Genomic DNA, 72,089 nt, shown 5'->3' on the forward strand with positions numbered 1-72,089 from the left:
ACTGAGAACACCGTCACCGATGTGAGGTGTGCATTCCTAATTGTACCATGACATTTATATGCATTGAGAAAGTGAATTTTAGCAGTCATGCATCTTCTAAGATCTTTTGTCGTCTCATCCGTGGTTCTTTCTATGCCATCTGTCCCAATGCAATTCTAATGGAATTATTATGTCATTTGGAAATAGGTTTCTCCATGTTCTTTTGTATACAGCTGAAAGAGCATGGAGCCACGCCATGGAGAAAAGACAGCTACCAGACGGTCCAAATAGGCGTCAGCGTATCTACCTTATCGGCAGGTTAAGGAAGGCTGTTAAATGGGCCAGTCTTTTCGCACAGCTTTGTGCAATCAAGGGTGATTCACGAACTTCTTTGGAAGCTGAGGTTTGATACCTCCTAACCAGCTTTTGTCCGCATTTGATTTTTCTATTTTATTTGGAAGAAATGCCCCGAAATATATTCCAAATTCACAGTGTTTTGGGTTTAGTGCAACTTAAATTTTTGTACACTTACTTAAGTTACTAGTTATGAGAGAGGTTCATGGGCCACTAAAAGGAGACTTTTGCTTTACATTTTTGCTAATAATGACAAGGGGAAAGCAAAGGCGTGGGAGAAATCAATGTAGGGTAGGGTGATTGACTGGGCAAGTGAATTAGAGACGCTCTTTGTCTTGAAGAATTTGTTATATAACAGCTTTGAAGTTTCTATCATTTTCCAAATGGCACTGTATAACTCATATCTAACACTGGACAGGCCTATGCATCATATATGAAAGGGAACCTGTTGTTCGAGCAAGATCAGAATTGGGACACCGCTCTTAGGAACTTTAAGAGTGCCAGGTTTGTCTGAGTTTAGCCGATATGTAAAGTTTGTTTTCAGTGTTCGTTGTATCCTATGTGATGCTGAGATATTCTTTGAGTACGATGGCTGTATACCATTGGAAGGTCCTTTGATTGATGACTATGATAAATGATCTCGATTTGATCATTTATAAAAGGACTTTTACAATAGGAGCATCTCTTGTTTTTACAGGGCTGTCTATGAGGAACTCGGAAAGTATGGAGACCTTGAGTTTCAGCTTCTATGCCGTGAACGTGTGGAGGAGTTAGAACCAAGCATTAGGTACTGCTTACACAAAATTGGCCAGTCTAATTTGCAGGCTTCTGAACTTCTGCAGATTGGTGAAATGGAAGGTCCAGCTCTCGATCTTTTTAAAGCTAAATTGGAGGTATGTTCACTTTTCATATACATTGAATAGTTAGTTCATTTTATGGCAGAGCTGTGACAATGCTTCTTTTTACTTGCAAGCTTCGGACCATCTTAAAGTAATTGCAATAGCATGTGTTGCCATGTTCAGCTGGGCTCAAACTTGTCATCTCGTTTCTTATTCTCATTATCTATAACAATGTTTAATGCAGGCTGTCATGGCGGAGGCAAGAACTCAGCAGGCTGCGTCCATGACAGAGTTCAATTGGCTTGGCCACAGATTTCCTATTTCCAACCCTAAGACGAGAGTTTCCATCCTCAAAGGTAATACTATTTCCAGATTTGGTATTATAGGTAGCTTAAAGTCGACTCACTTATGATGTCCTTGCACAGAATGAGCTTCAGTATTCTGCCATTTTCATGGCCTTTGATTTGCAAAATCTGTTATCTAGAATATGTCTGCTTGATTTTGTGGGAGCAATATTAACAAATTCGGGGTATCAGACCTGTAAGGTTTTAGGACTAATTAGTAATATGCAGGAATTTGAGATAAAGTCGGATATTATGGTTAAAGCCTCTCTCATCATCTTAAAGTTCTCAGCCTAATTATTGTGTACCCATATAAATCTGGAAAGTTTATGTTGTGCTAAATAGTTACTGCTCATTACTAATTGACAAAGTCCATGTCCTGAGAGAGGACGACTGTAGCCAAATAGAGGATGCAAAATATATCTATTTAAGGGAATTATTTTTTGGAGAAAGTGTCTGAGTACTATAAATAATCATTTTAGATACTGTGCTAACGTTGCTTTCTGCAATAAGCCTCCTTAAATTAGATATCAACATATATGGCCTGTAGTGAGGAAGGGCTTAGGGGAGAATCTGAGTTCTCTCTTATTTCCTGTCTGAGATTTCATAAGTGAGTTGACTTAAATCAATGTTCCCAAGAGTGGTCTCACTAGGTTACCAGATTCACACCATCCTCAGCATTTTGCGAATCGTTTTGAGAACATTCTATTGTGCCATTACTGCCATATACTTAGACAGTTAGATTCCATATAAAAAACATTCTATAAGAGCATACCATGGGTGTAGTCTGTTCATAACGAGCTAGACAACCTCAGACTTTCACTATCGTTGCCATTTCTTGAGATTTTTTTTAAATATTCATGGGGTGAAAGTTAGTTGACAAACTAAATCAAAGACCCAAAGTCGTGATGCCGAAAGACAACCATTTTGTAAAGGTTTTGAAGGTCACCGTGACTGCATTTTACTGCATTTAGCGGGATCAGGCCAGCACTGCCATCTGCCGATACCTTAACCATGACCTAACTGAGATTTGATTCAATAGTCTACTGACCATGGTTACCGAATTCGCTATGAATACGTCCTTACCAATTCGCGATTCGTAGGGCACCGAGCGAATTCGGTAACCATGGTCTATAGTTAGACTTGAATGTTGAAAATAAGGGGCAAGTTTTACTACTTTAAAAGCCTACAAGATGTTAGCTTACTACTTGCTGGTGAGGACATGAAGTCATCAAGGGGCGGTACTCATGAACTTGGCATGAAACTCCTCAACATAATATTGAGCGGCGACTCCCGTGAAACAAGAACAGTTTAATTTGCTATTAATTCCGAGTAATGGTCACCACATTCAGAACTAATCATTTGTGATTAAGTATCATGATAGCCTAATAGGAAGAATGTCTTTTTGTTGACATGTGATCAGCTCAGGAATTGGAGAAGGATCTCCAAGGTCCAACTGCAGACACACTTCATGGCGAAAAGAAACTCTCTGTGTATGACAAAATTTTTACAGCCTATCACGATGCGAGGAGTTCTATACGCAACGATTTGGTATGCATTGTTTTTGTTATGATTCATTAGTAATAAAATTATATTAAAAGCTGGTTAAGTATTCTATTTGGATTGCTGATTTTTTTATTTTATTTAAATATAGGTCACTGCAGGCAGTGCTGAAAATGTGAAGGACGATCTGAACGGGCTTGACAAAGCTGTAAGTGCTGTCCTTGGACAGCGTACCATTGAGCGGAACCAACTTTTAGTTAAAATTGCAAAGAGCAAGCTTACTAGAAGCCGTGATGACAAAAATGAAAAAGTCACCAAACCGGAGGAACTTGTTCGCTTGTATGATTTACTCCTGCAAGTAAGCATGCTTCAGTTTGTTTAAGGTTAAGCGTATTGACTACACAGATCATGTTATGCAAGCGCTGTTTCCATTTGCAGAATGTAGCTGATCTTTCTGATTTAGTCACTTCTGGGAGGGATAGGAGGCCTGAAGAGATTGTATTTGCTGATGAATGTACACTCAAAAGCTCAGTTTTCCGGGCAGAGAGGTGGTCCTCCAATACTTTTTCATATTTGTGCTGTAAATATTTATTCCTTAGTCTCTGTGCACTTAGTATTCATATTCTGAACTGTTTGACCAAAGATGCTTTCAACAGAGTGGAACAATTCGTGGAAGTTTGAAAATGTTTTTCTTTTTGTAAGCTCACTTAGGTGAATGAATGCCTTTATTTTAGATCGCAAAAATGAATAGTGTTTAGAATGAGCTAATGGTGCATCACGTTGGAGTTTGTGGAGTTTAGAAGCCACACTCTATTGTTGAATCATAGATAGTTGATCATCAAGGTATGCTAATGAATTTATAGTGTATTGGACAACGTAGAAGGACATGTATCAGACATGCACATGGGTACTGGCGCAAGGCAAGATGTCTAGTAAAGTTGGAGTGAGAGACCAGTGTCATGTTTCCTTCTAGTTTTTCATAGGTCTTCCTTTCGTATAAAGAATGTCCCGAAATTATTTAAAAGAAATTCTCTGTAGTTTGTTCTTCGGGAGTATAGAGTAGAAATTGGTCTAATAAAATATGATAAGTAAATAAAGACCAACAGATGCATTCAATAACGATACTTTCCGTTTTTTATTCTCACGGTACATTACGACAAACACCAGGAGTTTCAGTTTTCTTTTGTAACAAAGCCGTAATCCATATTTGAGTTCAGATTCCTGTTTTTATTTTTTTATTCAATTCCACTATCTGCCTGCTTTGCATACCCAGCTATATGTTTGGAAATTTTCAGAGATATACTTCGATTTTTATTTTATTTTATTTCTGATCATCTCAGAACTCTTTATAATTGTTCTGCTACTGTTTTGCAGATGCTTTTACTTGGCAAAATCCTACAGCTTAGCAGGGAAGAGAGCTGAAGCTTATGCATTGTATTCTCGTGCTCTTTCTCTAGCAGAGGATGTTTTGCAAAAATTGCAGGCCATGGTGAATGTTGAACCGGTTAGTATAAAGATGATTGGTTTTCCATTCTCTTGTGTAGTTGTGTCCATTGTTTATCATTTTTTCTTTTTCATATTCATGCATTGGCAACACCTGTTAAATGGCATATTGCTTGAATAGCTTATAGCGTAACTAGTAATCTCTTTAGAAGCCTAGAGCACCCTAGAAGAGTAAAAAAAGGAAAAAGGAATAGAATGAGGGCTTCTGTTCTCCTATTTTCTATGTCCAATTCTTGTTTCTTGTCCTATGATAATACTATGCTCAGATGGCGAGGTATTGTGTGTTGTGGATGCAATCGGTAAGCCCAAAATGATGTGCTCTGGATTAGTATGTACAGCAGTATAAATGTGAGGGTCGTATTGCCCTGTAAGTTTGAATTTGCGTAATTTTCCTTTGATTGGACAGGTGATGATGGAGGAGTTGAGGACATTTCATCGTGAATGCAGATCAAACATCTGTATAGAACATGCTACAGGAATCATTGAAGAGCAGAAGGTCCCAGAAAATCTTTCGAAAAAGATGTCAAATATGACTCTGACTGGGGCTGATAAAAAGGTTTGCTGCTCTGCTTAATATATGTTGCGGAGTATTTTTAAGAGAATACAGTAGTATAAGTTTTCAAATTGTTGCATTTCCCTGAATGGCGTGCTCTTATGGAAGAGGGTTGAGCCACTCAGGGCTGGGTTAGATAATCAAAACTTAACTTAGTCAACCTACTGTTCCTTTCTGCGTCAAAAATTAATTTGATCGCAAACTATTTTCCATCCTTAAACTGGTCAAGTTTGCAATTTTGGATCACAAATTCTCCCTTATGACGGAGGGTATCCGTCACAAACTTGTGACGGGTACCATATTGTCTCACAAAAAACCCATAAGGGTGAGAGAAGGAGCACATGGGGTGGGTGCCCACCTTGTCCCCTCTACCCATCTCCACTCACAAAATACCCGTCGCAAGATCCGACCCGTCACAAGGGAGACCTACTGTGGATCACAAATTCTCCCTTATGACGGAGGGTATCCGTCACAAACTTGTGACGGGTACCATATTGTCTCACAAAAAACCAATTTACTGAAATGGAAGGCTTTACCAGTTTAATCAACAAATTTACAGTCACACAAAACAATGTTTGATGTGATGACATTTTTTTGATGACATTGTTTAGGGATAAAGTTTTTTTTTTTTTTTTTTTTTATCAGCAAAGTTCACTTGTATATGTCAAGCATGACAATATTTTGGATATGGAGGCTTTACACAAATTTCAATAGGGTTATGTTGGCCGGTTATGTTAGACGTCCTAAATGGCCTTTGCTTGGTATTTTGTATGGTGGTTGGACTTTTTTATTTCCCTTTGATTTATGTTCAATTATTAGTCTGTTGTCTATAGGCCTTTTTATATTCACATTTAGCCATTTAAAATACTATTTATCCAAAAAACATAATTTCAGACGTACTAACCTCCTTTCAAGAAATCAAGAAAAATTTAGGGTAGTAGTTAATTTTATTAGCATGTTATTCTGTATGGCGTCATATCATACATTGTTTTTGTGTAAGCTCTACTAACTTGACTGCATTCAAAACAGGATAAATTCCTTGCTGAGAAGCTTGATGTATACGAGGCAGTAATTAGTGAACCCAACACAAAAGCACCACCACGCATCGATGCTTTTCCTCCGGCTTTCCAGACAATTCCAAGGAACCCTATCGTTCTGGATCTTGCTTATAATATGATCGAGTTCCCCTCACTAGAGAATAGAGTGAAGAAGGCGCGAAGTCTGATTAGTCGATTTTTTGGGTAACTACTCTACCCGGGAGTTGTTATAGTCCCCTTCAATGCCCTTTCCATTTCATGGTCATCTATACTTGCAATCAATCCCTTAATGCACAGTAAAATTTCTTATATTTTTCGTTCTTTTTTCCCCTTTTACTCAGTTTTGTACTTTTAAAGTTTTATTTATAGTTGTAGGAAGGCGGTGGTTTAAGGCTTTAAGCTTACAAACTTGTACCGAAAATACAGCGAGTTATAGCTGAGAAAATTGCATGTTTGTCGGAACAAAATTTTTAACAATTTTTTTTGGCTATCCAAAACTTAACAATCACACACCTTTAGACACCACCATTCACATATATTTTTATTCCAAAATTCTCTCTAAATATTAGTAGTTTAGTTTAGTTTAGCTTAGCTTGTATTAGTTTGTTACAGCATTTCTATTATCAAGTTCAAGATTTATTTTGCAATTGTTCTTCTATTTTCATTCAAGGTAATTTTATCTTTATTTTAGTTATGTTATTTATCATTTCATTTAGCATTAGTTTAGTTTATATTTTCACAATGTTAGAATAATTTACCTTTGTCTAGGGAATAAAGGAAGCCATGCATGATTAACTAATTTGTAAATGTCAAAATGAGGTTAAGCTAAATTGATAAATTGTTTCTATCACATGTTTGCACCTTAATGTTTAATCTATGTTTAAAGGCCTTATTCATTGATTAAGTTTGTTTATTCGTTCTAAAAGTCGAGAGGCACGGAATTGAATTAGACTAAACATGTGTAGTAGGACGACCTAGTCATGGAAAAGAGTTTCTCTAGGACCCGGTCTATGGTTGACACTAATATCGTAAGGTGGGTGTCTTTAAGCCTAAACATTTATCGTGAAATCAACTTCCTAACTTGACATAAACATTTACGTAATTAGCATGTGTGACCCGACCTCCCTAGACAATTTCTTTTTATTGTTGTTTTCATTTTATTTGCATAATCAACCAATCAATCAATCAACCGCATCGACTCAAGATAAACTTCGCTCCATAACAACTAATTAAAAACTCCCGTCTCTCTGTGGTTCGACCCCTACGTACTACATTCATTTGTTTTGCTATGGTATAAATATTATTTTTGCATAGGTGTGCGATAGCCTATCAAATTTTGGCGCCGTTGCCGGGGAGACGGTTTTGTTTGCTAATTAATTGTTGAATTTTATCTTATTTTATTTTGTCTCGAGGAACACTTGTTCCTTGGGATCATCTCACGGTTTTCTTGTAGTTTTAGTGCATATTTTTGTAGGTGATAAAGCTATTGGCCATTCATAATGAATTACGAATTCGTCCCACAACTCCAAGATGAGCCTTTTCATGACTATCTTGCCCGATTCTGCCATTTTTGCGATAGTCTCCTCTCTTTTGGACATGTCCTTGATGGGGATTACATGGTTCAATTCGCGCTTAATGACATGAATTTTGAGACCCGGAAAATAGCTCTAAACTTGAGTAATGGGAGTGTCTACTACATGATGGGTCTAGAACTTTGAGATTTCTTTGATTTCATGGCTAGCCAAAGTCAATTGCGGGAGGTAGCTCGCCAAGAAGAATTGAGGCGTGAAATGCTTTTTCAAGATTATTTGGAGCAACAAGCGTCCGAGGCTCGTATCATAAAAATTCTCGAAGACATGCTCACAGAAATGCGAGAAAGAAATGAGCGATTTATCAAAGCTTCTACTCTTCCACCTTCCCAATGTGAATCTTTTGTAACTAATAATTTAGAACTATTGGAAGATGATGATGATGGTCCTAATTTTTCCCGCCTGTCACGCGGGTGACCCGGGTTCGATCTCCGGCAACGGCGCCAAAATTTGATAGGCTATCGCACACCTATGCAAAGATAATATTTATACCCTAGGCAACAAATTAATGTAGTACTTAGGGGTCAAACCCAAAGGAGACGGAAGTTATTAATTAATTGTTATGGATTAAATTTTACCTTGGTCGATTACGTTTGAATTGGTTTGGGTTGAAGTGATAAAACAATAATAGATGAAATGTCTAGGGAGGTCGGGTCACACATGCTAATTATGTAAATGCTCATGTCAAGTTAGGAAGTTGATTTTACGATAAATGTTTAGGCTTAAAGACACCCACCTTACGATATTAGTGTCAACCATAGATCGGGTCCTAGAGAAACTCTCGTCCATGACTAGGTCGTCATACTACACATGCTTTGTCTAATTCAATTCCGTGCCTCTCGACTTTTAGAATGAATGAACATACTTAATCAATGAATAAGGCCTTTAAACATAGATTAAACGTGACGATGCAAACATGTGATAAAAACAATTTATCAATTTAACTTAGCCTCATTTTAACATTTACAATTTACTTAGTCATGCATGGTTTCCCTTACTCCTTAGACAAATGCAACTACTCTAACATGGTGGAAATATAAATTAAACTAATGATAAATAAAATGGAAAACATAATGAAAATATGAATAAGAAATTACCTTATTGGAAATGGAAATGAAAATAAAGAACAATACTTGTAATATAAATAACTTATAAATGTAAATTTTTTTTTTTTTTTTTTTTTTTTTTTTTTTTGACAGCCGTAAAGAAAGGTTTACACAGTGCTTAGCCGACTCTCCGAGTCAGACTTTATTAATACATTATTGGCAAAGGAAATTAAACTAAGAGTGGGGTTATCGAAAAGAAAAAGTTTCTTGAAGGGGCGATCTGAGTCTGCCAAATGAGTGAGAGTTTCTTTTCTCTTCTTCATCAATTGGGCTTCGGAGGAGTACCTGCAACAAGACACACTTACGCCCCTAGGACGTAGAGATTTACGGGAGAAAGACCTACTTGTAGAACAAGTAGATACATTGTGTCTCGGAGATTCATCCTCTTGGCTTTGATTCTTCTTGGAGTTATTAATTCTCTTTGTCTCACTCACTTGTCGATTAGAAGGATATCTGCAAAATCTACGTGAGGGGTACCTGCAAAGCCTACGTGTAGGCGAGGCACGTGACATTTTACCAAAAGAAGGACTCTTGCACTTCTTAGGACCAGCTGAAAAAAGGAACGGCTGATGACGATCAGTTGAATCATTATGGGCTTGGAAGCAAACAGAAGTATTGGTCGTGTCATTCGCCAAAGAGACAGGTAAGCAGAAATTAGGGGCGACAACCATACGGTCTCCTTGGAGAATTTGAGTACCAGAAAGAGATAAGTTGTCACAAAGAGAGAAAGACCTCGAGCTAACGCCACCAATTGAGGACTCCCTCGAAATAATACCATGAACCCCGCCGATAGCACCCGAACAGGAAACCGTGTCATCATTTACCATCACCGTCTTCATTTTTTGCTTTTTAGACCGTCTTCTTCTCTTCTTTCTCTTATAATGATCTCTTGTAATTCCTCCCTCCTTGGTGACCTTGTTGTTAAGGATCCGAATTGTCATAGAAGACAAGTCTCTTTTATTATAAAAGCTCACCTTACTACCTTGGAGCATTTTTTGATAAGCTTGTCCGGAGATCTTTAGGCTTGAATTTCCTCCACCTTTTCTTGAGAACTCGAGAATCGAGTTTTTAGGGATATGCTCATTATCACCCATTTGAGAGTCTTTTTGATTGTGTGCCAAATCAAAATTAGGAGAAGAAATTTCTTCGAGATTTATAGGAATGCCATCAACCGAAATGCATGTATCCATGACAGTGGAGTCAGAAAGTGGAGTCACGCAAGAGCCACAAGAAGATCCCCCGTTATCGTTTACCGAGATGTCCCCGGTATTATCATCATGGATAGGTCTTTTACTCTCCCTAGTCACCTCACATAACAACTGGTCATCAATACTTCTTTTACCGTTATGATTAATAGCCCGTAGACTCTTAACAACATTCAGTTCTCTAAGGATATCTTTATTCTTAGGTTCAATCATTGACGCAGTTTCAAGATCAGTTTGCGCCTCCATGAGCATATTAGTCTTCATACAAGCTACAGCTCTACGAAATAAAGCCTTAGCATTTTTAGGGTAGGACGACAAGACCAAAGAGGAGAAGTTTATGGCCGCCTCATACTCATGGAGCTTATTAGCGCAAGCCGCTAAATTCAAGTTTAAAGAAATTGCTAATTGCAAGATAGATTCAACGTCGTAGCCCTCCATGGATTCCAAAACTAAACATAAGAGCCGACATGCCATATCATAGCAGCCGCCAGCCGAGTCAAACAGATTTTGCTTAAAGAAGTCATTACCCCTCTCCTTAAGGAATTTAACCTTATTCAAATGGGTTTCATCCATTGGTAAGAAAGAACTAAACAGTGACCAATCATCATCCTTAAGCTCACCATTTCCATGTGCAATAACAAAGTGTTTTAGAAAAATTTTATCAATAGAAATGGTAGTCATAACGTTTCACAAAACAACCCCAACTCGAAAAAACTAAGAGCACAGAATTGATTACTAATCTAAATACTCTTCTAAGAGTATAATATTATGAGAAAAAACGAGAAGCAAAGAAAAGCTTATAAATTAAGAGTACCGGACAAAAGTTATCGGAAAAACCACTGCACCTGACCCGACCATCACCACCGTATAAACCCATCCCGAGTCCACCTAAAACCCACTCTTCTAGAAAAACCGATTATCAACACCCAAAAACCAGCAGCAACACCCTGAAACCTCAACACCAACCTCAGACAAGAACATCATCCAAAAAAACAGACAAAATCACCATCAAAACAAGACAGCCACAACTGATGACCAAAGATCACTCGGACATACACATAAAAACAAGACAAAATGGAGAAGAAACATGAGTCCCAATCAAACCCTCCAAAGATGGTGAAAACAAGAAGTTGTATTTATAAAACAAAGTTCTTGTGCTGCTGCAACCATACTTATACTGAGTAAATAACATTGTTGTTGCCAGCAATGAAAAGTTTGGTGTGGAGTTGAAGATTGGTTTGAAAACAAAGACAAACCAAACGCTAAAAACAATACTCAAGATGCATCCTCTACCTGTAGATGTAACGAGATAAATCAAAGGCAGAATCATTAATTCATCACCCGTCTCAAAGCAAGCCTTGAGAGACACTTGCGAACCTATTTCACCTATAAAACGCCTTAAAAGTTTGAAGCTATAAGAGACACTTGGGAACCTCTTTGACCTGCTGCAAAACAACATTCAGAGAAACTTATAACTTATTCCAGCCAAAATAAAAGGGTGAACCGTACCAGCTAACGATCACAGACAGGCGTAGACCGATAATACCACGAATGGAACAATGGAATGCGGACAAAATAAATGGGTGTATGACAAATCGGTTTATCTAGTTAAATTAGAGGTGAGTGAACGATCGCCGGAGATAGAGCTTTGAAGACGGCCCCATCTCCGGCGATATGGTGAGACTCGAGAGGGACGGTGGGCGGACGGGCGATGCAGCAGTTTCAATAGCGGGTTTTTAGGGTTGTTGATTTGGGGGTTTTTTCTCTTTCTCTCTCTTCAGCGGGGTCCCCTTATAAATGTAAATTGTTTTATAACTTGTAATGTAAATAGGAAATGTAAATAACATAAATTAAATCTAAACTAAGAGCTAACCTAAACTAACTACTAAAATTTAGAGAGAATTTAGATGGAAAAATATGTGTGGAAAGATGGTGTGTAGTGTTGAAGTCTACACCCTTTATATAGGAAATAAAGGGTGAACTTTGTAGAGCAAATACAAGGGGTCAACCCCAAATATTCTCTCTTAATTACTACTCCCTCTATTTTTCTATATATGACTTTCTCACATTTCGAGACACACACTTCTCTCTTCAATATCTCTCAAATTATATGATTAAATATAGTGATATGTATACTCATATGAAAGAATTTTTCATAAGGAATTTAATGGTATAATTTTTATAATTTTTTACCAAATATATTTTTGTAAATATTAAAGTCAAAGACTCACCTCGAAAAAGCAAAACGTCATATATTAAAAAGTGGAGGGAGTAGAGTAATTTCCTAGAAAATCCCATGTTGGCCATCAACACCTTCTTAATTGCACAATTAGCATCCAAAGAGCATCTTAAGATATGAGCATCCAAGACATTCTCCCATCTTCTTCTACTTGGGTTTTAACACTTGATTTTATACTTGGGCTCATTTCTTGACTTGTGTTGTGCATTTCTCAAATTAATCCACCACATTTGCTCATGCAAGTCCACACACTTCCAACACTTAGTCCAATCTTGCTCCTTTGTTAGTCAAGCTTCTAGTTTACTTGCAAATGTGTAGGATTAAGCTCCTAAAAGCTCTTATACCTACAAAACATGACAAAACATACAAATAGAACTAGAAAGCAAATATTAGCTCAATATCACTAAGATTAGTGCATAATGACATGTAAATTAAAGCTAAAATATGGGGATAGAATATATATAAATTGGACTTATCACCCATCATTTCTGATGATGACACATAAACACTTTGTTATTTATTATTGCCATTTTTATCGTTTGAAGTGTGATGTGTCAAGATCTTAACGTAATGGGACACAAGATGGGACATAAAAATGGGACAAGTGATCTTAACTCGCTATCAAATGCTAATCATTTATTAATTCAAACAACATTTCACTATTGATTCTAGACCTGGCAAACAGATCGGGTCGTGTCGGGTTCGTGTTCGTGTCACATGTAAACGGGTCACAAACCTTCCAACCCAAACCCGACCCAATTAAATCTCGTGTCGTGTTCGTGTCGACCCATTTACATAAATGGGTCATCAAGCCTCAACCCTAACCCGTTAATTTCGTGTCGGGTTCGTGTCGTGTTTTCGTGTCATGCCCATATTTGGAAAGTTTAAGTATATTTATGTGATGGAGAATCAAGAAAAATTAGGAATAATTTAGTAAACAGATCATTCGTGTCGGGTTCGTGTTTAAATAGCTCAACCCAAACCCAACCCAATTAATTATCGTGTCGTGTTCGTGTCGACCCACTTACATAAATGGGTCATTAAGCTTCAACCCAAACCCGTTAATTTCGTGTCGGGTTCGTGTCGTGTTTTCGTGTCGTGTTATTATTTGCCAGCTCTAATTGATTCACTAGAATAAAGCCGACGGTTTTTGATAATGAGGGAAAAATATTGTGGAAAAAAAATATGATTTAGGTAATTTCGGAAAAAAATGAAGATTGTTATTGATTTAAGATAAAAACTAAAAAGCTATGGAACTAGTTAGTTTCGGGGCTTTGCCCCTCATTCACACCAAAAAAATTGTCGGAACTATAGTTCCCCTTTTATTATAATATACTCCTCACATATATTAGAGAAAGGGGAACTATAAGTCTATAAGCCGAATAGGATTGAGTAGCAATGCAATTGAACAAACGACTCCTAAATTTAAACCGAAATACGATTTATAAATCTAACATTTAATATTCTTATTCATTTTTTTCCGAAATGAAAGAAAATTTAACTTTTACATATCCCATATTTGACTTTAATAATCCCTTTTAATAGTAAACCATTTTTCTCATTTAAATTAGATTAGTGTTTTTTCTTTCTCTCTCGTTTTAGTTTACCAATGGAAATCCCTGTTTCCTCTGATCATTTATGCCTTCTTTTATACAACTCTCTAATTTTGATCATTTAATTACACTATTATCAAAATCAAAACTATGTTTTTTTAAAATAAGGCAAATGGATTAAGAAAAAAGAGGAATTGAATTGCATTATTGTCTCACAAATTTCATTATCAGGTATTGATTTTTGTTTTTTCATACTTTTTCCTTTCGATTGAATTACATACGTTTCGATAACTAATTGTTGAATAAATAATGATGATTGGGTCTGTTATTTGCAGAAACAGATAATTGATTGTTGAAAGATGAGCTTCATAAAGCTTGATGATACTCCTATGTTCAGGACTCAGGTTCTTATTTTGTTTTTAATTGTTTTAATTGTAGGAGAATATTGTATTCACCCGTCTCGATCATTTGTTTACCTTTTATATTAACCAGAGGGGTGGGAAGTGGGAACTGTGTATTCCGATTGCTTTAGGATGACTAGAGAACCAGTGGCGGACCTAGAAATAAAATTTTGGGGTAGCGAATTTTCCTCATGTTGTTTTCTAAGGTCTCGTATTTAAGAATTTTTGGGCAGCAAAAATCAATAATCTTAACCTGTTTCTAATGGAAGTGGATTCAATTTACACACAAAAAATATTTTGGATATTGGAGTGTAGATACATGATGGTTTTCTTTTGCATGTTGCCCTCCAATTTTTTCAAATTCTACGTGGTACCCTTGTTTGTTTTTTGTGTGTAATCTTGGGAGGATATTGCATATTCTCTACCATGCCTCTACAAGATGGACGTTCTAGAGGTAAGGCCAATCTTGGAGACGAGAGAAGTGAAATGGTGGGTGGTTTTTTAAGGAGGTTCCGGGAGTTGGTTTTGGCACATCATCGAGGTGTGGGAGTGGTAGTGGGAGGTGAGAGGTGGGTTTTGTGATGGGTTGTTGCTCGGTGATGCTTTTGTCATGGCTGGGATGAGATTATGGTGTGTATATCAGTATATGGATTTAAGGTAGAAGATGTCCTACATAATGATTAAAACAATGGTGAGTTGGAATTAATCAATAAAAGCCAAGGATTTTTGTTTTAGAAAGGTTAAATTTGGCAGGTTTGACAATTTGAAGATTAAGAATTTGGTAAGTTCATAGCATGGCCCCGGTTTGTGACAGTTAGATCAAAGATGCCCATGATAAAAGGATGAGAGAGTGAAGTTTTGAGCCCAATTGGTGGTGGCCAAATCCCCAAAAAGATAGTCGCCTAGTGGTTGACTCCCCTGAGGGAGATGACCAATTCAAGAGGCTGGTGGTCTAGAAGGACAGGAGGAGAAATTGATCGTTGGATCGTTTGAGTGGGTATCAATAGTGGCTGAGAGGGTTGTAGCGAAGTCTTAGTGGTGGTCCGGAGAGTTGTGAAAAATTATTTCATTCATAAGTGTCTTCTTGAGTGCTTATCACAGGAGTATTTTCTCTGTCACAGGGCTCCGTAGGGGTAGGGGAGTGTGGAATAACTGATGTCTAAACTCTCCTCTGCAAATAAAATTTTGGATGACCAAACCCGTTAATAGTCTTCTTTAGTTATTCCCATGGCAGATCTTTTGTAAAGTCGACATACGATAATTTGTAATTTGTTAGATTATTGTGCTTTATCTTGTTGCTAAACAAGCTACTGAATTGTAATGTTCGGTGCAATAGCTTCAATGCTTGGAAGAAAGTGCTGACTTGCTGAAAGATAGAAGCTTAAAGTTCTACAAGGGATGTCATAAGTACACGTAAGTCAATTTGCCCAAACTTATCTTCCATCACCCAATTTATTAATGTCGTGTTGTCGAGAAGCTGTTTTAATGACAAGTACTTAAGATATGAACTTGCTTGTGTTGTACAAGTCTTGTTCCTACTACATAGAGCTAGTTGGTTTCCATCCCCTTTGTTTGATTAGAAAACTTGGTGTTCTTTATAACTCGAGTATTCTCCGTTGTCTAGAGTACTTAGTGTAGTGAACACTTGGTTTAGTAACAAGTGACAACAATAGGCTGTGAAAAATAATATACCCGAAGGTTATATACTTGCATAGTTGCATGGTATTAAATCTTGATTTGAGACATGATTCCAGGCCTGATATCAGCCGTTGCACTATAATTGCGGCCTCTACATTCTCATGATGCGGTCATGGTATTCTTGTAGAACTTTGATAACTAGGTCGTTATGCGACATCATGATTGATTTTTTAAAGCCATGCTTACGTGGGCAAGTTTTTGCTGAAGTGTTGGTGATACCGAGGTTGAAGGTGCTCAACATTTGCAAGCATTTTTCTACGATATAGAAGCCCTTGAAGTATTGAATGAATGCTATCATCTGCAACATTTTATTGATTTCTGCCTAGTATAATCATGAAGATTAACCGGTAGTTTCGGAATATTTGACTCATAACTTTAGTTATTTGAACATTAGTGTCTAAGAACATCCTTTGTTGCATTGGTACTTTATTTGGAAAAGAACTACTCCCTTTTCTTTAATAAACTCTTCACTTTTTTATTGCTTTTTGAGGAGTATTTTAATCACAACGTAAACAACCTATTGAATGGGAAGAGCTACTTGGTTGTACACTTGTACTCTGTCAAATTCTAGTATTTTTAGGGCTCGCTTGGAATGTGAGTAATTATTAAGGGAGTAATAAAGCTAAAATGAACTAAAACATGGAGGGAAGGGATGGGGGTTGGAGATAGAAATGGGGAAATATAATGTAACAATCACTCCGTTAAGGGAGTAATTGTTCCCTACCTCTCCCCCCAAGTAATGCATTACCTCCAACAACAACAACAACAACATCAGAGCCTTAATCCCAAAATGAAGTAATGCATTACCTCCATATGGAGGTAATTATTCCTCCCTCACCTCCTCTTTCCACCCTCCACAACCACCACTAAGCACCAATCTCCTCCTATTTCTTCTTATTTTAGCTCCCATTACTCCCTTAATAATTACTCTCATTCCAAGCAAGCCCTTAGTTATAAATTAAATATCTCATCAACTCAACCCTTCTCAAATGATACTATGAGAAGCACCTTTTGATCTATTTATCCCTTTTTATGCTGTTGAAGTCATCTAACAATTCAATGTAGTAACTACACTAACTAGTAAGGTTACATTTTCTACTTTTCATTTAAACTTCTGCTATCCTTGTAACTCAGGGAAGGGCTTGGAGAGGGTTATGATGGAGACATTGCTTTTACAAGTGCTCTTGAAGCATTTGCAGGACAGAATAATGATCCTTTAGGTGTTTCTTTTGGAGGTACGCCATCTCAGATTCTCCTCCATTTCTAATCGGAAATATAAATGCGTCCTTATTCTATGTTTGACAGTGTCATTTTCTTTGCTGTGGAACTAAAGACGTTACACTTAATACATATTATTGCTTATTTAAACTGTTCCAGGCCCTGTTATGACAAAGTTTACTATTGCTTTAAGAGAGATGAGTACATATAAGGAAGTTCTTCGATCTCAGGTTCTGCTACTGCTTTTTTGTTTTTTTCTTTGATGAGTACGAGATAGTTTCTTTTATCTCAGGTGTTGCTACTGCTTACTAAACTGGTGGTGCTTCTTTTATTGTGAAGTACGAGTAGCATTTATCATCTAATGCAGTTCTCAACACAATTTTCATTTTGAGTCATTCGGAAACAGACTCTGTGTTGCACAGGGGTAAGGTTAGGTACATCCAAAACCAACCCCAACTCCTCCACCCCCCTTTTCCCAACACACGCACCTACCCTGCAATTTGCGGCAGCTTTTGAGGTAACGTGGGTAATGTTGTTGAGGTTACCCCATGACCTATGTTACTCCGACTCTTCTAATTTCCTCGCGTACCTGTGTCCGACACTCGACACTCGGACTTGGGTATGACACTTGGACACCTCATTTAGACCAAAACATGCATATTTTTCAAAAAGATAGCCGAGCCCGACACTTGGACACGCACTCGTGTCGGATACTTCTAAACGAGTCTGAGTAAAATAGCCCATGACAGGGAGAACCTTCCTGTCAATACGGATTCCATATCCAAAATGCTCGGAAGGAAGTTTCGATATCCAATCACATGTGGAACCTGGCCTAGGAGCGATTTCAAGACAAACTGGCCATTTTACGGATTGTTGATGATATCTTATAGGAAAACAAGTGGATGGGGCCATAAAAATAAAATAAAATAGAGAACGCCATGATGTCTATATACGAAAGGGTAGCAAAGTTATTATGCTCTCAAGCTTTCATGAGTAATCTTTATCTATTAAATGAACATAAGTCAATCTTTGATCAACTGCTACTTCTGTTGCTACTGTTTGTCCTAAAATAATAAAAAAATAAAAAATAAAAAAAGTCAATGCAAGTCAGAAAGGATGTTTTGTTTTACTTGCTATCCTACTCATGCTGTAGATAAACTATTTTTGTACAGACGTTGCTCTAATGCTCTAGTACTATGACATTTTGATGATTGCTGTTTCCTCTAATGCTGATGTTGTTTTGCTTATTGGCTACATTAGGTGGAAAATTTATTAAACGTTAAGTTGCTGCAGTTTGTCAACGTCGACCTACATGATGTCAAGGTACTTAATGGTATTTGTCATATCTTCCTTCTAAGCTATCTCCTTGTCTTAACAATTACAACCCCTACCTCTTCTTTCAACTGTTCACTATTGAGTACAAAATAGTTGCTCACACAAGGGTAAGGTTGTGTACATCGGACCAGGGTAAGGTTGTGTAATCCCGCAATTTTCGGGGGCTATTGAGGCATTGGGGTAATGTTGTTGTAGTAAACTTTTTTTCTGACATGGACTTAGGGCGCCCTTGACTCGGCATTTTGAGACGGCGAAACTGATACTGTACTTAGTTATGCGCTTGTATCCAGTATCTGTTCCCAAGTTTGAATATCTTAGATTCTCTCGTCTTCTCGTGCATTTATTGATTGTACAGATTTCAATTTGAGAGGAATAGGTTTATAACTATACCACACATCTACTTAGAATTGTTTAAATGTCTTCAATGAAGGAATCAGACAATCACCTATCCAGGCTATTCTTCAAGAGGCTTACATCCTACTGATACAAGACATTTTTTTTTTGTTTATCTGTGGTCTGGCAGGATTACAACCTTCCAGTAATTTTTGTGTATCACCCCTAAAACATTCTTCAGAACTTACTCTTGAGCTAACAATATTCGTGCAAAAAAGTTCAATGCACATGAAGAGGACTAGACCTGGCAAACAGGTCATTCGGTTCGGTTTCGGATTAGGTTAAATTGGATTGGTTTTATTCGAGTTGACTTTAGTTTCATTTCAGTTCGATTTCAGTCAGGTTCAGTTCGGTTAGCCACCTTAAGAGTAGGGGCCATAATTTTCTTGAGCTGATTTTTAATAACTTGGCTTAACATTCTCTATATTTTTCAATTTGAATTTAGTAATTGAAAGTATCATTACTATCAATGAAAAACTCAGTAAAGTGGGAGTGTTTTAAAAAAAAAATGAATCTTTAATGTGGGCCAGTCGGTTCAATTAGTACTCTCTCCGTACCACACCAAAGGTAACACTTACTATAAACGGACGTACAACACCAAAGGCAACATTCCTTATTTGGCCCACAACATTACCAAGTTATCCTTATACCTATTTGATATTTACACAAAATGCCATTGCATACCCCACCTACCAACACACAATTAAACACACAATTACATACCCCACCTATTTTTTCCCTCTTTACCCTTACTTTTTCCACTTTTTCTTAAATACTCCATTTTCCCCCACGTTACCTTTGGTGTGGTACGGAGGGAGTATTGGTTAAGATGTATTCAGGTTCACGTATCTTTCGGGTATATCGAACATAGTTCAGTTTTGGTTCAATTCGGATTGAATCGGGTTTCGGGTACTATTCTTGGTCTTGGATTGGATATCAATTCAGATAATTTTCAATCGGTTTTTCTGATTTAAGTTTTTAGCCAAGTCTAGGACCCTAGTCAACTCGACGCTCTGTTTATTTTATTTTATTCTGATCAAGGCATAAAGCCTTTGAACTAAATTCTTAGGTTGCATGGTTCCTAAAACATGTTGATTTCTCTCTTATAAACATGCCATGTAACATGGCTACGTATTAGAATATTGTTGCTAATTTAAGAATTTGTTTGCAGGAAGCTCGAAAGCGCTTTGACAAGGCTGCCATTATGTATGATCAGGTGAATTTCCTAGAATCATATTCACATATCTGTTTGTTAATTGCTCTTATTCTGTTATTGTAAACTTTTCCCCAATTAGGTGCCACATTTTTTCTTTTTTGTCTCATGCAAATGTATATTTTACCATAAGAATCTAAGAATCTTGAAATGATAATTTTCTGGGAATTGTCTGAAATTCAGTTAGTTTCGTTGGGGCAGAAAGTAGTTAGCTTTGCTGCCTTGAACAAAGCTTCTGTTTATGGTAGGGTAAGAGGGCGGGGGTGGGGTTAAAAACTTATAATGTAGACAACTGACCTCTGTAATAAATAAGTACGGAGTATAACAGAAAGGCAGTTCTCAGTTCTCAGTATGCTCTCGACGAAAAATGTTTCACCATTTGCTTTGAATTACTTTGTTATTTCAAGATAGATAAGATGAGCACACAATTTAGTGGGTAGTTTTGGTTACTCTATTAGATTCAAAGCCAAAATGCAACTGTAGTTAATCTTTGGCTTCTTTGGAACTTTAAAACTCGGTTCTCACCTAAAAAATAAGTGATCATAATTTTCACTCCTTTTCATTTGATACTCATCTTAGCTTCCCACCGCAACAGGCACGCGAGAGGTTTTTATCGCTCAAGAAAAATGCTAAGAAGGATACAGCTGTCATCATTGAAGAGGTATCCAGACCTTCTCCCTTGATTGAGTTTTACTGATGCACACAAGATCATTGTTTTAAATACTGGCTTGCAATACCACATTGGAACCTAGTTATCAATGTTCCGAAAATTACCGTGATCACAATTGACCATCATCTTTATATTACTTTGGCTAGGTTATGGAACGCGAATCCGAGATGAAGCCTCAAAACCGAAATTTAGTGCCATGCACAAAATCGCCTAGTTGCATAGTATTAAACATGTAGACCGAGGCCATGATACCGAAACCTGACCTTTTTGTAAAGATTTTAAAGATAACTGTGACGGCATTTTTCTGACACTTTGAGGCGGTATTGGTTGCATTTAGTAAGATTAGGCTGCCTTTGTGACAGAAACCAAGTTTACATAATCTAATTTGGCTATGATCACTTACCTCTTTTTGTTAGGTTCACTATATCTCATAATCTAATTTGGTGGAGAAATTTCAGGAACTACATTCTGCCCGAGCTTTGTATGACCAAGCCCGTTTCAATTTGGTATTCTTCCTTCTACATTTCTCCTACAATGAACTCTTCCTCCAAATTTAGTTATATTACACATTCAGCAGTTACATTATTATGGTAAATTTCTTCCTTTTAAGGTCACTGCTTTATCAAATGTGGAGACCAAAAAGCGTTACGAGTTCCTTGAAGCTGTTAGTCGTGGAATGGATGCACATCTCCATTATTTTAAACAGGTTCATAATACTCTAATCATCTTCACTCTTATTTTACGTCATCATTATGTGCAATGCATGGACAATCTTATGCGATCGTTTTCAGGGATACGAACTACTGCACCAAATGGAACCGTATATAAAGCAGGTTTGCTAGCTCTTTCTTTTGGCCCTATTTGGATAGATGCCTTTTGGAATATGTTTCAATTTGATAAGATCTACATACTTAGCTGTTCATAGACAACCCATTCATGCTAATTATGTAGTTGCTAGTCTTAAGCTAGTGGAAGAAGTGCAACTGGAACTTACATGTCAGTGAGTAAGCAAGTAACTTGTAAATTTTTAAAACTAATTTGTCACCTCTCTCACTTTTCTTGGTTTACTCTTTGGTCCCTTTATGTTATTTTATTGCTTGCCACTTCAAATTATAGTTTATGTTAGCAGACACAATGTAATATACGCTCGATAAGATAACACTTTTTTTTTTTAATCATGCTGCTAGAACCTACTTATGACTTTATACAGTATGATACATCAACTTCATTTCGCAACAGTTTATCTCCTAAATGGTTCATGCACCTTTATATTGTGATGCTCATGAGGTATTTCCGTGCAGCTTTTAACTTGTGCAGAACAATCAAAGCAAAATTCTAACGATGAGCTCCTATCCCTTAGTGAAAAGATGAAACAGTACAAAAGGCAAATAGATCAACAAAGTAGACAATCTGTTCACGAATCCAATCATTTTCCCGGAGAGGATTGTCGTCCACAACCTTTTTCCAAAGGCTTTGATAAAAGTATAGAAGAAGTTATGCAGACCTCTGTAAATGGAGAGGTGCATCCACTCAGCCCTATAGAATTTGGTCAATTGATTTGGATTCCTTTGCTTTTCTTCTTATTTCTATAGTTAGTGTATTTACTTAGCTTATTCTAGGTACAAATCATTCGACAAGGGTACCTTTTCAAGCGTTCTTCTAATTTGAGAGGTGATTGGAAAAGACGATTCTTTGTTCTCGATAGCCGTGGCATGCTGTACTACTATCGCAAGCCACTAAGCAAAGCATCTGTAAGTCCAATTAACTAAACCTCATCTGTCAGGTTAACTTGCAGCTGTTCGACTTATTGGGTTGTAGACTTGTAGTAAATGTGAGCAACCTTAGCGGGCAAAGTCGTTGAGGGTGATACTCATGACTTGGGTTTTAACCCTTCATCAATGAAAACTGTCCCCTGCCAAAGAGGAATAGAGAACAACTTATTGGTTTTATATTTTACGCAGGTGGTTACCAGTAAGCTTTCAGGTCCTGTGAACATATCTGATCCTGAGTCAGGCGTGCTTGGTCGATGGCTTTCTTCCCATTACCATTCTGTTGCCACTACTAACGATGACAAGTCTGTGGCTCGCCATACTGTCAACCTATTAACATCAACAATTAAGCCTGATGCGGAGCAGTCAGATTTGAGGTTTTGCTTCCGGATTATATCACCAGTGAAGACCTTTACTTTGCAGGTATTTCGATTCTAATTTAAAACCGCAAGCCTCCATCATCGCTGTAACAATTGTCACTTGATTGACAAATTGCAATGCCTTTGGAAATGTAGCTTCCTTTTTTTAAAAATCAGATTCTTCATCCATTTTATTGTCAAAGAACAAAATTACTCCTCCCACCAATGAATAAACTTACTGGTTTGTTCGACAAAAAAATTAAGGAACCATGAAACCAGAAAGTTTAACTTCATGGAAAGAGGGATTGTAATTAAAAAAACTGATATAACTGCATCTTTGTGGGGTATCCAGGCTGAAAATACAGCAGATCAGATGGACTGGATTGAAAAGATAAGGGGAGTAATTGCTTCGTTATTGAACTCACAAGCCTTTGACGGGGTATATCATTATACTCTTTGTTTTATCTTCTTATTGTCATTATTAGAAACATGGTAGTGATCAGGGAACAAAATTGCATCTCAGCGTCTTTCAACGAGGCTTGATCACAGGGATCCAGCCAGTGCGACAGTTAATGCTTCTTCAGAATACTCTTCTGTCATTGATCCTACAGGCACAGAAGAAGGTTTATCAAACATCTCAGGACCTTGCTGTTTCTTGAAGCAGCAGAGTAATGTGAGAGTTGAGAAACCTATTGAGCTATTAGGAAAGATGGCTGGTAATGACAAATGTGCCGATTGTGGTGCTCCAGAACCGGACTGGGCCTCCTTAAATCTTGGAATTCTCATTTGCATTGAATGTTCTGGTGTCCACCGCAATCTTGGAGTTCATATATCAAAGGTTTGTTGCATAAATAAGTTACGAAAAATCATCTTTTATGAGACTGACTTAATTGTGATTCTAATTCACCAATTTAAATCCTTTGCATTCTTCTTATAATTATAGGGTTAATGAAGCGCTCTCACAACCGTCTCATATAAATTTTAGTTTATAGTGAAATGCTGTCTAAATTTGTACTCATTATGTCTCCATCATTTGTTTACCTTGATTTTGTGGAAAGATCAAGGAGGGAAGAGGGAACAATTTTGGTTATTGCTTTTGGTTGACAAGTCAACCGCATTGTCTTTTTGTTCAAGTGGACGATCAATTAACACATTAAACATATTGTTACAGTAGAAAAATAAATAAATGACTAGGACACCCAAGAATTGGGCAAGTAAACAAATGACCAAGATGGAAGAGTATAACCTCTAGCCTTGGCAAAGAATGTAAAAATTGAGAGATTATGCATGGCTAAGGGAGAGATTTTGGAAAACACGGTGTAATGTTATGTAGTTATCATCATAAGTCATAACTACTCTATGTCTCCAAACAAGCTCCTACTCCAAGCATGGAAAGGGGTTTCGGACTATGCAACCTTCCCCTTGGAATACTGGTCATGTCAATATAATCATTACCCTAATTAACATCTGTTATTTCCCGGAAAAATAAATGTAAAGGATAGCCATTCTATGTTAATTCGACTCTTCACTTTTAGAACCATGCAAAGTCTCAAAAATTGAATCATGGGTACATAATAGGCCACATTCAGTTAAGTTATTGTCTACTCGAATGAAATCTGTCTTTTTGTAGCCATTTGATGATGCTGAATGACAATTGATACAGGTAAGATCACTGACCTTGGATGTAAGAGTGTGGGCGCCGTCTGTCATATCTTTGTTTCAATCCGTGGGCAATGCCTTTGCAAATTCAGTCTGGGAAGAATTTTTGCATGCCGAAAACTTTTCCGAGTCAGATGAAAGGCCGACGATGTAAGTACATTGGCGTCACCGGAATGACATATCCATTAACCTTCACCGTTACTAAATTTTTAGCTTTCCTCTGTAGTTTTCCAAATGAAACACAAACACACAAGCCAGCATTCATGAAAAAGCCAGCGTATAATGATCCTGTTGCAGTAAAAGAGCTTTTTATTCATGCAAAGGTATCACATCATTATTTTTCTGTTGGTCTTTACTTTAGATGTACTCCCGCCGTCCCGGTCAATTGTTGTCCTTTGGTTTTGGCACAAAGACCAAGGAAAGAGGAGGGGGCCAATTACTAAATGACAAGTGGACCAAATTGAGTGTGAGTGATCAAATTGCTCATCAAGTTCATTCTCAAAATAGAAAGGACAACAATTGACTGAGACACCCCAAAATGAAAAAGGACAACAAAACCTTGCTATGTTCTTGAGTCATACTCCTTATGTTTTACTATTATTATTAGAGCTAATTCATGACTCCCACCTTTGTATATCTTGCTTTCAAAACTCCCGCCTTTCTAAACATTTTCTTCAAAAACCCCCCACCAAACGCCAATTTTTTGCCAAAATAAGCAACATTTTTTAGGAAGGGAAAGAGTATTCATAATCTTTGTTACTTTGACTTTCTTATTCTGCGTACCAGTGTCCAACATTAAGTACTAGGTTGCTGATTTGACATTTGGACATCTCTTTAAGCCAAAATTTGCGGATTTTATGAAAAGTTGTTGAATCCGATATCGACACAAGCCCATGTTGTTCATAATTTGATTTTGGCTAAAATTGTAGTTAATGAGCGGGCTTTCATTGACTGCAGTATGAAGAAAAAGTATTTGTACGCAAGATGAAAGGGCAACAGCATGCATTTTCAGTCTCGCAACAGCTGTGGGAAAATGTGCGTGCCAATGATAAGAAAGCGGTTTATCGCCTACTTGTATGTTCGGGAACAGATGTTAATGTTGTGCATCAGCAACCAACATCAGTGAAGTCATTTGTTATGCCTCGTGGCAGTGGAAAATCAGATCGGGCTGCCTCTAGATCGATGACCTCACTCAACAGTTACAAGGGAAAAGATAAGTCCAAAGAAGATTCTCTTGATGGATGTTTTTTGCTTCACTTAGCTTGTCAATATACTGATGTAGGCATGGTAGAGCTACTCCTACAGTATGGCGCTGATATTAATGTTGTGGATTCAAGAGGTCAGACACCACTTCACCACTCTATTATCGGACGGAAAGCTGATGTGGCAAAAGTGCTTCTCATGAGGTATTCTTCAACGTGAGCACTTGCTATTAACTTGCTGGATTCTTGTATTCTTGTAAAGTTCTATAGTAAAAAAAAAATCTACTGTTTGGAACCAAAGACCGGAATAAATCCGTTTATCAGTTGCCAACTTTCACAGTAATGCCGGCGTTTTACGTCAACTACCAAATACCAATCCAGCTTTGGTTTAGTGAGCAAGATCATCTAGCCTGTAGGTTTTGCTCAAGACTTTTCCACCCAATTGAAAAATCGACACATGTTTTAAACTACTACATGATCCATCCTGGTGCCTGGAAGCATCCGGTCAGGGCTGCACAGGCTCACCCTCCCATCACATTGATATTGTTCATTTGATTAGTGATGAAGTAACATTTATTACCTCTTGACGAATTTTACTGGTAGAAAACCGCATTACCATTGTTATTATGTTACGCAGTACAAAACTAGGTTGGTATTAAGAAATTCACTTATTTACGGATTGTAATTCTGCACATCCGGCCATTTGAAAATAGAACACTAGACCATATTTTGTAGGACAATCCCTATAAAGGATTCATCTTTTTCAGTAGCACCACAATAACCTGCCTTAACATTTGTGACAGGGGTGCAAGTGCAAAAGCAACGGACAACGAAGGTAAATCTGCAATGCAGCTAGCGTCCGATTTGGACCTAAAAGATGCTGATCTTATGGCGCTCCTCACAGATAATTGCTGCTAACACCATAGTCTATAGGGTTGCAAACTCACCCAAGAAGGTTGAACATATTGTTACAAGTATAGGCGTATAGCTCCTAAACATTTTCACAGAAAATAGAGAATATGCGTGTTATAGGTTGATTATCATATTTTTCACGAGGATTTGTCAATAGCACTCACTGTGTATATCAAGTCGATTACTGGAGTTATATATGTACCTCAGTGTTACACATCTAATCGAGTCTCTGAGACTCGATTTAAGCATAGGAAAATAGGAAATACTCGTATGTGAGAGTTGTACAATTTTGTTAATTTCTGTGAGAGGATATCATCCTCCAATCATTCGAATGAAACTTTATGTTTTGTTTGTATGAGATATTTTTCCCTGAATCAGTGATTTGATGCATGGTTGTATACCTTAGTACATCTTTCAGCTCTAATGTGATGTAATGTTACAGTTGAAGAGTTCTTCCGCAGTTGCGTCTCGAAGAATTCTCGAGTTGGTATTGTATAAGAGAAAGTTGCCGTTGCATATTATTAGCACATGCAGTTTTACAATGCAATTATAGTACTCCTTATAAGTAATCCTACACAAGGAATGAATTAATGTCATTGCATACTATTCACTCCAAGTATCCCCGTTTTAAGAGTTGGTCTCCCTTCAGATGGGTCAATTTGGTCTGAAACAATAAGACGAGATTTTGTAACCATTTGACCGTCAATGTGACCATTTTTGGAAAACAAGTTATCATAAGTTGTAACACTAGCTGGACCATTATGGACTTATGGTTACATTTGACCATAAAATGGTTACAAAATCTCGTCTTATTGTTTTAGATGAAAATGGCGGTCTGAAACAAGAATTTGGACCGTTTTAAATGTTTGATGTTTGAACTCATACATAGATAGAAAAATTCTAAAAGTTAAAGTACGGTACTCGACAATTCTTATCGCTATCTTGTTTCAAACGTTGCTAAGTAAGTGTTATCTAGTTTAACTTGTAAAGCATTTATTATTGATACCCGTGTCTTGAATTCAAAATCTATCACGGCTTTAAACACGTATAATCGTAAATAATACTACTTCCATTCAATTGATTGAATCTTCTTCACTCAATTATGTATTGGTCATGTTGAAGAACATTAATCTTTCATATACTCAATTTACTAAATAATACACGAATTCCAATTCTACCCTTCACATTGTTTTACTCCTCTCCTCCATTCCCTTTCAATCCTTAAAAACGAAAAATGAAAACCACCGTCTCACCCGATCTGAACCACCCACCGCTGTCGTCCCCTCCCTCTTAGCATTCATCACATTGTCATCTTATTAGCATTATTAAAGTTTTATTATCCTACTTATATTATCAAGCTAGCAAACATTCGTCAAACTTATAGTCATATATAGATTAATATCTATCGTATGTTTGGTTCAAGTTTGGTTCGATTTTCCGTACTGTTTATTTGCATCACAAACCCACAACCCCAACCAAAATCCAAACTAAAGAGATAAGAGAGACACAAAAATAAAGGATGAAAGGGAGACCCAAAATGGGCGCACTTAATTGGTCCCCTAGCACCACTTTATAGAGGAAGACATGCATACACATCAACAATAATTCAAGCAGTAAAAAAGAGTGATTGGGGTATTCAAATGCAACATAGCGTCCGTATAATTCAACAAATAAACCTGACAACACAAGATGCTCCTCTACTATGTGTGTGATGCCTAATTCTCGTTTCAGACAGACTATTTTCGTTTGAAATAAGACGGATTAAAGACTTAAAGTCTTGTTCTTTTAGACTTAATTTCATCTCATTTCACTTCAGTTCAGCTCTATTCAGTTCGGTTCAGTTCAACTTCATTCAATTCATTTTAGTTCAGTTCGGCTCCATTAAGTTCAGTTCAGTTTCGGTCCAAAAATACAGGACCTAAATGTAATCAATTTACTATTTTTTTTCCGCATCAATTTACTATAAAATGTAAACATCAATCTTTTTTTTTTTTTTAAGTTGGTGACTTTAGTTAAACATTTTATTATTAAATAGGAGTAGTTATTTTCTATTAAAAATGTTAACATTTTTTGATCTTAAGAGAGATTTACTTGGGTGCACTGTGGAATCTTGGAGTGAACAATAAGGGGGTCGAGGTTTAAAATATTGACTTCTTGGATTAATATAAGACTCAGTCGTTGAGTTAAGGGGGGGTGAACTGATAAATTTACGCTATAATACGAAAACTCGGCGAAAATCAGGCTCCTTCTTAGCATAACTAAAATCCTCCACTGCTCGGGTGTCATCAAAAATCTCCAAGGAGATCCATACACATGTCTTTAAAGGGACAAATGGACAATACAAGTATACAACCATCTTCATGTCCTCACTTACCCTTTGTTTTCATACTTATTTGTTCTATAAATAGCTTGTACAAATTTTATTGATTTGTAGCATTACCCAAGCATCCCACATGTGATCTTAATGCATAACTCCTAGCTAGCTAAAACTTTGTACTCTTTGAATGACCACAATTTTTGGTTTTTTGAGGTGTCGATATTTAATTTACGTCGAGATGAGTTGTTTACGTTGGTATGGAGTCGAGAGATGTCGTACTTGTTTGAGGAGCCAAACTCTCTATCTTGTAGTAGTGTTGGTAGATGTAAGGAATATTGGACTATTATCAGTGGCGGAGCTAGGATTTTAAGGCAACGAGGGCAAAAAGGAAATATTATAAAGGAGCCTCGAAAAAATTCAAAAATTCTAGCTAAAAATTTCGAAATTTTCAAACTTCTATTCTAGTTAGATTAGATTTCTGTAATCGTGAGCACGTTGACACGGTAGATCCTTATTTAGTTATTTATCAAGCATGAGTTTCGACCCATCCTTATTCTGTAATCATAAACGATGAATCCAACACTAATGCATAAAAACAAGTCATTCTATGTTAATGAATACGGATCTCGAATATGAAATTAGTTCAAAATGTATTTTACTTTGAGTAGACCATATTATATTTCTTGTGAACCGTGAAATGGAAAGTTCACTTGTTGCAGACTTGCCAAAGGAAGGTCAATCAAGGACCTATTCACGTGTGTTGTGGAGTTGATGTTTAAGGAAAGAATTAATAAACGTGTCGCATGAAAGAATAACTTCAAATTGAACGATTCAATATGCTCAATAACTAAACAAAGCGTTTTGCTTGTGACAGGCTAATCCCGTTATAAGCTGAAGACCTCTCACAAAAAAGGAGAGGGGACAAGGTGGGACACCCCATGTGCTCCCTCACTCACCTCTCATGTGTATTTTGTAAAAGAAAATGGTATCCGTCACAAGCTTGTGACGGATATCGCCGTCTTCAATGAGATTTTGTGTAACTAAATAACTTCAAGACTATCATACAACCAACCACTCAACCAGTGGTGTCTAAAAACGGCTTCAACTAAGCGCATGTATTTATAGACTTAGATAAACTGATAAAGGGTTATTCTAATAATATAACTATATCAGAGGTCTAGTATTCCAGTCCTAAAAATACAGCAGTGTTAAAACTCATGAGAAATAACTTTATCAGTTTCTATCCGGCTCGAATGCTGAATAAACCAGATGGCACACACCAAAGAGAAATTATGAGCATGAGAACCAAACCTCGGGTTTTGGTAATCAAATAACAAACCTCATTGATGGAATTGAATGCAAATACCTTAAAATATACTCTTAATACACTTGTGAATTCATACTTGGAACCTCTTTTTTTGTAGAGCACAAAATCTCCAAAATTTCGTACCAAATTTTGAAACTTGTAGATATATTTCTTTCACTTATATAGTTTTCGGTTTCTTTTACGTTTTAACTTATTCAAACATATTTTCTGAGTTTAAAAGTCTTAAACTTGTACAAAAGTAGCACAAAGGTCGAAGACATTCAATTTTTTTTTTTTTTTTTTTTTTTTTTGACAACGTTTATTGAACTTTAAGAGTAAGTTATTGATTAGAAAATTAGAATGTGATATCATGGGTATGGATTTAGTACCATATGACCATAACGACATATCTCCTTCTAGATCCTCGAATTCTTTTTTTTTTTTTTTTTGAGAAACTAGATCCTCGAATTCTGAGTATACAATTTCAGTTCATCTAATTATGTCTAATTATTAATCAAATTTTCATTCTAAAAGATCTAATCAAACATACGCACACCCACACTCTAAAAGACAACATCTCATATCCGATAAATTCTAATAATTTTACATAAATAGTAGAGTAATAATAAGTTGAGAATGTGACAAGTTAAGAGAAATTACCAAACAACGTACATACTCAAAATACATACCATAAGTGAAAAGTGTTGTTGGTTGGTGTATAAAGTACTACTATACTTTCCTATCCTTCAAAGTCAACATTAAATCTAACTTTGTTGGTTCAAACAAAGCAACCTACCTTTATGATTAATGAACCACTAGTTTTACACAAAATCTTATTGAAGACGGCGATATCCGTCACAAGCTTGTGACGGATACCATTTCCTCTTACAAAATATCTATTGAGAGGTGAGTGGGAACTGGGAAGCACATGGGAGGTGCCCCACCTTGTCCCCTCTCCCTTTTTGTGAGAGATCTTCAGCTTGTGACGGGATTAGCCCGTCACAAGCAAGACGTTTTGCTAGTTTTATTAGTGTCTCATTTGATTGAAAATTATTTATAAAAGAATGAATAAAGGGTGTTTATTGTAAAAATTATTGTCTATCCATTAAGAGAAATTTACTCAAAAAGTAATTTTGAGGAAAACTTCCAACTTTAACTACAAGTTTAAGATTTAAGTCGAATCCTTCATCTTCTAGTTTTTCTATTATCAAAATCGAGAACATTTTTAAGCTCCACTCCATCAGTGAGGGATCTAATAAGTTATGTTAGGAGGGGTTCAGTCCTCGGAAATTTTTCATATTATAATATAAAATTATCATTTGACTCCCTTGATGAATTTGCTCTAATTTGGTCTCAAATATCCACCACAAAAGATAAATATATACCTCCATATGCGTAAGAACATTATACAACCCTGTTAATTTTATTTGAATTTATCTGTATTTTTCATGAGCATTTCAAAGTTTTTGAGTTACATAATAGTTTTTTAATGTCAACAATAAAAATAACTGAGCTTATTTGCAAACTTGAAAACTTTACAACAAAACTCATAAACTTTACCGTTGTAAGCTGAAAAACTATTCCACCAATAGTAGTACAACTAATAGTATAATTAATCTACTAATTGAATATTCTCACAATAGAAGTCGGTCTTCTAAAACTCGTTTCCCCTCTTATCGTTTCCACCAAGATCCGTCACTCCGTTTCCCGTCAAGAAATACATGGTTGACATTGTAGAAGGCCTACAAGACATTGAGTTAGACTTGAATACACTCAACATACACAACAAATAAATGACTTCAGCAACACGGCAATGCAATTATTATGTTAGTGATGTAATTTGGTTTGAAAAGTAATTAAACAACACAAATTAAAGTATTAGTAAAAACCTTAACCTCGGATTAAACAATATCTAATAATTACACGTGTCAAGTGATTAGTTTAATCATCATGGTATAATATTTGTTCTTGTTCATCAAACACCGACTAATGTTGCCTCTTAAGACCCACCACCCCACGTTTATATTATCACCTTAATTAGTCAAATATTGCCTTTGTACTGATCTCTCTTAATTATGTGTTTAATTATTAATTTATTATATTTAATCTAATCTTGACCATGGTTAAATTAATCTAAATTATCTTTATGTTAGTTGGTGTGTTGGAATGCATTGTTATTGCTAAATACAAAAGCAATGAATTTTATTGGCTTATTGAAATTACATCTATGTTTGACAATATGAATTGTTGATTGTGTAATTTTTGTTAACGTAAAATACCATATTGTGAATTTATAAATAAGATTGCATAACTGAATTATGGGCATTTGATTATAAACAAAATGTCACGTAAAGTATTTCATGTTGTCAAAAGATAGAGGAACTAAACACGTTATAAATTCGTATTTTTAATTGGTTATAGGATTGAACCTGCTCTAAACGTATAAGATGGATTTTAATGTCTTGTTTTTTCTGACTTAATTTCAGCACATTTTGATTTAATTCAGCTTTATTCAGTACAGTTCAGCTTCATTGGCTCATCTCTATTTAGTTCAGTTTAAATCTTTATATTGAGTTCAGTTTAGCTCCTTTTAACTAAAAGAACAGGACATAAGTTCCTCTAAATGTTGCCGGACAATACTTATACATTTATCTAAGCAAGCAAACGTGTCATAAAATATTTGGTATACAAAAAAAGTCATGCAAGTATAAATATCCTTTATATTTACTAAATGAATAGGTGATTCAACAAAAAAAAATCGCCTAATGATATTAAATTTTAATTGGGCCTTTAATTTTGTATTCTACTAAACATACCGTGGGCCAAATATGCAAGCTCAAAAAATACAATAAAAAATAGAACTTAAACTGGATCAATCAACAGTAATTGCTATAATTAAATTATCTCATTAATTAATAATATATTAATAAGAATTATTATTACTTCCTCCATCATTGCCAAAATTAACCTAAATAATAAACATGTAAGTTGAAAAATTTAGTTGATTGATTAAGACATCAATCATTACTAACACTATAAATATATGATTACTACAAATAACTCAATTTCAATTTCAATTAGTGGCAAAAAATTTATACCATATAAAAAAATCGACTTATACAGCCACAATAGAATGAGATCATTATTTTTAATAATAAAAATAATAGAGATTAAGACAAAGATAATTTCAGTATCAACTAATGGTAGTAAATATCCTTTTTTATACCTCAAAATACTATTATTATACATATGTTAAATTTAGCAAATTATAACATGAGTTTTTTGTCAAACACAACCTTTAAAAAACTTTTTTTTTCCAAACACCACCTTTAAAAAAAAAGTTTGTCAAACACAACCTTTAATAAATTTTTTTTTGTCAAACACGACATTTTGGCCAAAGTTTGAGCACTTGTAATGGGGTGACTTTCAGTTGATGTTTGAGATAGCAAATAAGATCGGTTTGAGTTGTTTTTGAACTCGTTGGAAAGGTGGGAGTACAGGCTTTCCAGCGGTTGTCAACACGGTGGTCAAAGATGGCCTTATAAGGGGTAGATTGGTGTATAAAGTAAGGCCGGTCACATGGGGTTGATGTAAGTTAAAGTAGGATTTTCGCATGGGTCAATTCACTCCCCTGAACCACCACTTACAACCAACGGACATCACAAACAGTACAACTACGATATACCTTGCACTCCCTTCAATCTACATACCAAATTTCAGATCAAACAAAATATCATAACCCCATTAAAAGACCCTCGAAAACCCCACTAACAACCCACTGTAAACCCAAACTTCTAAGCCTTTCTTTGGCCAGCCTTACTTTACGCACCAATTGACCCCACATAAGGCCACCTTTGGCCACCGTGTTGACAACTCCTAGAAAGTCTGTACTCCCACCTTTCCAACAAGTCCAAAAACACCTCAAACCGACCTCGTTTGCTATCTCAAATATAGACTGAAAGTCATCCCATTGCAAGCGGCAAAAAAGTCGTGTCTGACAAAAAAAAATTATTAAAGGTTGTGTTTGACAAACTTTTTTTTTAAAGGTGGTGTTTGGAAAAAAAAGTTTTTTAAAGGTTGTGTTTGACAAAAAACCCTTATAACATTAAATTAAAATTGTAGTTAATTTATGTTAATAATCTAATTTAGAACGACTCTACATAAATAAAATCTATAAAATGTTGTGTTGTAGCACGGGATCTACCCTAGTTAGGTAATAAGTATAAATAACGCTCCATTCATCTGGACTTAACTTTTATGAACTGAATATATTTATAAAATGTACTCCCTCTGTCCCGGTCAATTGTTGTTATTTGGTTTTGGCACAAAGACTAAGGAAAGAGGAAATGGCTAATTATTAGCTGACAATTAGATCAAATTGAGTGTGAAAGATCAAATTACTCATCAAATCCATTCCTAAAATAGAAAAGACAATAGTTGACTTAAGCCTTGTTTGACAAACAGTAGAAGCAGATTCATGATAGCGGATAACGTTAGTAGAATACAGTTAGTAGATTTTAATAGCAGGTTTAACTATCAAACAAATTAGCAGAATTAAAAAAGGGTGTTTGGTAATTAGCAAATTTTAGGATAATTATAATGTTTTATGAATAGATTGAATATGTTAATGCAATATGATGCTAATTACCAAACAACCTTTTTTAATTCAAAAACAGTAGATTCAGACCAATATCCTGTCAGAATACGTCATTTACCAAACACATGAAAATAGTAAATTTTTTGGTCAAACTATTACTAATTAGGCCTGAATCTACTAATTTCGCCCAATATGTTGTTTACCAAACAAGATCTAAGACACACCAAAATGAAATAGGAGAACAAATGACAGGGATAAAGTGAGTAACTTTTATGAATGAACTTATAAAATTTTAACTTTTCTGAACCAAAACGTATAAGATCTGAAATGAACGATCTTATAAGATCTGAAAGGAACTGAACTTATAAGATCAACTTTTCTGATCTTAATTTATATGATATTAACTTTTATAGATTAACCTTATAGAATTTGAACTTTTTCTATACTGAACATATATAAACTGAACTAAGCTTAACGAGTTTCACATAACGTAATAATGTATAAGATAATTTAAAGTTTTTGAACTTTTCTAAGCTGAATTTATAGGATCTTAACTTTTCTTAATTGAACTTATAATATCTGAATTTTTCTTAAGGAACTTGCACGAGCTAAACTTTCTAAATTTATAAGATTCGAATTGAACTGAACTCATAAAATTTAAGCTAAATTTATAAAATTTCGACTTTTCGAACTTCACTTATATATAAGATATGAATTGAATTTTTTTTTTAAAAAAAATTGACTTTAGTTATTTAAAATAGGAGGGCTTTGTATATATGACAATATGAGTAATAAATCGGTTGGTCTCCCTTTAGACGGGCTATTTTGATTTTTCCAAAGAGTCGGGATTGTGAGACCATTTTAGAGCCCAATTGTGACCAATTTTGGAAACAAGTTATCATAAGCTATAAAATTAGTTAAATCATTGTGATTACATTTGAGCGTAACGTGTTCTCCACCTAGTAGGGCTTTGAGATAGGAGGGGGCGAAGCTAGGGGCGTAGTAAAAGCAAGACAAGGGAAGGTGAAAAAGTGGTGGACAAAGCCACGAGACATTCACGAGAAAAGCTAGAAAAAAAATGATATTTACTAATCTAAGCTTAAAGGCAAAGCGCATTAACCACTCCTCTCTTATTTTACCAAAATAACCTAAACACCACACAACTTTCAATAAACTAGAATTGACAAATCAAGACAAATAAAATGAGCAACAGGGAGATGAGGGGCAAATTTAAAGTAGCTTAAAGATAATTAAGTGAATTAAATAGGGTTTTGAGTGGTGATTATTTTATTCACTTAATTTCGTAATTATGAGATTGAGAGTTCGATTTTTATTGATAGGAACGAAATAACTTTTTCAATTGGTTGGCATTTTCGGGTAAGTAGATTACTCACTGTTGCAAAAGTAAACACACATATTTAGGCCACGTTCTTTTGAGTTGAATGAAGCTCAACTGAGTTGCACTGAACTGAAGTAAGCTGGATATAGAGCTAAGCTGAATTGAAGTGAGCTGAGATGAATAAAGTTGAAATAAACTGAGCTGAATTAAATTAAAGTTTTGAGCCTCCAAAATGGAGACATGGTAAACATTAAACAATGCCCAACTAATACTCCGTATAAGATAAATTTAAACAAATCATAATAAAACCTTACTGACCGTGGGTAGTTAAGTAGGTGGGAGATTGGGATTATTGATTAAGAATGTGAAGTAAAAATTGCACCACTTCATGCTAAGTCAACAAGCCCAATAGTACGATCAAAGATTTTGAATAATGAGGTTTATAATGGTAGTAAATTATGGTCCATTATGGTGAAATATAGTGGTTAAGATTTAAGTGAAAATATCACGATTCAGATGTAAATGTCTTGTAGAGTAGTTTTGTAGGAATTATTTATAAATTGAGATTATGTTTTATTGCGCTGAGCATGTTACTTTGGTAAAAAAAAAAAAAATGATTAATCTGATCGACGTTGTTTGCAACTTCGCAGATTTACATGCAGTTCGCACCTGGTTAAGTAATTGGGGCAGGTAACAACACTATTTAAGTAGAACGCTGAACGGAAATATTCTGTTTTTTTGAAAACTGTTCATTGATAACGCTTTGTATTATATTTATAGGACATTAAAACAAAATTAGGTTTAACTGAATTCATGTTAGATCAAATCGGATCAGATTATTTTAGGTTTACTTCATTTTTGGGTCCGTTATTATTTAGTTATTTAGGGGTGGGTAATGGACGGTATACAAAATACACATTTTAACCATGTCACATTAATTAGGTCAGTCCGAGTACGATCCAAGATCAGATCCTTAATGTGACGGTCGGATTGGATACAAGTGGAATCGGATACAAGTAGGTGAGAATAAGTGAGATTAGTGACTAAAAAGTTGTAGTAATAAATTAATTAATTAAAAAAATAAAGAAAAGCGAGAGTTGAGAATAAGCCAACACATGATAGTTCACACCCACCCAACTCTGCCCGTTAATAGGAAGACAAAGGTGAGTTCATCGTAAAACGCAACAGTTTTATGAACACACACCGTTACACTGTTTGCCCAATCCCTGCCCGACAACTCCCCCTTTAACTTTTAAACGCCGTTTCTTCCTCCGTTATTTTATGGGCCGCCTTTTATGTATTGCGCTCTCTTTCTCTCTTGACTTGTACACTATTTGAACGTCACTATGAATCCCCCCTTGGAATCACCTAGACATGTTCATCTCATTTCAGATTTTCTACGATTGGACTCGATAATTCCGTCACCGATTTTTGTTTCAGACGGAGATATTTATTTTATAGTTAAATTCACTCACTCTCACTGATATAAATAAGACAAATTAAATTAATATTTTATTTAAAATAGTGTAAGTACCGAATCCGTTTTAACTATAAAGCGTCTATTTTTGTTTTTAGAGAGGCTAGTTGCAATTTCTTTTAGCTTTTTTTTTTCTTTTTATTTTAGTTAAAGTTTAATTTAGTTAAAACCCAAAAAGTATATTTCAACTAGTTGCCAAAAAAAAAAAAAAAACTTTCATAAAATCCTCAATATATCTGTTATAAGACTATTCTATAGTAACACAGATTTAATAAGAGGTACACAAAACGCCGGTTAATAGTTGCTAAACATGTCTATTTATTTTACAATTTAATTTCCAGGACTGGATATTTATAATGATGATAGATCTATTTAAATGTGCCATTGTTATAAAGTACTGGGTTGTTAACATAAAATTAGAAGTTCAACAATTGTCAACAGTTTGTAAGGTTTAACTTTTTGTAATTGTGTTCCTTTTAATCATAAGATTGTCGTGAATTATTTTTGTTCTTTTTATAAATTGTAAGATTATGTGACTATATGTCTATATCGCATTCCTTAACTAACATTGAATAGCTACTTAAATTTGTAAAATACTCGATATCTGGCTTATGTGTAAAATTTTCACAAAAATAAGCTATTGTAAAATGTAAGACTATACCATTAAAAAAAACAGAAATAATTGTGAAGCTCCTTATGTACAATGTGGGTCTTGGGGTCATTTTGTTCAACAAGTGAGAATGAAATGGAAAAATGATTCCACAACATAAACGTAGGGTGGAAGGTGGATTGGGTCGATAGTGAATGCCTTCAACATTTATTTATTTTTTCTTCTTTGCTTCAAAATGTACTATATAGTACCATCCGAAATTTGTTTGCGTTTTTTCTCAATGAAGTACTATAAGTTTATTTAATTTTTTTGTGAATACGTTGTAGTTGTTTAATTTTGCTTTCCTAAATACAACACACATACATTATTTAGTTTTAATATATATTGTTTTTGCTTTTACAGTACGCGAACAGAGGGAAAGAGATAAGAGGAGATGGGAGAGAAGAGTGGAAGGAAAATGAAAGAGAGGGAACAAGAGACATAAAATTACCAAAAACATACCACATTAAGTAAAAATACGTATTACAAAATCAATATTCTTTTATTACTCTATTTTCTAGAGTAATAACACGAGTTATTCAAACGAAAACAATCCAAATAAGACCTTGTTTTTTCCGGCTGATACAAGCTGAACTGAATGGCGCTGAGGCGCTAAGCTGAACTGAACTAAATGGAGCTGAGCTGAATTAAATGAAGTCGAAATAAGAGTTAATTTGTAAAAAAATGATTCAAATCAAAACAAATAGAGTTGAACATCCCCTATTTACTAAATGAATAGGTGATTCCTATCATTTTCCCGCCAAAATGCATATTCTCAAAAAAAGGAAACTAATAATAATTATGTCCATTCACTAAATAAGGAAACTAACAATTACAATTTAATTCATCTATTATATTTTTCATTAAAATAAATCTTTTCATCAAATTATATTATTTTTACTAAATTCTAAGCTATAATATTTTAATTAAATAAAATGAAATTGATATAAAATTATAAATTCCTAAATCTTTTACTGATGCTATTATTAGATGATGAGTTAACCCATATTCCATATAAAACCAAAACTAGAAATTGTTGCTTTTACTTTCGTGACCAAAAAAATTGAAAAATAAAATAAAATTGAGACTAATTAGCTTTATCTATAAAATTATTTTCATTAAAATACATTTTAACTCATTACTCAATTCTATTAACTAATGTTCAGTTATACCTTTTATTTATCAAAGCAAAATACAATATAAACAACCATAAGGTACCAATATTATATAAGTAATTTTATAAAAAAATATTAAATTTTAAGTACCGTGCATATAATGCACGGGGTCTAAACTAGTTAAAATTAAGTCAGAAAAAATAGAACCCAAATAAAGCGAAGATAAACCCGACCCAAATAAACCAGTACCATTCACAATAATTGCAACTCCTGAGTCCTGAGTTCTTTGCCATCTCTTAATTCACAACCTCACGTACCTATGTTTTCTGTCCCCCTTTTTCTTTTCTTTCCTTTCTCTCTCTCTCTCTCTCCCATCTACCTTCTTTCCTTCTTCACTCCTTCACCCATACAGCACTCGTCCCCCTTTTCTCATACTCCATACTCTCCCCCTCAACCAACTCCCACAATTTCTCCCCCTTTTTTATTTAACAAATTAACAAATTATTCACACTTTTCTTACCTAACTAATTCCAGATTTCTCCACTTAATTTATCAATTCATATCAATTAATTGACTGTAATATGTAATTAATTCATTTTATTTTGATTAAATCGGTAATTACTCTCAAAAATCTGTGTTTTCTTAGGGTTTTTCGTAAATTCAACTTCATAAATGAGAGATCTGTTGTTATAAACCACAATTTGTTGATAAAATGAGTTCGTCGGAAGTTTCTGTTAAACCTAACGTCGATGACTCCGCCGCGCCGGCCACCGGTAAACCTTACTTACTCATATTTATATTTATATTTATTATTGCTACTAATTCCGTGTCTGTCATTTGTGAGCGGTATTTTAATCAAAGATAAACAAATGATTGAGACGGAAAAAGTACTCCGTATATATTTTTATATCGATAATATGATTTATTTATTTAATATTAAATAAATGAAGCAGTGAATCCGGAGACAGCGTTGTATAGGGAGCTATGGCATGCTTGTGCGGGGCCATTAGTCACAGTACCTCGTCTTGATGATCTCGTTTATTATTTCCCTCAAGGTCACATTGAACAGGTACACTTTCCGTCTCGATTATTTGTTTACCTTTTATTAAAGTACTCCTCGCTACTAGTATTGTATTATACACCCTCCGTACCAATCATTTGTTTAGATTTGATTAAAATATTCCTCGGAAATAATATAAAAGGTAAACAAATGACGGAGATAAATGGATTAGAATATTTTTGTGTACATTGGATCTTGTTTATGTGTGGATTTTTCTTGGTCAACGGGTGTGTACTTGGTCAATATTGCTAATTAATTGATTGATTTATTAATTTGTGTAATTAAGATGTTTTTGTGTTGCTTTTTGGGGGGTTTTGGATTTGATTAGGTAGAAGCTTCGACTAATCAAGGAGCAGAACAGCAAATGCCGGTATACGATATACCATGGAAGATCCTATGTCGTGTGATCGATGTACAATTAAAGGTTTACTTTATAATCTAACTTTAGATTTTGGGTTATTGGTAGATTTGTATTGATGAAAATTAAGTTGAGGTTTATGGGTTTTGGGTAATTAATCGATATTTGTCGGAAAATGATAGGCTGAACCGGATACGGATGAGGTGTATGCTCAAGTGATGTTGCTACCACAAGTAAGTATGTAGGTGTAATTATTGTTATTATTATTATTATTATGGGGGTTTATGGATTTTTCTTAGGGAGAATCATTGCCGATGTCACCCATGTGGACTTAACTTAAAAACTGTGGTCTTGTATTTGTTTGGTAGAAAGAGGAGAGCTCAGTGGAAAAGGAAGCACCAGCACTACCTCAGCCACGGTTTCACGTGCACTCTTTTTGTAAGACGTTAACTGCCTCCGATACAAGCACTCACGGGGGATTCTCGGTTTTAAGACGACATGCTGATGAATGTCTCCCTCCGTTGGTGAGTAGGAAATTGGAAATTCGGTTCTTTTCATGTGGTATGTGGGGATGTTGATGGGTTTGGTGGGATTTTTGTTAGGTCTGGCTTTGTAATATGCATTTTTTTGCGTTTTGCAGGACATGTCTCGGCAACCACCTACACAAGAATTGGTAGCTAAGGACTTGCATGGAAATGAATGGCGTTTTAGGCATATTTTTAGAGGTGAGTATTTCTGTGTTCAACTATCAGTCTGACGGATGTTTTTTCGGGGGTTTGGCATTTGCAGAATATAATTTGTCGTGATGACCTTATTCATTGGTGTGAAACTCCTTGCTCACTCCGTTAAAAGCTCTGTTGAAATTTTCTTTTGTATGCATGAAGTTTTCTTGATTCAACACTAAAACTATAAAATTACTCTTCCATTTTTAAACCTACGATGGTTGTCTGTATGTATGTACGTTATGAGGTGCTGTGATACTTCTGTTGTATCAGCTCCTTGAAAAGTTTGAACAAATTCTGTCATACACAAGCTATACTGATATACTGCACTCAGCGGTCAAATATCTCTAGCCTCTTTGATTGCTGGTGGTGTTGATGATTGTGTTTCAAGAGCATGTGGTTCTCGTGGAAATTCAGTTTCAGTTGGCTATATCTCTCTTCTTTTAGTATCAAGTACTTTAAAGTGGCCCACCCTATAAAGTAGCTTGCATTTATCTACTCAATAAATGTCATCATGTAAATAAGTGAATTTCGGATGGTCTTGCAATTGTATGCTTGTTAATCATTGTCCTTGCACGGGCCATCTTTTTTGGAGCTTACTTGTAGCCAATACCAACTTTAATTCCTCCATGGCAGGCCAACCAAGGAGGCATCTACTTCAAAGTGGCTGGAGTGTGTTTGTTAGCTCGAAAAGACTTGTTGCTGGGGATGCTTTTATTTTTCTCAGGTTTGTCTTTTTCCTTGCCTATATTCGTAGCCTGATACAGATTATGCGAGCTTAGCAAGTTTTGATTTGAACATGTAGAGGGGAAAATGGTGAACTGCGAGTTGGTGTAAGACGTGCCATGAGGCAACAGATTGTTGTTCCCTCTTCAGTTATATCAAGTCATAGCATGCACCTTGGAGTTTTGGCAACAGCATGGCATGCAATCTCAACTGGAACTATGTTTACTGTCTACTACAAGCCTAGGTACGCATATAGTACACATAGGTCACTTAGTTTTGTTTAATATACTTGTACTAAAAAAATGCTTGAATTTTTCTGCTTGGTAAGAAATTGGTTGCAGTAGTTATTCATACTCGAGTGTCCCTCTGCTCATGGTTACTTTGGGATTACCTGCAGGACAAGTCCTGCTCAGTTCATTGTTCCATATGACCAATACACCGAGTGTGTGAAGAATCAGTACTCCATTGGTATGAGATTTAAAATGAGATTTGAAGGGGAAGAGGCCCCAGAGCAAAGGTACACCTCTCTGCAGTTGCTATCATCGACTGGATAACTTGCGCTTTTGCTTAGTTATTTAGGCTTTCTTATGGTCTTTGAAATTGTTGTGCTCTGTGGATGTTTGCATAAGATAGCAAAATATTTATCTGAAGATCCCTCTTTCCTGTGTTTTTTTCGTTAGGTTTACAGGCACTATTGTCGGCCTTGAAGACGCTGATGCAAAAAGATGGCGGGAATCAAAATGGAGATGCCTAAAAGTATGTATTTTCTTTTGATGCTATAACTCAAAATTACAGACATGATGCCCTACTGTTCCAAATATTCCTCGTAATATCTTATTTCTGTATGCTGTTTTATATTTTCATTTCTGTTGTAGGTCCGTTGGGATGAAACTTCCTCTATACCTCGTCCAGATAGGGTCTCACCTTGGCAGGTTGAACCTGCTGTTACTCCTCCCACGATCAACCCCCTACCACTGCCTAGAGTCAAAAGGCCTCGTCCCAATGTAGTGACTCAATCTCCAGACTCGTCTGTTCTTACAAGAGAAGGTAATGACGATTTCCAGCTACTTTTGTGACAGGTTGTGGATAACAGAAAGAATTCTGGTTTCTTGTTGATTTTTTTCCTGCTTGTTAATATTTCTTTCGTATGTGGACTGATTATTATTATTTGACTTTAGGTTCGTCTAAGGTGACTGCAGACCCTCCACCTGTAAGTGGGTTGTCTAGGGTCTTGCAAGGTCAAGAATACTCGACTTTGAAACCCAGTTTTGTAGACAACAATGAAGCGGAAGTTGTTCAGAAGCCAGTTGTTTGGCCTAATACTATTGATGAGGAAAAAGCTGATAATGTCTCTGCTTCACGGAAATATGTACCCGAAAATTGGGCCTCATCCATGAGACCTGGACCGACATATACAGATTTACTGTCAGGCTTTGGGGCTCATAACGATCAGCTTTGTGGGTCCCATTTGCCTTACCAATCTACAATCTCTTCACCGATGAAAAGGCATCTATTAGACCACGATGGCAGATACAACATTACTGGAAACCCATGGTCATTAATGTCGACTGGTCTCTCGCTGAATTTGTCTGAATCTAGCATGAAGATTCCTTCTCAGAGTAGCAATCTTCCTTATCAGGTCCAAAGTAATGGGAGGTATGGAAGCTTTGGTGAAGTCCCGGTTCTTCACGGCCATAGAGTTGACTACCATAATGGTAGCTGGCGGATGCCTCCTCCTGGCCCGGCTCGCTTTGAAAATCAATCTCAGCCCACAGATATTCCAATGCGACACATGCCGATGGTCCAGGAACCTATGAAGCCCAACGATGGGAACTATAAGTTGTTTGGAATTCAACTAAATAGCAGTCCTACACAAGCCTCGGCTGCTCTTTCCAGAAATGATGATGAGCCTACAAGCCTACGGCCTCCAATGTTGCAAACTGAACATAATAATGAAGCTGATCAAACTTTGGAACAGTGTAGGGGTTCTAAACAGACTGATAACTTGAGTTCTAGCATCGAGCAGGAAAAGAAAATAGCAAGTCCACGAGATGGTCAAGCAAAATTTCAGGGTGGATCTACTAGGAGTTGTACAAAGGTATGAACTATGAAGTACTTTTTAGGATGACTACTGCTGTTTCTTTGTGTGTTATGCTCTTGTTGTTTCATACGGAGTATAATTGTTTTGGTATCCTTGTTTTTAGGTGCACAAACAGGGGATTGCCCTCGGTAGATCTGTGGATCTTTCAAAGTTTAGCGACTATGATCAATTTATTGAGGAATTGGATCGCTTGTTTGATTTTAATGGTGAACTCAAGGCACCAGAGAAGAATTGGCTAGTGGTCTATACAGACGATGAGGGTGATATGATGCTGGTTGGGGATGACCCGTGGCAGTACGTGCTACCTTTTTAAAAATGTTGCTAATATGTTTATATTTATATTTCTAGATATATCTAAACTTCATGTTGCATGTCCAAAATTGCAAATACTCCAGTAGACTCCTAGTTGACATTATCTCACAAAGTTCCAGACTGATCTTATTTCATTTTAATCTTGAAACAGAGAATTCTGTTGCATGGCTCGTAAAATTTTCATCTACACAAAGGAGGAAGTACAGAAGATGACCCCAAGGGCTTTGAATACGAGGAATGAAGAGAACCCTCTGGCTACTAGCGGCTTAGACCCGAAGGAAGCGAAGCAATCACTACCTTCATCAGCTTCTAATGCTGAAAGCCATTAATGCATGCATGGCTCGTCCTGATAGGTGAGCATATATATCCATGCAATGAGTCTCGTGAGTGATGGCTGCACACTAATATAATTTGAGACGAACCCATTTAACTCTAAAGCTTATCATATACTCATATACCACCACCTTAAAGAATAACTACCTAGTTTAACTCTAATACAACATCAGCGCCTTAATCCCAAAATGATTTGGAGCTGGTTGGCATGATTCATCCTTTAGAACCGTACCTAGTTCAACTTATATGCAAAGCTCTCTTTGTACGGTGAACCTTGTCTCGTGATGATTCAAGGCGTTCGACATTTAGTCATGCCTAAAAAAGTCCCATCTGAAAATTGAATTGTTTTCTGAATTATGAAAGTTGCTAATTGCAGGTTATGTGATCTCATGACTCATGCTCGTTGTGATGACCTTGAAACTACTGATCAACGCTTTGCACTGAGGCGGTCTGCCTATATTAGTAGTATAACTCCCAGTTTTGGACATATATCTGGAGTCTATTTTTGGTGTTGAGCCATATATACATAGTATATGTATATCTTAATTGTGAAGAGGCGTTATTATTTAATTAGTCTCTTAATCTGGTAGCGGTCTTGTATATAACCCCTCGTCCCCTGACGACCTTTTGTAAGTAATGTCCTACATTTCTAACGGTCTTTCACTCTTGACATTCTATTATCTGCCTTTCTCATGCTTTACACCAGAGTGAGTCGAGCCTTTCCATTGCGTTTCCTTTGTCGTATATGCATGCAGCCACATGAAACTTGGGAACGTCTGATGGAAGCTTGTGGCTCAAACCTTGCTTGTCAAACATTGAAGTTGAGATAGGGAGTGTCTTTTTCCCGAAGAAGTTGGTATTTGGATACAGTGACAGAATGATGGTAGTCGTACTCAACTACTTGTAAGTCGTAACTAACAGCTAGTATGATCAACGGCAGTGTTAGAGGTTTGCAAAGTAGGATTCAGGCTCTAGGTAAGTGAAGTTTAACAGAATTACAGCGCATTCCTGGTGTAGAATGACCCTATTTATCCGAACTTGTATGAGAAAATTGGTTTATTTGCATCCTTGGATTATCTTTTGGGTTAACTTCTGATAATCTACCCCCTTTATCTTTTGTGCTGTGTTGTTTTCCTTAATAGTTGGGTCAGTGTTAAAATACAAGTCGCAAATTCTTATTTCAGACTGCCACTTTTTGACCATTTTATGGTTTAATGTAACCACAATGGTACAGCCAATGTTACGGTTTATGCTAACTTGTTTTTCAATACAGGTCACATTTGACTGTAAAATGGTTACAAAATTCCGTCTTATTATTTCAGACCAAAATGACCCGTCTGAAGAGAGACCAACAGAATACAAGTATATACCAATCAGATGGAAACTTCAAACGTTGTACAGTCGTCTTAAATCTCTGTTTCGGTCAATTAATTATCTTTAACTTTGTATATTTGTTGTGATGACTTGTTCAACATTAAACAAATAATTAAGATGAAAAGAGTAAATAAACTCTATATAAAACTATAAATTTAATAATCAAATATGGAGAAATATCTCGTCACACTAATATCCACCACCACAATTGGTTCTAATTGTCACCAAGTTATCTATCTATCCTTGAGTTAGGGGTGTTCATCGGTCTGGAACCGGACTAGACCCATGCAACTTGGAACCGGACAATCTTCTAGCCCAAAACCGGAGTTTGGACCGGTTAGGTTGGAGCTAAGACTGGACATATCGGAACTCTTAAGGTCCGGTCTTTTCCGTTACCTAGACTGGAGCGGTTCGGATAAGAAGAGTAATATGAAGATTTTCCAAGGTTGGTTCGGACCGGACCGAAGACCGTTCCTACACCACACCGGAATGTATCCGGCCGGGCCATTTTATGAACTGCCTTACCTTGAGTAATCTATTGTGGGATAAATGGATTATTGTTCCAATTATTTAACCTTGATTAGTAATGAGCACGAGCCGGTGATACTTAAGTACCCTAACGATTTAAGTGACCGATATAGTTATATTCAAGTTTAATTTAGATAACAATATTAACCAAATGGGTTTGATTTGGTGGTTGCATATCTCATCCCTTAACCATAAAGTCAGGGGTAAAGTACTCCGCAATAGGCTAATGTTTTGGGATAATCTGAAACACAAATCATAGCTAATAGTCTGAAAAAAGGGATGAAAAAGTTGGTGAAAAAACTCGGGTACTACGAAGAATAACATTGTAAATTTCACATCCATAGTGAACGGAAGTCTCGGTCGAGTAATTCCAGTCTTCTGAATCACAGTTCCAACTTCCTCGTCTTCATTTCGTCAAGGATGACAATCGCGCTACAAATGTTTTTGTAGCATGTCAGTGCTGCTGGTCTTGAAAATTTGCCCTTTTATGGTCCTGCTGAGTAGTTTGTACTCGGCTTCAGTCTCGTATATATCATGCAATCAGAGACTATGGAAGTGCCGAAGATGACCTAACCACTGATCGGGTCCTAATGAGCTTGAACTTGAAAGTCGGGACACACCCTTTCAGCTCATTTACGACAATGTGTGAGCACTTTCATCAGTCACTGCATCTGAGCTCGACATGAATGTTAAACCAGTAAAACATAATTCGAGAAGGCTACCCGTAAGCAATGCAATGGTTGGCCAAGACAGTAAAATTAAAAGGTTGAAACAGATTACAGTTACTACTACAATTTCCCATCTCTTAAGATAGGCCGGTAAAATTGTTTTCCCAAAAAAAAAAAAAAAACATAAAATCCGAAATGATAAACTAAATTCTCTTTCAGAGGTGAAACAGTAACACTTCCAAATGGTTTACATGTTGCAATTTCCGACAATGTTGGAACCATGGAATGTCGCTAAATCCAGAAGCAGGGCTTTAATTTGCTCAGGGTGCACATCCTGTCCATCTTTGCATTGCTGAAAAGGAAGATGAAGAAATGAGTCGGTGAGAAATGAAAATTATTTATTACTGTAATTAATGAGTCGGTGAGAAATGAAACTAACCTCAGCGCGAAAGATATCCATGGCAAACCCGTTAAAGCAGCTGATAACAGCTTGCTGGATATCTAAGCCAAGCCCATCTAGTGCCCTCATTGTTGACAGCAAAAGTCCTGGTCTGCGGCCGCAGAACATATGAATGTTTACTGCTCTTCCTTCCCTCAACCTAACTTCAATCTACATTACGATGCAAATTCAGGTTATTAATTTTTTTTAATTACTGAGCAAAAAAAAAAAAAAAACCAGAAGTTCAGGGACACGGAGAATGAACGCACCCTGGCAGGTTGACCATTTGGGCTAGGCAACGAACTAGGGCAGAGCTCTTCCTTGATCCGAGAAGGCAAGTTAGGGAGTGTAGGAGTTAACGGATGGAAGTTCGTTGACTGTGTCAATGTCGCAGCAGGAGGAGACGACTCTAGCTCGTTATGGAGATCATTAATCTTTTGCAGCAGTTCTTTCAGATATTCAATTGCATCCCCCAGAATCGAAGCCCTGTCCATCTGTTTATTTATAAGAAAGATCGAAAATTAGCATTTCAGGATTTTACTGCATAAGCAATCAGGATTTACTCCATTTTTTTCTTGCCTTATTTTTTACCCTAGGGAATTTACAGCTCATAATGACAGTAGCTTTAGAAGCATTCTGTGAAACAGAAAGAAGTACAAGTACACACAAGTTTATTACCCAACTATTTGTTCCATACAAACAATTTGCTGTAACTTCTCTGACAGCAAAAATTAAACCATAACTGAATTTTTATCACTCTCGAGAAAGATACAATGCCTTTCCCATAATTCAGTCCCACATTTATTATTCTTTCTACCATTTTTTTTTTAAATTTGAAAAACACCACTTGTATAGGATTCTAAATGTCGATTTTTTAACTGTTTGTAATCGAGTAAATTAATGCCTTCTAATTCTCGTTTCACAAATTTAAAATAAAAGGAGCCCGATTTGCCTTAACAAAGAAACGATGACGAATAAACAAAAGAATGTTCGAATAATGAATTATGTTACTTCGACACTCTTCATATTAGCACATTGTTTTAGGCCTAAAGCTATGCTACGCCGACTCTTCATATTATCTCACACTTTTTCTTAGTGTCAAATAAGCCACAAGGACAGTACAATATCGAGGCTGAGGGGATTCGAACATGTGACCTATTGTCCACTATACCTCTTTCATATTAGCTGTTTCTAACAGCTGATACTCGGAGGGGATTCGAACCTGGGACATGACACGTGAGTGAAACTAAACACTTGAGCCAAAACAAACGGTTTTTATTTTTTATTTTTCATCAAATAGTCATGTCTAACGCTTGGACACGCAACCTCTTTCTAGGTCGGAGTAACATAGGCGAAAACATTATCAGTTCCGAAAATAGACAAGCAACATTTGAATCAAAAGACATGAAATTAATTCAAAATGATGAAAGTTGTACATCAACAAATAGAGAACTCAAGTTTAACATTAGACACAAACAGCACAGTTACCCTTAGAAGCTAAATGTAAGTTGAATTTGAGGAAAGTGGTCCACTTGTATTGTATGTAGCTAACATTTATTAACTGGCAACCAGATTCATGTGAGTTGATTTAATGCTAACATAACACTTAAAATAATTAATACAAAGAAGAACGTTGTAATCTACTGATGTGATTTGCAGAGAATATTGAGTAAATATTTCAAGATCACATAATGATTTTTATTTATGTATGCAAATTTAAACCAGGTATGGTCTGTTACTGCAACAACATTACCCGAATGCCCCCAAAAGCTCCCACTCTGGCGATATGATGTAGGCCTTACTTGTTTAAGGCGGTTTTACTATTATGCATAATCGCTTGTTACCTAACCTAAATACTCCTAAAAAAATTTTAAATACGATATAGTTTATCGTATTAAAAAAAAAACCGTTTTACAAGAGACTTTCTAATCCACGGAACCGGTTTGCTATATTCTATCAATGTTGTCTTTCTACCTGAGCAAATTCTACTGTCTTAAACTCACGAGATAACATCAGTACAGAACAAAGCAAAATTCTAACAAAATCAAGCATATATATACTGAACTCAACGAGTAATCAATTACTCCCTCCGTCTCAATCATTTGTTTACCTTTAATTAAACAAATGACTGAGACAGAGTAAAAAAAGAGCAGAAGAAAATAATGCATTGACCTTGCTGATCTTAGGCACATACTGAACTCAATAAACTAATGATCAAACTCACAAGTAATCAATTACTCCCTCCGTCTCAATCATTTGTTTACCTTTAATTAAAATATTACTATCAAAGAATATAAAAGGTAAACAAATGACTGAGACGAAGGGAGTAAAAAAAAAGAGCAGAAGAAAATCATGCATTCACCCTGCTGATCTTAGGCACATGCTGAACTCAAGTAATCAATTACTCATTTCGTGTCAATCATTTGTTTACGTTTAATTAAAATATCACTGACAGAATATAAAAGGTAAACAAATGACTGAGACGGAGTAAAAAAAAAAAGAGCTGAAGAAAATCATGCATTCACCCTGCTGATCTTAGGCACATATTGAACTCAAGTAATCAATTACTCACTCCGTCTCAATCATTTGTTTAACTTTAATTAAAATATCACTGACATCGAATATAAAAGGTAAACAAATGACTGAGACGGAGTAAAAAAAAAAAAGCAGAAGAAAATAATGCATTCACCTTGCTGATTTTAGGCACAACTGAACGCAGCATGTACAGTCTATCATTAAGCTTCTTCCTTCGCCGTCTTTCGGCCATCAAATTCTTAGCAGGCAGACCTTTCTTCTTCCCCTTGAAATCACCACCACTACCACCACCACCGCCGCCGCCATTACCACCAGTCATTGCACTATTAGCATTAGAATTACTACCACCACCATTTTTATCACTTCCCTTAGGGGTAGAATTGTCATTATTATTCTCAGTAAAATCATCAGAATCATAATTAAAATCTGAACCAGTAAAACTAACATTATCTAAAATTCCCAAACTACCCATCTTCCTTTTCTTATCATTTTCTCCACCACAATTCAATTTCACACCATCTTCTCGCTCACATAGATTGAATTCATTAAAATTATTTCCGGAATTAGTTCCGAAATTTTTCCTAAGTGCAGCTCTTTTTTGAAAAAGAGTTGGTTGTGCACCTACAGGAGTAGAATTATCAAGAGGTTTTAATATTTTCGAAGTTCGATTCACAAATAATGAAGAACTTGCTGCTAACCCTTCTTCAAAACCTCGAAATTTCGACCCGAATCCATCATTTTCACCCAATTCAATCAAATGGGTACCCAAATTTGGACTACCCATATCGGTTCGAGTTCCAAAATCGGTAAAACCACTCAACCCACCAGTATTGCAAGAAATTTGATGATTATTTTGAACATCTTGGAAAAACCCGCCGTTTCCAACGCAACCAAGATTGAAACTTTGCGATAAAGGGTTGCTAAAAATATTACCTTTTGATGGAAATAAGTAAGAAATCTGAGATGGGTCTAAATTTGAATGATTAAAAACAGATGGAGATGGTGAACAAGATGAAGATGAATCAATAATTCCTGGATTTAATAACAGATTTTCAGTTGTTAATTCAGGAGTAGTATTATTTGAAAAATTTATAGAATTATTTGCTGAATTATTATTATTATTATTATTATACCATTCATGCTCAACTTCTAGCATTGATTTAAATGAAGATAATGCAACATCATTAACATTATCAACAACAATATTATTCATATTATTATTAATATTATTATTGTTATTATCATTATTTTCTTCACCCATCCATGAAACACTATTTGCTCTAGACAACATTTTTGTATATTTATAAAACAAAAAAAATACGATAAGACCGTTTTAAGGGAGACCGTCTCAAAAAAGAGAGAATTGTAAGAATTATAAGAAGAAAAAAAAAGGAGGAATTTGAGGAAAAAAGAAGAAGTATTTTGTTTGTGAGGAGAAAGGTGAGGATGACAAGGCAGTTATATAGTACAGTAGAAGAGCTGCAGTGTGTTACAGTACTTGTGTTGTATGAACGTTACTGTACTGTAGTTTGTTACTTCATCATTGCAGTTTTTGGGTATAAAATCCTCCTTTTATCTTCTTTTTTTAATTTTTTTAGGGAGATTTAATGATTGATTGGGGATAGGGATCTGTTGCCTTTTATGTTCAGTTTTCTAAGTTCTATTTGGATTTTGTAAAATTGATCCGACCTGAATGACCCGACTCGTGTTTAAATCGAAAATTCAAATTTGATATGGCTTGATCTCATTCCATACGAAGGTTTATTGTTGGATGTTACGTTACGGTTAAATAACTTGATAATAATATACCCATAGATGACCTGATCTCTATCATGAATAGTTGTAAATCTAAAATGACTCAACTCGAGCTGACACGTTTGTTGGGTCTAGTTGTATCCTTATTCTTTGAGTATACCTTTTTACCATGACACATTTGAACTAAGAAGCTGAAATTATATTGCTCGTTCTCAAACCGACCTTCAATATCAAAGCAACTTGAAAGTCTGACAAGTTTAATGGTGTAGACAAAAACTTTGAAGAGACGAACTTTACAATTTTACCACTTAATGATAGGTTTATTAGCTTAAATTCAAATTTTAATAAATTTGCCAATTTTCGGTTGAGTCATGGGCGAGTGGATCTTAACACTAAACGTACAGGTTATTATTGGATGGGGTCGTCTTATGGTTTAAGTTCAAAAGAGGGGTTATTTTGGACTAAAACCTAATTGTTTTGAATTAAACTAAACCAGGCATGAAATAAATTAAACTGAACTGATTTAAAATTAAGTTAAAAAAGACAATGTCTAATTTAGGCCATAACAAGCACAAAGTCTTCTCAAAAGAAAAGTTTTTCCACGCCAGTCTGCATTAATCTTGTGAAATCGCCTCGCCTTAAATGTGAGACCAAAACGTTTAAATCAAAAGAACTTATAAATATCCTATAAAACACAATTCTCGTTATTCCGCCTCTCATTTTCCTCGTTTAATTGCAATGATTTTCTTTTTGGTAATAATTACTAGTAAAGATCTCGTGGATTTCATGCACCGTATATAAAGTTTTACTTTTTAGTGTATTACTTATACTTAGGCTCTCTTTGGTACTCAACAGATTAATATTAGCAGAAACAGACTGGTCAAACAGATTATAAATGACATATTAGATTAACAGATTTGACTAGTATATTTCAATTAGCAGATTTAGGCCCTATTTGGTACTCAACAGATTAATAATAGCAGAAACAGATTGGTCAAGCAGATTATAAATAACAGATTGGATTGACAGGCTTGACTAATATGTTTCAATTAGCAGATTTAATAAAAGTATTTAGTAATAAGCAAATTTAGGTTAATAGATTGTTGTATCTAAGTGTAAATGGTTGACAGATTCAATTTTCCCAATCTACTAATGTGAATATGCTGGGTGGAGCAGTATATTGGAAAACAGTGGATTGAGCTTCAATCTATTGTTTTAATATGCCATTTACCAAACACGTAAATTAGTAGATTGACGAATCAAACATGCTAAAAGGCTTGTATATGCTGAAAATTCACCAATCTACTGTTTATCAAACACCCGTTTAGTAGAAGTGTTTGGTAATTAGCGGATTTATATTAATATATTGTTGTTGATGGGGCATATTCTGCACCGCTGACCAAGTCAACATATTGAGCAAGGTCAAAGATATCCACAGCAAGTCAACGACTTAGACAAACGACCTAGCCGATCAAATGACCCATCTACTGTCACTGGTCTCGGCATGGCAACCCGCCGGTAGGGGCACATATCCGCGTACTCATATCCAAGAACCCTCGGTCGGCTACCGCCATAGGTCCATCGGCCGAGGGTAGAAACTGTCTTTCCACCGCTAGCCACTTGGCCACTACGTGACAAAGGGTGAAAGTCTATAAATACTCCTCAACCTTCATTGAGGAAAGGATCCACATTTTAACCTAAGAAACACTATTCATCTGGTATTATCTTCCTTATCTCTCTACAATATACATTTAGTCAAGTAACAACAACTTATCCCATAAGTTTACTGACTTGAGCGTCGGAGTGAGTTCGCTCGGCCCCAAGCCGAGCCCTCAGTTTGTTCATCGTTTCAGGAGACCGAAAGGAGGATTCAAGCAAAGACGTCATTCTACGAGCTACGAGTGGTAACAAATATCTCGCTCTCCGGAATTACACCGGAACAATTGGCGCCGTCTCGTGGGGATGCGCTACTAGAAGCTAGTCACATTCATTCCCAAACAAAAAAAAAAAAAACAAAAACCCACCCAAAAAGCTAAGAGGATGTCGAAACAACAAGACGCAGTCGTGACCGACGAAACCGCACTCTACCAAGATGATACCTTCAACAATTCTGGAGTCGTGCAGCCCTCCACCGGCGGAGTAACCCAACCGGAGTTCGGGATGCCAATAATACGCACACGCCGCTACCCGCCAACCAGGTCACCATCATGGGACATGTGGTTGACGTAGCAAAACCGAAAATGCTCCCCGGACCTAATTGGTAATACGCTTTCACACCGTCACGCCGACAAGAGCGGCGGAAACCGTCCAGGAGACCAGGGCCCGAAATGTGACTCCGAGAAATTTGAACGGAGCACTAGGAGAAGCCGACCCGGTCAAGTCGCGGGGAGCCCAAAGTGGGCGTGGTAGACCTAAGTCCTTCCCGCACTCATGGGAGGATAGCGTCCCCGCCGCATGAACGAGGCTTACCCCAAAGGAGCGGAGGAGTCCGACTCGGCAGAGTTGGAGAAGAAGTCCGAGTCGAAGAAGGAGTCCTTCCCGCTACGAGGGGAGGAGCCGGACTAGGAATGCGAGGAGCCGATCGCCGCGTATCGTTCGACACGTGGTCGACAGCCCCTCGGCGCCACGTCCTAGAAGTCCAGTGCCAACTAAGCTCAAGTTGCCACCCATATCATACAAAGGAGATAGTGATCCAGCCGACCACGCCGAGGCTTTCGAGTCTTACATGTCGGTATGGGAGCAGCCCGATGAGGTCTGGTGCCGAGTTTTCCCAACAACTCTGCATGGGATGGCTCAAAGTTGGTACAAGGGGCTCCCCGACGGCTCGGTATACTATTACGCCGACCTAAGGGACGCCTTTCTAGCCCAGTACTCTTGCAATAAGAGGAGGGCCGTGGAGACGTCGGACCTCCTAACTATCAAACAGGAGGGGGGCGAGTCTCTACGAAGCTATGTGAAGAGGTTCGACGGAAAGGTCCAGCAGATTCGAGAAATTAGTCCCGAACTGGCGGCCTTCGCGCTGATGAAGGGCCTCCCAAGGGGAGACTTAAAAAATGAGCTCATCAAGTGCGGAGGCCTGGGTTTGGACGCCGCTAGGAAGATGGCCGACCAAGCCATCAAGGTAGAGGACTATCACAAGACCTGGGTATGCCCCAGCGAGGCCGGGCACTCAGAAAAGAAGAGCCACCGGGAGGACAACCCGGATGAAAGACGCCGTGACAACAATGGGTCACGGTCCGACGAAAGACGCCGTGACAACAACGGGTCACGGTCTGATGAAAAACGCCGTGACAATAATAGGTCACGGCCTGACAAATCTGCCAGGAAACAGGACTCGACGGGCGCCGGGTGGAGTTCGGGAACGTACCACCAGAGGCGGTATAATGATAAAACCCCTCTCGTCGTATCAGCCGCCGAGGTCTTCGCCCTGAGCAAAAACGAGGGCCAGAAGTGGGAGAGACCCCCCAAGCCAAAAAGTGACGGTGACACGAGCCAGTACTGTGAGTACCACGGCCACACCGGCCATTTAACCAACGACTGCCGACATCTGAAGAATGCCATTGAAGAGCTGATCCGGAAGGGGAGCCTCGGCAAGTACGTTGCCAAAGGCCAAAAGACTGACGCCGGCAGTTCAGATAAGAAATCCGTCTTCGAACGGATAGGAGTGATCCATGTTGTCATCGGGGGCAACGAGAACGGAGGGTCCGCTCATGGGCACAAACGACACCTGAACGAGCTATATCAGGCCATCAACTTTGTGCCCAACACAGCGATCCCCTTTTCCAACATCCCCGACATGACTATTGGAAGGAAGGACTACGAAGGAGTCATCGCTCCTCACAGCGACCCACTTGTAGTCAATTTGGACATATCCAACCACCTGGTCAAGAGGTGCCTGATTGACACAGGCGCATACACGAACATCATGTTCAGGGAGTGCTTCCTCGACCTCTACCGAAAGTCAAGGACTTGAGCCCCTGCACCAACCCACTATACAGCTTCTCTGGGGCCGGCCTGGTACCACTGGGATCAATCAGACTCCCGGTGACGTTCGGCGAAGGGAATGCGGCTAAGAATGTCCTAGCTGAGTTCGTGGTCATCGACGGCTCGTCCGCCTACAACGTTCTCATAGGCCGAGTCACCCTGAGCGAGGCCGACGCAGTGATGTCCATCCGGGCCCTAACACTGATGTATGTCTCGGACCGGGGGGAAGCGCATAAGCTCGTCTCCAAAGACGAGAAAGACGAGGTGGTCAACGTCCAGATAGCTGCCAGAGGATGCAACATGCAATCCCTCAAAGTGGCAAAGAAATCAGAGAAAGGGAAAAGTCTATCCTTACAACAGGAGGGCGACCTCATGGATGTAACTAGCGGCTGACTGGGAAGGTGTGCCTTTGATAAACCATTAGGACACTGGTAATCTCGGGAAAACTCTGTGTAGCGGCGGAGGTGTCCAAAACAGCTGTGGGCACCCCGACGCATGTTTTTATCTAATGAAAAATCGTCCAAGTCTTCCATCAAAATGTTCATTTTCCCCATAGTCACTAGGAAGCAGCAGACGCCGGCTCACACTGTCATACCGACAAGAGCGGCAGTCTTTATCAGTAAGCAGACGTCGGCTCACACTGTCATACCGACAAGAGCGGCAGTCTCCATCAAGAAGTAGGCGCGTCGCAGTCACCCCAAGTAGTAGACGCCACGACAGTCACCCCAAGAGGTTTGACGCCGTCTCAGTCACTCCAAGTGGTAGACGCCACGACAGTCTCCATCAAGAAGTAGGCGCCGTCGCAGTCACCCCAAGTAGTAGACGCCACGGCAGTCACCCCAAGAGGTTTGACGCCGTCGCAGTCACTCCAAGTGGTAGACGCCACGGCAGTCTCCATCAAGAAGTAGGCGCCGTCGCAGTCACCCCAAGTAGTAGACGCCACGGCAGTCACCCCAAGAGGTTTGACGCCGTCGCAGTCACTCCAAGTGGTAGACGCCACGGCAGTCTCCATCAAGAAGTAGGCGCCGTCGCAGTCACTCCAAGTGGTAGACGCCACGGCAGTCTCCATCAAGAAGTAGGCGCCGTCGCAGTCACCCCAAGTAGTAGACGCCACGGCAGTCACCCCAAGAGGTTTGACGCCGTCGCAGATCCACCCAAGTGGTAGACGCCACGCCAGTCTCCATCAAGAAGTAGGCGCCGTCGCAGTCACTCCAAGTGGTAGACGCCACGGCAGTCTCCATCAAGAAGTAGGCGCCGTCGCAGTCACTCCAAGTGGTAGACGCCACGGCAGTCAATAACAAGGAGCAGACGCCGGCTCACACTGTCACACCGGCAAGAATGGCAATCGCCCTCAGGAAAAAGACACCTCGACGGTCACAACCAGCGCAGTTGATGCTCGCAAAGCGATCAAAATGCCTTAGAAGCGTTAAACACAGTTGAGGAACGCACTCTAGACTGCCTCGGCCAAGCCAAGGCGGAAACAAAAGAGACGCTCAATTAATAACATAAGAGAATAACTCAGACAAAGACAAGAAAAGACCTCGGCCAAGCCAGAGGCAAAGTGAAAACGCTAAGTACAGATTGAGACGCTCAACTATTAGCACAAGAAAAAGGAATGAGGTAAAGACCTCGACCAAGCCGGAGGCAGAAGAAACGAGCTCTTATTAAAAATGTTCAACAAATTACAAGAAATGCAAACGACGGCCGTCCCCATAAGGATCGGCCAAAAGACAACCTACCAAAGTTGTACAAAATACAAAGACAAGAAAGGCAAAAGGGTACAGATATCATCTCCCTATGTCTGTTGCTGCTCGCCATCAGCAGCGGTAGCAGCATCTTCTTCGATGGGCAACCCAGCGGTTTTCCCAAAGAAATTTCGGAACGGCTTCGGCCTCGGCCTCGGCCTCGGCGGCCTGTTTGCCCTCATTCTCTTGGCATCCTCCTTGGCCGTCTTTGCCTTCTCAGCAAGGGCTGTTGCCTCCTCGACCGCCTCTTTCTCTATCTTCACCCTCACCGCCTCCTTGGCTTTCTCCTCCACGGCATTCTCCTTAGCTTCGAGCTTGTCGTCAAACAGCTCGTTAAATTTGCCCCACGGGAAGGAACCATCAAGAGGGAAGAGCTCCCCAATCACTTCCCTGGCAGCTTCTTCGGCCAGATCCCGGAATTCGGCGCATATGTTAGGGAGCATGACGGTTTGGAGCATCTCAATGTCATCCTCCTTTTGTCTGATGATGGCTTCCTTGCTCCGAATCACCTTCCCCTGGATCTGAAACCGGTCCCTAAATTCATTCCTCTGCTGGAAATAAAGGTCGGCGTGCCTCCGAACAAGGTCACACTTCGCGGCAAAGAGACTTTGCAACTTCGGCCGCAATGCCTCGGCCTTGGCTCTCTCAAAGAAGGACCTCCTTCTCGGCGTCCTCCCTAAGTTTTCTCTCGCCAAGAGCGCTTTCTCAAAGATCCCCCTAAGCCTCTCGCTCATCGAGGAGATCCAGCTTCGCCTTCACGGCCACCTTCTTAGTGGCATTAAGCTCAAAAGCGGATTGAGCCACGGCCTTCTCCTGCTCTATAATACGAGCACCGGTCAGCTCGTTCCACCTCGCCAGCCTCTCGATCAACCTCGCGCTTTCCGCTACAAGCTGGGAGGAGGAAACCTTCTGAGATGAAGAGTCGGTGGTGATGTTTCGATCACCAGTCTGCAGTCGGGAGGGGGAAGCCTTCTGGGATGAAGAGTCAGTGGTGACGTTTTGATCACCAGCCTGCAGTCGGGAGGGGGAAGCCTTCTGGGATGAAGAGTCAAGGGTGACGTTATGATCACCAGCCTGCGCGGGATTCTCCTCCACTTGCTGCTCAATAAGAGCGACGGCCGACAGCGGCTGATCTACAAAAATTTAACGAAAGCATCAGTATCAATATGCATAAACATGACAGAGAGCCCGTCATCAGCAGCGCCTAATGAACCGGCTAAATCTGAGCCACAGGATAGATCAGTACCATGCTTGGCCTTCTTGGCCGGAGGACGCATTTCCTCGCCAGCAGCAGAAGCAACGGCAGCGGTAGAGGCTGTCTCCTTTCTCTTACGGACAAGGGGAGACCCCTCCTCATCGGAGTCCTCCCCATTGGAGATATAAACGATCTCCACCGTCTCCTTCTGAACAGGGGGGATGGGAGGTGGAACTGATGTCGACGCCATCACCGCCGAAGGCTTTGTTTTTCGCGTATGGCGCGGCATGTTGCTAACAACCTTCGCCTGGGCCTCCACCGCATTCAAGCTTTTCAGCTGCTGATCCATGAGATCATTCGGCGACGTCCGGCGGTCATGGGTTAGAGCCTTGGGATGCAAGTTAGCAACGGTTTTATCTTTGTGCAGCCCCATTCTCCGGAGGATATCCTCAGACAAATCCGGTCCAAAGTGGTCTGCGAAGGAAACAAAGCAAGAGTTAAGTAGAAGAAATAAATCGAAGTTCGAAAAACAGGAACATTGAGAGCGGTGATGGGCCTCACACCGACCCCACTCACCCTGTGCTAGGGCCGGTATGAGGCCGACATGACAGAGCGGCTCATCCTGAAGAATGATCTGCGTTGGGGGAATCCATCTTTTCGGCACCCCACTCTTGTCCGCCTCAAAAAGCCTCATCGCCAGCTTCTCATCCTCTTTAAGAAGGACCTTGCTGGCATCCATCTTGAGCTTTTTCCGGGTGACCCATCTGTCATGCTCCGCCTTAGTCTCACACCGCAAGTTAACTTGGTGCTGAAAGCAGCGGGGCAGCGGATAGTCATCCGGCACCTTAACGTACACCCACCGATCTCTCCAGTCCTTGCAAGAAGTAAGTTTGTCAACAGAGACATAACCCTTCTCCATGTGCACACTGTACCATCCGACACGGCCAGAGATTGACGGCTGGAGATGATGAAGCCGGCGGAATAAATTCACCGTTGGAGCCTCCCCCTTGAAGAGACAAAGCCAGACAAAGCCGACTATGGTCCTCATAGCCAACGGGTGCAGTTGGGCAACGACAACGTTCATGGCCCTAATGATGGCCATAACGTACTCATTCAGCGGAAACCGGAGCCCGTACTCCAAGTGTCGCATGTATACGCCGATGTAGCCCGGTGGAGGGCAACAGACGGCCTGACCCTCCTCAGGGATAACAATTTTGTATCCCCTGCCAAAGAAGAAATGGCCCTCGAAAAATGTCTCGCCGGAACAACTGGCTAACTTATGGGTCCAAGCACGGTCAACGCGTACCTTACAGGCGTCACCGTGATCCATAACGTCATCGCTCCCCTCTTTAGGACGAGCCTTTTCAGCATCATCACCAAAATCGTCTGCGTCATCATCGACATCATCGTCATCCTCCCATTCCTCCAAAATTTGAGGATCAACTTCAGGAGAAGGAGACCTAGGGCCCCCAGGCCTTACCAGGAGGGCGTCCAGCTTCTCCTCCTCATCAAGACGTGACGGGGAACCCCCCGGCGCCGGGTTACTAGTCCCGGCATCAGCAGAAGACATGTTTACAGCAGAAACTTACAAAGTTAAAAAATTGGAAAGTTTGTTTGTTTACCTTGAAGAAAAACACTCGCCGGAATAACAACTCTGAAAATTAGAAGACAATGAAGCCCTTGAAAGTTTAGAGAGAAGAAAATTTTGGAGAATGAAATTGGTGGCCAATTTCACGGAATAACTGCCCTATTTATAGGGAAAAGCCCATGAAGAAGGACCAATCAGAGAACAGCCCATGAAGCGTCAACCAATCAGCGTGCAGACACGTGTCGGACATGCAACCACGGGATGTCAATCGTTGCAACAGTTGAACGTCAATCAATGCAACAGTGACCAAGCGTCTTCAACACGCCCATTCACATCTCTCCGCCTATTTGCCTTCCTCAGCAAATTCCCAAGCATCTGTTCTCCGCCGGCCACATGATCAACCAAGCTAGGTAGCGCCGGCCGGGGGCAATCAAAAACAACCGGCACTCTCAACCCTGGTCTCGGCCAGCGTCACTTTCTTTTCCACATCGGATGCCCTTTACGCATCCATGTGGAGGGGGGATATGGTACGGCCTAAGAAAGACCAGGCCGAGGTAAAAGAAGCCGACGCAGTAGAAGAAGCCGATGTAGAAATTTTTTTACAAATTACTTATGCAGAATATACGCTCAAATATACATCGGAGCCCATACCACGGCATAGACTACGCTGGGGGCAAATTGATGGGGCATATTCTGCACCGCTGACCAAGTCAACATATTGAGCAAGGTCAAAGATATCCACAGCAAGTCAACGACTTAGACAGCCTAGCCGATGCAGACCCATCGGCCTGTCACTGGTCTCGGCATGGCAACTGCCAAAGGGGCACATATCCGCGTACTCATATCCAAGAACCCTCGGTCGGCCTGCCATAGGTCCATCGGCCGAGGGTAGAACGGTCTTTCCACCTGCTAGCCACTTGGCCACTACGTGACAAAGGGTGAAAGTCTATAAATACTCCTCAACCTTCATTGAGGAAAGGATCCACATTTTAACCTAAGAAACACTATTCATCTGGTATTATCTTCCTTATCTCTCTACAATATACATTTAGTCAAGTAACAACAACTTATCCCATAAGTTTACTGACTTGAGCGTCGAAGTGAGTTCGCTCGGCCCCAAGCCGAGCCCTCAGTTTGTTCATCGTTTCAGGAGACCGAAAGGAGGATTCAAGCAAAGACGTCATTCTACGAGCTACGAGTGGTAACAAATATCTGCTCTGGAATTACACCCGGAACAATTGTATTTATGTGTAAATTGTTACCAGGTTTATTTTTCACAATCTACTAATGTGAATATGCTGGTGATAGCATCATATTGGAAAACACTAGATAGAGCTTCAATCTACGGTTACAATATGCCATTTACCAAATACTCAAATTAGTATATTTGTGAGTCAAACATGCTAAAAGCCTTGAATATGCTGAAAATTTACAAATTCACCGTTTACCAAACACCCTCACAGTACAATAGATTTTAAATTGTAATTCATTAACTTTTCACATTTCATTCTTATATTTTGATTTGAGGAAAAAATTAAAAATTAATCAAGAGAATTGAATGATGTTACGAAAGCATTTTAATGAAATCATTTTTTTTTTACCAAGAATCTACAATTTTCAATTTTTTTCTTGATTAGTTTTACGAAAACAATTTATAATTTTTTTTCTCTCCCTTTTTTTTACGGAGTATGCGTCAAGTCCTTCTCTATTTATAACACCACTTGAAGATAAAAAAACATAAAAATACGTAGTATCTGATTTTATACCAATCTTATTTTATTTTACTAAAAAAATTGTAGTTTATAGTTTAAAGAAATATCCTCTGTTGCTCCTCAAAATTTGTGAGGCCGCTTTGTCTCACCCGAGAAACTATTAGTGTGATTTACGGATATTTTTGTTCTGGGACCTTGAAATCACGAAAAACGTGTTTTTTTCACTTCAATCTTAGCCGTTTGGGAGGTTGTATCAGGTCGTGTTTCTTTTTCTCTCGGTTTTATACCACGTGTCCGGAGTTGCTTCAGAAGTTACTCTATTCAATTTCAGCGCTAAATAACATGTATTAAACCATTTTAACGAGTATTCGAACTCCGCCTAATACCTGTTTAGCGCACATTGACAGTCTCAAATGTCCTCTGTTCCTTCTCAAAATTAATGAGACGGCTTTACCTGATCTGAGAAAACGTGCGTGTGATTTACATATATTTTTATTCCGAGACCCTAAAATACTGAAAACCATGTACTATACACTTCAATTTGAGCCACTTAGGAGGCAGTATCGAGTCGTGTCTTTATTTCTCCCGACTCTTCTACTACGTGTCCGAGGTCTTTGAAGGAGTTACCCTATTCGATTTCAGCCCCAAATAACAACTACCCATATTAAACTATTCTCCATGAGTATTCGATTTTCGACCAAGACAAGTTAATCACACTCCGGCAGCTTCAAATATCATCTATTTCTCCTCAAATTTTGCGAGGCCGCTTTGTTTGACCCGAGAAACCGTACGTGTGATTTACTGACATTTTTGTTTTGGGTCCCTGGAATCCCGAAAACTTGGTATTATACTCTTCCATTTGAGCTGTTCGGAAGGCCGTATCGGGTCGTGTTTCTTTTTCTCCCGATTTTTCTACCACGTACCCAAGGTCGCTTTATGAGTTATCCTATTTGATTTCAGCCCCAAATAACAACTATTAAACTACTTTTCACAAGTATACGATTTTCGACCAAGGCTTGTTAATCACACACCGGCAGCCTCAAATATCCTCTGTTGCTTCTCAACATTTGTGAGGCCGCTTTGTATGACCCGAGAAATCGTTCGTCTGATTTACGGACTTTTTGTTTCGAGTCCCTGGATTTCTGAAAACGGGGTATTATACACTTTTATTCGAGCCATTCGGAAGGTCGTTTCGGGTCGTGTTTCTTTTTCTCCCGTTTTTTTACCACGTGCCCAAGATCACTTTAGGAGCTGTGCTATTCAGTTTCAGTCCCAAATAACAACTAACAAGTATTAAACCATTTTTATAGAGTATCCGATTTCAGCTCGAGACATGTTATTCGCACACTAGTAGCTGAAAATGTTCTCTGTTACTTCTCAAAATTTATGAGGCGGCTTTATCTGTTCTAAAAATCGTGCGTGTGATTTACATACAATTTTTTTTCGGGACCCTAAAATGCCGAAAACCAGTATTATACACTTCCGTTTGAGCCGTTCGGATGGCCGTATCAGGCCTTGTTTTTTTTTCTACCGGTTTTTGTACCACGTGTCCGGGGTCGTTTCAGGAGTTACCTTATTCAATTTCAGCTCCAAATAACAAGTATTAAACCGTTTTTAACGAGTATCTGATTTTCACCCAAAACTTGTTTATTGTAGACTCGCAGCCTCAAATTTCATCTGTGATTTACAGAAATTTTTGTTCAGGGACCCTCAAATACCCAAAAACGTATATTAGACTAGATACTTCAATTTATTTGAACCGTTCGGGAGGTTGTATTGGGTCGTGTTTTTCTCCTCCCGTTTTTATACCACGTGTCCGAGGTCGCTCCAGAAGTTAGGAGTTACACTATCTGATTTCAGCCCTAAATAAACAAGTAGCGGAAGAGTTACAGTGCGTAAAAAAAATATGCTGGTGGTAAAATGACTGAATGAATACGAGCTCTGGCTAATGCCCGAGGTGCCTTAGAGCGCTTTCGGGTGCTCGTCCAATAACCGCAGGGAATTTTTCTTTTTCGGGAGAAAAGAGTTGGTTCGAGAACTCCTTGATCAAATGTCATTTTTGAAACCAAAGACAGCCGGTCCAAATGTCTCTCTTTCCCTAAGCGAGTTGGTCTGGGGAAAGCCTCCTCTAGCCATAAGTTAAGTAGGGATTAAACCAATTTTAACAAGTATCCGATTTCCGTCTCAGACTTGTTTAACGCACACTGGCAGTCTCAAATGTCTTTTCTTACTTCTCAAAATTTGAGGGGCTTCTTTATCTGATCCGGGAAACCGCGTGCGTTACTTACGGACATTTTTATTTCGGGACCCTGAAATATAGAAAACTGTGTATTGAGCCGTTCAGGAGGCCGTGCCGAGTCGTGTTTCCTTTTCTCCCTTTTTTCTACTACGTGTACTGGGTAACTTCAAGAGTTACCCTATTCAATTTCAGCCCCAAATAACAAGTTTTAAACCATTTTTAACGAGTATCCGATTTCCGCTCGAAACTTGTTAACGACACATTGACAGCCTCAAATGTCTTTTGTTGCTTCTCAAAATTTGTGAGGCCGCTTGATCTGATACGAGAAACTGAGCGTGTGATTTTAGGACATTTTTGTCCAAGAATACCGAAAAACGAGTATTATACACTTCAATTTGAGCCTTTCGGAAGGCCGTATCGGGTCGTGTTTCTTTTTCCCGATTTTTTTACTACATGTCCGGGGTCGCTTAAGGATTTACCCTATTCAATTTAAGCGCCAATAAAAACATATTAAACCATCTTTAACGAGTATACGATTTACTCCCGAGACTTGTTTATCACACACTGGCAGCCTCAAATGTCTCCTATTGCTTCTCAAAATTTGTGAGGCCACTTTATCTGATCTGGGAAACGGTGCGTGTGATTTACAGACTTTTTTTGTTCCGGGACCCTAAAATACCGAAAATCGTGTATTATACGCTTTCATTTGAGCCATTCTGGAGCCCGTATCGGTTTCTTTTTCTCCCGATTTTTATACCACGTGTCCGGGGACGTTTTAAGAGTTACCCTATATATTTAGTTTCATCAAATAACAAGTATTAAATCATTTCTAACGAGTATTCGTTTTCCGCCCGAGACTTGTTTATCGCGTATTGGCAGTCTCAAATGTCCTTGGTTACTTTTCAAAATTTGTGAAGGCGGTTTATCTGATCCGGACAACTATAATAACTCATTATTGAACCGGAAACCTCAGTACCCAATTCCAAGAATAATGTTTGTTGACAAACCTTAAATTACTGGACAAACCACTTTGATGAACCTCTTTTGATATTGCCTTGAGTTTTGCTTGGCGAATACGGATGCAAGGAGCCTACATTCACCTCTGTTCTGTTGCAATGACACCCCTAAGAGTGAATAACATGTAAGGTGATTGTATACTACATAAAAAAAACGTTTACACAATAATTTATGTAAGAAATACAATAAATACGGAGTAATAAAAAAGTAGGGAGAAAAAAAGTATATATGTCACCTATATATTAGAAGAAATTGAAATAACAAAAACAAAAGTGGAAGAAGTAAAACAAAAAATAGTGAGTAAACATACAATGTCACAATTTAAAAATTTATACCTTAAAGAACCTTTTTTGCAACACAAATTCTCATTTTACACCATCTTTACAAAAAAAATATCACTATTTCATAATAAATAATACTCATTTAATAATAAAGAAGTTATAGAATCAGTTTTGCTGGCATTGTTAATGTTAAATAATATAAATAAAAAATAATTACATTTTAGCCGTCGTAACCTAACAACTTTGTTTTAACTTTTAAGCGAGATTTATTATATTTGCAATCTGTCGTACTGAAGCTTTCTAATTCCACTTTATGCAGCTTGTAAGCTGCAGTAATGAAGAATGATTGATTACTAAATACTAGAAGTAATGATTGATAATTCTGTTAAACTGAAACAGATTCTCATTGAACTCGTGTTTTGCCAACTGTTTCAGTGTACATACTGCTAGTGCTAACTGTCCAACTTTCTCCACGTATTATTATTGTTTTTCCACCATTCTTAAGACCATCCCCAAGCAAGGTCAATTGCTTGGTCATGACCTTGCTTGGTCATGGTTAATGGGGTAATTAAGGTATTTAATTGGTGACCAAAGATGTTAATTTGTGACCAAAGGTTAATTTGTGACCAAACTTGGTCACTTTGGTCACAAATTGACCACTTATGTGACCTCCTATGTGTCCAAATTTGATTGGTGGAACAATAAAAAAGTAATAAAAAAAGTATATAATATGATAGTTGGGTATGATTGGGAATGTTGTGAAGTGGAAAATGATTGGGTTGATGACCTAGGTCGCGACCTTCTGCTTGGGAGGGTGAAAATAGGTCAAGGTTAATGTGGTGGAATTAAGAGTAAAATCGGGTCGTGACCTAGTTAGCGTGACCACTGCTTGGGGATGGTCTAAATAAATCGGGTTAAATGAATAAGATTAGGCAATGTTTCCTCTTACAGTAATTAATTACGAGTATTATCTTGGGCTGAAAATAAAAATAATAATAATAAAACGGTTTTGATATACAGCCCTATGGGCTGTATATAAGCATTAAATTTTATTAAAATTCTTTTATGTTAATAAGAATAAAACGGTTTTGATACATACAACCCATAGGGTTGTATATAAGCATTAAATTTTATTAAAATTCTCTTATGTTTTCCATATAAATTGAAATTATACATGTTATTTACAATAAGTGTTAAGTTAGATTCTTGGGCTGAAAGATTGTTCTAGGAAGTACGAGGTACTCCCTTATAGTTAGGGAGTAATCCTAGGCTAAGATTGTCTTTTTACATAAGTACATTGAAAACATTTATATTACTCTTTAAAACTGATTTAAAATCATACATTATTTATGAACTACGGAGTACAAATTTATGTTCCTTTTTAGGTATAAAATAGTTATTTTAAAGATCACATACAAAAAGACGATCTTACAGTAGAATTTGTATTATTGTATGGTTTAAAAGGTGGTTATAACGGTCTAAAATGTATTTTTTTTTGCAACCGTAAAACCAATATGTCTTAAATGAGGTGGAAGTGTAGATAAAACGGTTGAATGGGTTGACCCGTTCAATTCATGTTGAGTAAAACAATGTATACTAGGTTATCATATACGAATAACTATTATGAAGCTAATATTTTCACTATTATTTTTTTAATTGATAAAAAACATAATAACATATTTTAAATTATATGTACGCACCATCTTATCTTTTACAAAACTGAAGGACAAAACTCTAATAATTACATTTGCTGCAAGTTACCATCATTAAACCCTCCAAGAACTTTCTAGGATGGATGAAATTGAATTTGGGAAAAAATTCTTATTTTATCCGTCTTAAGCAAAAAAAAAAGGGTTAAATAAATAAATAAGATAAAACCAGAATACTTAGAAAATAACTCATTTTATATTATCTAAGGGATATATCCGTCTTAAGATGTACATCTCGACAAACAATTAGTCTTGCTGAAGACGGGTTGGAGCAAGTGACAGGTAATGTCACTCATAAAACGAATAGGGGGACAAGGTGGGGGCACCTCCATATGCTTCACTCTCTCCTCTATTTGGGTCATTTGTGAGAGAAAATAGTATCCGTCACTCCAAAGTGACGGATACGTGCCGTCACAAATGAGATTTTGTGCTCGACAAAATATGAGCATAGTAGGAGGGGTAACTAGAGTGGGAACATAGAAATTAAATGAGAAAAGGAGTAAAGAAACCAAGAATCTCGTGAATTGCAATAGAAATGGGCTAAACTAGTTGGTATACTACTACTAGTGTTACAAAATTTTACTGCGTTCATGGCATCTCTATGCTACCAAATTTTGGCCTATCACAATTTTAATACAAGGGTCCCCCCTTTTTTCTCCTTAATTTTGTGGGCCCAGTTAATATAGCGGGCCCGCATGTTGCCGCTTTTTTTTGTCTCTTCTTTCACCATATTTGCCCCACCCATTTTTGTTAGCATGCACCTATCTACTACTCCGTATTTCACGTAGTTTGGCTACGTGGTGAAATCTACACTATAGAGTGTAGGCCGTTTGAGTAGACCCGATGACCGATAATGAGTCGACCCAAACTGAACTGACCCGGTACACGAATTAGCCTTACTCGATAATCACTGATTCAAACCCGACTCGACCCTGAAAGATGACCCTATATGACCCCGAATCCGTTATGACTCGAGTCACTCGACTCGAATTGACCTGCCCCAAACTACCTGACTGACCCGATTGCCTCCACTATGTTTGCACCCGACTCGACGTAACTAGCATATTGCTATTAAAACACTCAAGAACTAAATCTTGTGGAGCATTCTTGATCTGAGTCCATGCCTTATAGACTTCGAGCCTGTCATTCTCGGGTGGCTTACTTGGTTTGCAGGCTATCACATATATTCGAAGGCTTACCCAGTGCACACCGAAGATAGCGGTTGCAAATTCCCTCGTCATAAAAAAATATATAAATGAGATATTGACGTATAAAAAAATCGTTACGAGTTCTAGTTCTTAGGTTACCGTCAACCATTATAATTTACCAACACGTTTCCTTTAGCTTTAGGACCTTAAATTTACACTAAACAATAACTTAAATTATTAGGCCACCTTCACTTAAAATGTCTACCAATCGAGTAATAAGACGACGACATTGTAACTTCTAAATTTATTAACCTTAAATTAAACGTACACTATAAATAGAACAACCTAATGATTATATATTTATATTCACGAACCATCAATTATAAAAAAAAAAAAAAAAAAAAAATCAAATTAAACTATATCATATGATGGCTAACTCGATAATGATGAAAATGCGTTGTGCTATTCTAGCATTGATGGTTATAGTGGCCCCATATACTGAGGCCACTATAACCTGTAGCGCGATAATTGGTTTGCTCAGCCCATGCCTAAGCAGCATGTTGACGCTAACAGTCCCAACAGTAGTATGTTGTACCTGCTTAAACACCCTCAACTCCCTCATGGTGGATGCTTTGGACGTCATTACAGTAAGCGATTGCTGGCTATCCTTACTCACTTCATCGTATGCCAACGGGACGTATTCATCTTCCCTGATAGGTCTATGTGGTTTAGATGTTACTTCTCGTGTTGCACAAGCCTTGAGCTTAACGTAAGTTTTTAAACTATCTCAAACATGTTCCATTTAAAGGTGATCAAATGGCTCTAATTAATTAATTACTCTTTGACCAGAGGCGGATCTTAGAACAAATAACAAGAAAAGTTGAAGTTTGAACTATCGGCTTTGTGTGTATTTAATTTAATATTTAATAGGAGTTGACAATTATTTTACACACAGAAATATGAAAAATCAGCGGGGTTTTGATCGCCCCTTCTTGATATAACTTAGGTCGTCCTTCATTGTCATTGATGTATGATTGCATTCTTTCTTATATTTTCAACCGCGAATTCTAAAGTAAAAATACTTAAAGTCCTAGATCATTAACGTAAAATACTCCCTCCCAGTCACTATAATGTTCCCTCTTTCCCAAAACGGATTATTCAAGTAATGTTCCCCTTTCTATTTTTAGAAACTTTTACTCTTATTTTATTCATTTTTCTCTCCTATCACCAAACCCCACACAACTCTTTTACTCCTATTTTATTACTTTCCTTTATGTTTTGGCCACACAATTCTTATTTAACTACTAATAATTCATCCCTCTCTCCTACCACCAACCCCACACAACTCTTTTACTAATATTTTAATACTTTTTCTTAAGTATCGTGCCCATATCAAAGGGGGACATTATAACGACTGGGAGGGAGTAATAATGATTGAAATCATAAATCACCAAAGTAAAATTTGTTCAAACCTTTATAAATAAAATAAAAGTGTAGATAAATTAACCAAGATAAAATGACATGTCACCTTGACATTATTAAAGATGACTTCAAATTTTCATATATATTAAACATTGTCTCATAAGTACAACTAACATTCCCATACAACTTTTCTTTTTATTGTGAATAAATAATCGTAATAACCTAATAATTGTATGTTATCCTAACATGTTTTTTTCGTATGTAGGCATTAGCGACTCTCGACGACTAAGACGACGAGTTCCAGAAAGAGAGAGCTATACTTCTATTACAGTATCTATTAAAAACTTTCATTTGTGTGAGCTATATTACTGCACTTATATTATATTTCATATTTCACAGTTCTGATGCACAACTGTAATTTGAGATTCTTGTTATAATAAATGTATACTATTGCAGAAAAAAAAATGCAATTACTAATTATAATCTCTTATCTACTTAAAGCGACAATTAAAAAAGACCTCTGGTTAATCCTCTCATAAAATCGTTGATATATCGCGCGGCTTCATAATTCATCAACAATTTTTAATTTTAAATAAATGTGAAGGTGGGGGTGGATAAATTCCCATTACTTCACCTATAACACTAAAAAAAACTACAAATATTGAAGATAACAACATTATTCAACGAGGGATCAAATTATAAATTCGAAGGCTTAGGCCAATGTAAATTATAATTTGTTTATAATGATATAAATATGCTTATTATTTTTACATGATTATGTTTGGTGTGATTGTAATGTTTTATTATTTATTATTGTACATGTTGTGCGAAAGCGTCGATATCTTCTGTTGGGTCTCTGCTGCGTTGATGTCCACTGTCCATAATAGTACGATATTTTCCGCTTTAGGCTAAATATAACAACCCGATCCGCCACCATAATAGTATGATATTTTCCGCTTTAGGCTAAATATAACAACCCGACCCGCCACCGACATAACACGATCCCAATAAGATAGGATGTGCACTTTTGGGCCATTATTACTTAAGTCCAAAAGTTAGTACAAGCCTTGTTACTATAGTGGTGGGTAGAACCTCTTATAAACATATCACAAACTCCATATTTTTCTGATGTGGGACAACTTTACTCTCAACTCTTGGAGTGTTGCACCAAACCCTCACAGATTTACTTTTGAACTCCTTCCCAAAAAGCCTCATATTATTATATTTTGTGGCACTTATAAAAATGATCTTTCAACTTTAGACTAGCGATGTGAGACATGAGGTTGAATCCTAACAATCCTCACCTCAAACCAAGGACCGACATCTTGGAGAAGTCTCGTACCGCACAACCCTGACTTCTAGACACACCCTTAACATCACCAAGTCTTGACAACCCCACCCCCCCCCCCCCCCCCCTCCCCCCCTCTTAACCGACACACCACGTGTCTCATCACCAGGGGTTTATATCTCCCTTAACGGGACTTATGTTACAGTTGCGTGCCAAAGTCATCGGCATCTAATATACCTTGGGCTCATATCTAGTGCTTCAACGCGTCACACCCAACCGCCTTTGGACTTACAATGGACAACCTTTATTTTATCTCATCATCGTGAGACCTATCCATGTTGCCGTTCGTGAACATATTATCTCTCCCTCGAGCTATAGGAGTTCCACGCGTTATTACACTGTAAGTCTCCCTTCAAATAT

At 37.8% G+C, this 72,089-nt stretch overlaps 4 protein-coding genes across 12 annotated transcripts in view; 3 read left to right on the forward strand and 1 right to left on the reverse strand.

Annotated features, from left to right (window-relative positions):
* The window catches only part of LOC141652801 (uncharacterized), a 9,218-nt gene extending 2,602 nt beyond the window's left edge, over positions 1-6,616 (forward strand). For both annotated transcript variants that reach the window (XM_074460400.1, XM_074460401.1), the window contains 11 exons: positions 1-26; positions 187-382; positions 752-837; positions 1,031-1,226; positions 1,417-1,528; positions 2,937-3,064; positions 3,168-3,374; positions 3,455-3,564; positions 4,391-4,520; positions 4,926-5,075; positions 6,102-6,616. The exon at positions 1-26 is cut by the window's left edge and continues 85 nt beyond it. In XM_074460400.1, the coding sequence (XP_074316501.1) occupies positions 1-26; positions 187-382; positions 752-837; positions 1,031-1,226; positions 1,417-1,528; positions 2,937-3,064; positions 3,168-3,374; positions 3,455-3,564; positions 4,391-4,520; positions 4,926-5,075; positions 6,102-6,317 (1,557 nt within the window). In that variant the 3' untranslated portion in view covers positions 6,318-6,616. The remainder of the gene's footprint in view (positions 27-186; positions 383-751; positions 838-1,030; positions 1,227-1,416; positions 1,529-2,936; positions 3,065-3,167; positions 3,375-3,454; positions 3,565-4,390; positions 4,521-4,925; positions 5,076-6,101) is intronic.
* Positions 6,617-13,669: 7,053 nt separating this feature from the next.
* LOC141652803 (ADP-ribosylation factor GTPase-activating protein AGD1-like) lies at positions 13,670-47,801 on the forward strand. 7 transcript variants are annotated; one of them, XR_012547244.1, is made up of 21 exons: positions 13,670-14,032; positions 14,137-14,205; positions 15,539-15,615; positions 17,035-17,135; positions 17,278-17,348; positions 18,379-18,441; positions 20,018-20,062; positions 20,655-20,720; positions 21,188-21,235; positions 21,340-21,435; positions 21,521-21,562; positions 22,031-22,249; positions 22,349-22,480; positions 22,691-22,921; positions 23,210-23,296; positions 23,381-23,695; positions 24,521-24,666; positions 24,743-24,839; positions 25,474-25,922; positions 26,522-26,982; positions 47,759-47,801. XR_012547244.1 is itself a non-coding variant. In XM_074460406.1 (20 exons), the coding sequence occupies exons 2-20, from the start codon at positions 14,161-14,163 to the stop codon at positions 26,634-26,636; spliced, it is 2,445 nt and encodes an 814-aa protein (XP_074316507.1). In that variant the 5' UTR covers positions 13,670-14,032; positions 14,137-14,160; the 3' UTR covers positions 26,637-27,004. The 7 variants fall into 7 exon arrangements, 6 of the variants coding, with proteins under 6 accessions (XP_074316507.1, XP_074316508.1, XP_074316509.1 ...); XM_074460406.1 differs by lacking the exon at positions 47,759-47,801 and having other exon boundaries at positions 26,522-27,004; XM_074460407.1 differs by lacking the exon at positions 47,759-47,801 and having other exon boundaries at positions 13,809-14,032; positions 14,143-14,205; positions 26,522-27,004.
* LOC141652802 (auxin response factor 2A) lies at positions 39,681-45,742 on the forward strand. Of its 2 annotated transcripts, none has more exons than XM_074460403.1 (15): positions 39,681-40,203; positions 40,384-40,499; positions 40,819-40,914; positions 41,031-41,081; positions 41,217-41,372; positions 41,489-41,573; positions 42,207-42,297; positions 42,376-42,540; positions 42,694-42,813; positions 42,977-43,052; positions 43,172-43,343; positions 43,475-44,394; positions 44,501-44,691; positions 44,861-45,062; positions 45,419-45,742. In XM_074460403.1, the coding sequence occupies exons 1-14, from the start codon at positions 40,143-40,145 to the stop codon at positions 45,036-45,038; spliced, it is 2,478 nt and encodes an 825-aa protein (XP_074316504.1). In that variant the 5' UTR covers positions 39,681-40,142; the 3' UTR covers positions 45,039-45,062; positions 45,419-45,742. The 2 variants fall into 2 exon arrangements, with proteins under 2 accessions (XP_074316504.1, XP_074316503.1); XM_074460402.1 differs by having other exon boundaries at positions 39,696-40,203; positions 40,381-40,499.
* On the reverse strand, positions 47,682-52,199 carry LOC141652805 (transcription factor ICE1-like). Its single transcript, XM_074460410.1, has 4 exons — positions 50,741-52,199; positions 48,321-48,545; positions 48,052-48,222; positions 47,682-47,964 (listed from the first exon to the last, which is right to left on the reverse strand). Exons 1-4 carry the CDS (start codon positions 51,875-51,877, stop codon positions 47,860-47,862), a joined length of 1,638 nt encoding a protein of 545 aa, XP_074316511.1. The 5' UTR covers positions 51,878-52,199; the 3' UTR covers positions 47,682-47,859.
* Positions 52,200-72,089: the final 19,890 nt, after the last annotated feature.

Source organism: Silene latifolia, chromosome 4 (assembly GCF_048544455.1).
Source record: "Silene latifolia isolate original U9 population chromosome 4, ASM4854445v1, whole genome shotgun sequence".
Taxonomy (NCBI): domain Eukaryota; kingdom Viridiplantae; phylum Streptophyta; class Magnoliopsida; order Caryophyllales; family Caryophyllaceae; genus Silene; species Silene latifolia.

Coding starts and splice junctions, on each gene's coding strand:
- LOC141652805 (XM_074460410.1), bottom strand. CDS start 51,877: ATGTTGTCTAGAGCAAATAGTGTTTCATGGATGGGTGAAGAAAATAAT. Junction 48,546..50,740: donor TTGTGCCTAAAATCAGCAAG/GTGAATGCATTA, acceptor ATAAATAAACAG/ATGGACAGGGCTTCGATTCT. Junction 48,223..48,320: donor CAAATGGTCAACCTGCCAGG/GTGCGTTCATTC, acceptor ATCGTAATGTAG/ATTGAAGTTAGGTTGAGGGA.
- LOC141652802 (XM_074460402.1), top strand. CDS start 40,143: ATGAGTTCGTCGGAAGTTTCTGTTAAACCTAACGTCGATGACTCCGCC. Junction 40,915..41,030: donor TGATCGATGTACAATTAAAG/GTTTACTTTATA, acceptor GGAAAATGATAG/GCTGAACCGGATACGGATGA. Junction 43,344..43,474: donor GTCTGTTCTTACAAGAGAAG/GTAATGACGATT, acceptor ATTTGACTTTAG/GTTCGTCTAAGGTGACTGCA.
- LOC141652803 (XM_074460405.1), top strand. CDS start 14,161: ATGAGCTTCATAAAGCTTGATGATACTCCTATGTTCAGGACTCAG. Junction 17,136..17,277: donor TTTAGGTGTTTCTTTTGGAG/GTACGCCATCTC, acceptor AAACTGTTCCAG/GCCCTGTTATGACAAAGTTT. Junction 24,840..25,473: donor AGCTTTTTATTCATGCAAAG/GTATCACATCAT, acceptor CATTGACTGCAG/TATGAAGAAAAAGTATTTGT.